General features: G+C 36.9%; 2 protein-coding genes across 7 annotated transcripts; one reads left to right on the top strand and one right to left on the bottom strand.

Annotated features, from left to right (window-relative positions):
* Positions 1–30,958: 30,958 nt before the first annotated feature.
* On the bottom strand, positions 30,959–39,926 carry Ids (iduronate 2-sulfatase). Of its 4 annotated transcripts, none has more exons than XR_013261243.1 (5): positions 39,230–39,926; positions 36,255–36,741; positions 33,155–33,430; positions 32,189–33,080; positions 30,959–31,097 (listed from the first exon to the last, which is right to left on the bottom strand). XR_013261243.1 is itself a non-coding variant. In XM_077441747.1 (4 exons), exons 1-4 carry the CDS (start codon positions 39,482–39,484, stop codon positions 32,512–32,514), a joined length of 1,587 nt encoding a protein of 528 aa, XP_077297873.1. In that variant the 5' UTR covers positions 39,485–39,926; the 3' UTR covers positions 31,935–32,511. The 4 variants fall into 4 exon arrangements, 2 of the variants coding, with proteins under 2 accessions (XP_077297873.1, XP_077297874.1); XR_013261244.1 differs by lacking the exon at positions 39,230–39,926 and adding an exon at positions 37,076–37,153; XM_077441747.1 differs by lacking the exon at positions 30,959–31,097 and having other exon boundaries at positions 31,935–33,080.
* Positions 39,357–59,873, top strand: LOC143919429 (breast carcinoma-amplified sequence 3 homolog). Of its 3 annotated transcripts, XM_077441744.1 has the most exons (15): positions 39,357–39,629; positions 46,767–47,253; positions 47,349–47,607; positions 48,421–48,611; positions 48,675–48,944; positions 49,020–49,211; positions 49,286–49,445; positions 50,038–50,238; positions 50,323–50,477; positions 50,662–50,798; positions 50,890–51,020; positions 51,089–51,253; positions 52,040–53,912; positions 58,563–58,640; positions 59,718–59,873. In XM_077441744.1, the coding sequence occupies exons 2-14, from the start codon at positions 46,783–46,785 to the stop codon at positions 58,582–58,584; spliced, it is 4,227 nt and encodes a 1,408-aa protein (XP_077297870.1). In that variant the 5' UTR covers positions 39,357–39,629; positions 46,767–46,782; the 3' UTR covers positions 58,585–58,640; positions 59,718–59,873. The 3 variants fall into 3 exon arrangements, with proteins under 3 accessions (XP_077297870.1, XP_077297871.1, XP_077297872.1); XM_077441745.1 differs by lacking the exons at positions 58,563–58,640; positions 59,718–59,873 and having other exon boundaries at positions 52,040–56,136; XM_077441746.1 differs by lacking the exons at positions 58,563–58,640; positions 59,718–59,873 and having other exon boundaries at positions 39,364–39,629; positions 52,397–56,130.
* Positions 59,874–60,948: the final 1,075 nt, after the last annotated feature.

Here is a 60,948-nt window from a genome sequence, read left to right on the forward strand (position 1 = left end):
TGCAATAAAAGAGGGTCGTAAAATATTTAAACAGTTATCACTTCGATCTGTTCGTGTGTGCGCTCGCCACGTTAATTTACCGGCGAAATTTGACCCTTACGACGCGTCACACCGGTGAGGGATCGTTTGCGATTAAGCGGTCGTAAACTGTTCGAAACGAAAATAAATTTATGTTTGTATGAGACAGTGGCTCGGTGTCGAAAGGGCGCAAGTCCCAGAATTCCGACGAGAATTGGGTTAGAAAGTGCGTTGAAAGATTTCAACGATTCATTTCGCACATTGTATGACTATGTAAGACAGAAGTTCACATTGTCAAGAGTCAAAGCTGTGAAGTCGGAGTCAGAGCCGTTAAATATGGGAACTAATTATTTGGTGGGTTAAAAATAACCAAAACGATCAGTTAAAGATCAAGATAAATGATCAGTAATTAATTAAATAAGCTATCAGATAAATTTTGTAAATGGTAAGTAAAACCAAATAAATTATAATTCTTGACAGTTGTATGATAGCGCGTCGCCAACACTTATTTATTTAAGGATCAGGTTAGGTTAGGTTAAGTTAGGGTTGGTATTTATTAATTTAAGAGACATGCGAGAACTGAGACAGTGAGACTGAAATGAGACTGAAATTTTGTTTGTACTAACCTCTTCTTACTTTCATTTCAACTAATAAATAGTCACCGGACCCAGAAGGTGCCGCGTATTGTTCAAATGTTGAAATGCATTGTTAAAGGTTTGCCGAACCTTTTTTACAAAGGATTTACAACAATGGAACAATGGATACTATCACTACTACACTGTGACTATCCGGTGTCTACTAATAAAGGAAGAATACCAGACAAGAAGTTGATATTGTTCTTGCATCTTTTTAAAAGAAATACCTGCCGTTTATTGAGGCTATTTTTGTATGAAATTACTGCTGAATAAATACTTTTTTCTACATATATAAAGAGACCATTATAAAAATAATAGTCTCAGAGGAGCCGAATAGCTCAAAATAGGAAACAATGTTTACTACGGACTGACAGACCGATGTCGTTAAATGTACATATGCAAATGCAAGTATATCTTTATTTTTTTTTTAATTTATACCAGGAAGGCCTAACAGGTAGCCCCAATGCGCCTTCCTGGCCTGAAACATTGTGCTTTTGATACAAATATTATTAGTATTATACAAAGTACATATCAATTAATATCCACAGAGACATTTATGGTCAAATTTATAAATTTGCAGCATTTTATACAATTCAGCGAATTTCGAAATTGCTGAAAACTTGAGATTTTGCCAGAAAATAGGCAAGGTTGCCAATTCGTTAGAACAGTTTCAACGAAAATCCAATAAATTAGAAAACTCTGATAGAAAACGATCGACCTGGATTAACAATTCCAAGGTCTGGCAGGCAGAAACCAGTGGGATTTGAACCCGTGACCACTCTGTTCAAAGCATTATATGCTAACCACTAGTTTATTCTGCTGTTTCTCCTATATTTCTTCAAATATGAGATTCACCGTTGTCACTGTCAAGCATAGATAAAATATCACCGAAAACTCTCCAGGGGGATGATTTTTGGGACTGTGTACCATGTATATGGGCTAGGGGTGCTGCGTTTTTTCCGCATGTTTTAAAGTATCTAAAAAATATCACATACCACGTACCACTCAGTGTGTTTTTGCCCTAACGGTCTATTCTGCTGATCTAAATACAAAAGTAGGTATAAACCTCTCCGACATAGAGAAAAAGGAAACGATACTTCTTTACTACAATATATAACATGAAAATATTTATATTTTTTTTGATTTATTTTATTACGATACATACAGTCAGTACTTGTTTATTATTTTGATTATTTTGTTAAAATACATATCATATTTTGTATTGAAAACCCCTGTCCACTGCATCTATAGATAAAAAAATAGGCCAATAGGATCATACTGGAAAAATGAACTACGTCCGAAAATAGCCCGCGTGGCAACCACTGCTGTACTGAGACACTGTTTCTATTTTTGTCTTTTTCTCACTCTTAGGTCAAATTGAGGAGAGGCCTGGCAAATGACAAATGCGTAAATTTTATTAGTTTCATGGAGGCATTCATAAATAAAATCCGATGTTTAAAGCCTGGCCATAATGCGGCCATGTCCCCGACACGCTTTTCATCACGAGTTCGTTTTGCATTGTAATATAGGCACCTATTTATGTACTTACACACAGCAGAGGTCCATCGTCCATTTTTGGCCGATTTGATTGGTGTCGATTTGCGATCGGCCATAAAAATCAATTGGCATTCGACTATCAATTGTCGTGTGGTAACAATGAGCGGCACTGATTTGTTTTGGGGGCGGTTGGCAACACCGACCGATCACGCACCGAAAACATGATCAAATTCGCCATAGACCCCCATACATATGTATTATGTACCCTGTCGCTAATTTTTAACCTTTACCGGTCTTCATATTTGAATACATATTTGAAGCAATCCTGTGTAATTCGATTAGTATCGTACAAAAATAATTAAAAAAGATACTTGATGACTAGTCACCGGACCCAGAAGGTGCCGCGTATTGTTCAAAGGTTGTAAATGCATTGTTAAAGGTTTGCCGAACCTTTTTTACAAAGGATTTACAACAATGGAACAATGGATAGCACTGTGACTATCCTACCTCTACTTATGACTAGAGATCGGCGATGCGTTTCCATTTCCCAGGAAAGAGGGTTGACTTTTTTCCTACAAAACTAGAGAGCAAAAAAAAGGTTGACAATAGAAATTGACAATGGCGAACCCATTTTTTTTGTCCAAATAGAAACTGACCGCCGTCCCTTACTTATGACTAGAGGTAGGATAGCCAAGGTGCTGCTCATTGTTCTATTGTTGTAAATCCTTTGTAAACAAGGTTCGGCAAACCATTAACAATGTATTTACAACATTTGAACAATACGCGGCACCCTCTGGGTCCGGGCTTTACTTATGATTATAGAGCGGCGCTACCCTGTGCACCATTGTTAATTTTTATGGTGAACCTTTTGTTTTTTTGCTTTATAGCTTTGTAGATCGCCCTGTTTCCTGGGAAATAGCCCCAAAATACCCTCTTTCCTGGAAAAAGCACGCTGGACCGCTGAAGACTGCTTATGACTAGAGGTAGGATAGTCACAGTGCTATCCATTGTTCGGCAAACCTTTAACAATGCATTTACAACCTTTGAACAATACACGGCCCCCTCAGGCTCCGGTGACTACTTATGACTAGACACCGGACCCAGAAAGCGATAGAGATAGAAAGGCGCGGAAGCGTGCTTTTTCCAGGAAACAGTGCAAACTACAAAGCGAAAGAGCGAAATAAAAGGTTCACGAGAAAAATGAACAATGCACGGCGATCAATGAACAATGAACGGCGCAGGGTCGCGCCGGCCTATGCTTATGACTGATGGAACTAACTCATAAGTTACCGGCAGACAAGATATAACACAATAACTGAAGATTTCACGGGAGAAATGGGGAGGGAAAGCCAATTTTGCAGGAATAGTTTCAATGAAAATCGGAAAAAATGGCAAACTCTGATAAGAAACGACCGAACTGGTTACAAACCAAGGTCTGGCCAGCAGTACGCAGTGTGACTCGAACTCATAACCACATTGACCAAAGCAAGATATGCTGCTGGTTATCATTAGTAATGATAGAGATCGTTCTTTTTCCAGGAATCGGGGCGGTTTGGCTCTATTTACAAAGCTAGAGTGCAAAAAAAAAGGTTCGGCGAACCTTAAACAATGCACTTACAACAATTGAACAATGAACGGCGCGCTCTGGGTCCGCTCTTTAATCATTACTAACTATAATTACTAAACTCGACCGTCGATCTCTAATGATTTATTAGAGATCGACGGTCTACGAATCCGAGCGTCTATCCTTACTCATAATTAAAGCCCGGACCCTGAGGGGGCTGTATATTGTTCAAATGTTGTAAATGCATTGTTAAAGGTTTGCCGAACTTTTTTTACAAAGGATTTACAACCATTGATGTATAATACACATAGATGGGCCCTGAAGTGTGATTTTGGTCGGAGATCTTGTCTTCACTAACCGAAGGGCTCGGGGGGGGGGGGGGTATAACTAGCGGGGAAGTTGGGTTTTTTTCCCTACGACGCAGCGGTAACTACCTACCTACTAAGAGAAACTGTGCATGCGCCATGTATTTTGCATGCGCCAAATGGGAGACCACTATAACACGTGAGGGCGGATCTAGTGTATTATACATCAATGACTACAACTACTAAATCTACAGCTACTACGTGGTAATACGTCATGCCCGTTGTTGCTCGAGTAGTTGGGACTTTATGTCCCTAATAACTAAGTATGTAAGTGGTATACATCACCATTTGATGGCTGTACCTCCTGCCCGCACAGTTCTTTTTCGAATGGCTCCTATTCCAAGAGCTATTCGACTTCTTAATGAAATCGTTGCTGCCGAGACTGAATGTGATATTTTCCACCTTAGTGAGCGTAAATTGTCGGATATTACTCTAACCCATTTATCTGGTAGTCTGCGCTCATCATTGTTTTCATGATTGATTGTGATTTATGAGTGGAATTTTGAGTAACTCTCTTTCATTTGGGCCTCACAGGGATGTTTTGTATTTGCAGTTGGTTCTTATTTATTGGCACTGGCTGTAGGTGCAAGGCATTCCTTATGTTATATTACATATTTGATATTTTTACGTATCTGCTATTATAATTGCTATTGTTTTTTTATGATTATGTATAAATGTATTTTAGTCTGTGTATATATATATATATGTATATTTCAGCGGTCTACAAGCTCTTCACGAAGGTTATTACAGAAAGTCGTGTCATGCCCGTTGTTGCTCGAGTAGTTGGGACTTTATGTTCCTAATAACTAAGTATGTAAGTGGTAGTATCTAAGTATGTAAGTATGTAAGTGGTAGTAAACTAAGTACCTAGTGTATTATACATCAATGTTTACAACAATTGAACAATAAACGGCACGCTTCCGGTCCTACCTCTACTCATAATTAAAGCCCGGGCCCAGAAGGTGCCGCGTATTGTTCAAATGTTGTAAACATTGATGTATAATACATTAGGTACTTAGTTTACTACCACTTACATTGTTAAAGGTTTGCCGAACCTTTTTTACAAAGTATTTACAACAATGGAACAATGAGCGGCCCCTTGGCTATCCTACCTCTACTCATAATTTATGAATTAGAGCCATCAGGTGAAACTATATCCAATTGTATACGCACCCGAAACCTGTATGAGAAAGTACTGTTGCGTAGGGGTGGGTGGAGGATCCAAGTAAAAGGCCAACAGTCGTTTCACAGCATTTATTGATGATTAAGGAGATACACGTATTGCCAGTGTTCAGTCCAGAATGACATGATATCGCCTACCTACCGCCTTATAAAGGGTAGATCTCTCAGGACGCCTAATCTGTTTACCTGTTGTATAGTCACGTATTCGGATATGTATTTCCACGACATTGGGTCTCCCCGTACCGATTCTGAGAAATAACTAATAACGGTCATTGTTTAGCCTAAATGCACTTAGAGTCCAGATATAATCTTTGGAAGTAAGTGCATGCATTTAGTTAATCCGATAACAGATATCCGTTGGTCTAAGTGCAATTCGCTCAATCCGCGGCGTACGTAACAGTACAATGGTCTGAAGTTGACTGCGCGTATCGGCAATAAGAGTGTCAGATTATTTTCGGTTATACATAATTAATTGCGTTCGATTGAAAATGACAGTTGACCACTTGACCACGCACTCGCATTTCTGTGTCGCGTTTCATTTTATTCCTCTTTTTTTATATTCGTTTTTTTCGTATCGGTTAATATCGTCGTCGTCGTCGATTGGAACTCGTTACATAGGAATGGATTTCCTGCGCCCGGGGCAGAGCGCAGCGGTCGTAATCGCCGGTTTGCGGACCACTTCCGGTCCACACCGTGAGAACCGACACTGAAACTTCAGCAAAAAGTGATCTAAACCGCGATCGGCCGGTCCACGGTCCAAGGACCGCGCCAAGAAACTGGAACGAATCTCCACTGGATGTGGACGCGGCTCAATGGACGAAATCGTCAGCTCGGAAAAATCATAAATAAACAACAACAAAAACCGTAAACCAGCCAGTTAGCTTCCGTAGATTGTATTTACCTATACGTATGTACGTGTTATTAGAAATACAGCTTCGACTAGTTCAAAACCTGATCTTGACAAATTATTTATGTATTTATTGAAAAATCAACAGGTCTCAGATGTACAAATTCGCAAAAAAAAAAAAAAAAATTATCCAGTAGTATGGTTTAATGGTAGCGTGTATGTTTAGCACCAAGTGATCAGTGGGTTCGATCCGCCATGCTGCTGGTTTGATTTGGGGGTATTTGTCACTTCAAATCGATCAGAGTTTGCCAATTTTATCTGATCATTGTTGAAACGGTTCCTTAAAATTGGCAAAAAATCATCTTTCCAGTTGTCACAAATCTTCTGTATTTATTGTGTGTGTATACCTAATTTGTAAAAATTATGAACAAAATCTAAATCCATAGATGTCTCAATGGATTTATTCTGTAAATAATTAATTAATCAATTGTTGTTTCGTGTTCTTCAACTTCTGGAAATACAGTGACTTATATAAGAATAAAATGCTGTATTGTTTGTAATTAATTGTCCAGGAAGGCGCATTGGGGTCTTCCTGTCAAGCCTTCCTGGTATATATCTATGTAAAAATAAAATATAACAAAATAATATCTGAGCCCAATTATAGACTTTTACAAAATACATAATGTATCTAGTACATATACATAGACAACAAATGAGAAAGAAGTGAATAAAAATTAAAATATGACTAAATAGGACAATGCATAATTAAACATAAAGTGATATAATTAAAGCCCGGACCCTGAGGGGGCTGTATATTGTTCAAATGACGTAAATGCATTGTTAAAGGTTTGCCGAACCTTTTTTACAAAAGATTTACAACAATTGAACAATAAACGGCATGCTTCCAGTCCTACCTCTAGATATAATATAAGTTGATAAAGAATATATAATAGAAATGGATCAATCAGTCAAGACTCTCCTGATGGCAGTCCTGAATTGATGTAAGGATACGATAAACACGCTGTAGATATGAATATTTTAGGAAAATGTTTTTGAAAGGTAAGTGAAAAGAGTGCAACGTGTCTAGAATACCTAACTGGGATCCTGAAACCAACCTTACTCAGTAAATCAGAACAATTAAACAAAATAATGGCTACAAATTTAAGGATTGATTGATGCCTGATACACATTTTTTGTCTCCCTTCTACACAAGTATAAGACAGAAACAAATAGTTCATTGTTGAATATTGTTGCAGTGTTTACCAGACATTGACTTTTTATGTTAATTCTGAGTTAAAATCATTTGAGACATTTGGTCGTAACGAGAGGTTTGTTCGGGACACCGGGACACGACACTTTGGTTACAATCCCGATTAATCGGGACGCCTGACAACCATATACTACATATGTAAGTGGACTAAAGAAGACTTGTCTATCAATAAATCTCAGCCGGAATGGATAATTTAACACCATACGTACTGTAACATTAGTGTTCAGAAGGTTCAGAATTCAAATTTGAGCTGCTATGACTGTTATGAGTACGACTACGAGTTCTGAAGTTCTCGTACGTGCTCGGACGAGATTCGTTTGACCTCAGGCTCGCCCTGAGCATATACATATGTATGCATGTATGTACATACATATTTATTATATTATATGGATATGTATTTATTTTTCGCATTGTTCTATAGAGTGTGCTGTTACGTGTAGCCGGGGCATAAATCACTGAATAACACCTGAGACGAAGAGGTTGACACGAAGGGCGCGAGGCGTACAGGGCAGGCCAAGGGCATACAAGGCCATTTACGCTTCCGGTCGACTGGAACAAACCGAAGAACAATACCCGTGGGACGAATTGGAACTTCTAGATGTGGATGTAGTGTTACCATTGAATTGGTGGATTTTTTGAGGGAAAGCGTCTAAGAACATAAAACAATAAAAAATTGACAAATCGACTGGTACCTTTTGATCCTATTTGCTGAACTGACAGAAAAGTCCTTGTACTTGATAGATGGGTCAATCGATGTATTCCAGTGAAGGGTATTTTGAGGAAGAGACCAAAACTTCTAGTTCTGTTTTACTACTTATACATCTACATCAGTGCCGGTTTTAGGGAGGGGCTGGGTCGGGCGCCGCTCGAAGCACCGAAGGCGCTTTAAAATTTAAAATTAGAGCGCCAAAGGCATTTCTACTTTCTAAACTCAACATTTGTACTCGGCAAATTCTATTCATTGGGTGAGGGCGCATTCCTTTTTGTATTATAATTAACGTTTTCCAGTGGCAGCCACAATTTAAATCTTGTGCTATGCGACGCTGCGAAATCTTCTGTAACATTGCATACTTTTTTCGATAAGTTTTTTTACACTATTTTCTGATTCTAACTGATAACGTGTAATTATTTTTCTAAAAAAATATCTTAGATTTGAACAGTTAAACGAATATTTGAAGGTGTGGGGGTTTTTGTGTTTTGTAAACAATCTACTGGAAAGAGCCGATCTTCAAATTAAGCTCACCGAGAATTCAAAATGTGATATTATTAGCAATGAAAATTTATCAATTGAAGAGCCCTTCTTTCAAATTCCCTAATTTGTATTTTATTATTTGATATTTTTACTCTAAGTTGGTCTAACCGGGGTCGAGTAAGAAAGACCCCAGTATTTTTTAATCAAAATACAGCTTTTCTCAATACAAATGGGTGCAATATATGTATATCTTATTAATCATTATATATATCAATTAGGATTTTACACATAAGTTAGGAATAGAGATATACATAATTATAAAACGAGAAATAGGAATAAATTAATTATAGGTAGAGTTAAGAAAGCTAAAACTGCAGGAGGTGTTTTTCACAGAGGTGTTCAAATGTATAATGCCCTTCCTGAAGGCATTAGAAGTTCTAATGACATTGCTGCTTTCTTGAAGGGTGTTAATGGATACCTTTGTGGAAGATGATTTATAATTTTTTGTTGTTATTTTGTTATTTTGTATTAGATGTATTAGTAGTTTTGCTATTTGAATAAATAAATAAATCAACATAAAATTGTTTTAATCCTATAGCATGTTTTTGACTATTTTTGTATTGAAAAATAACGACAAGCATCAACACGCAAACGCACATAGGTAAGACCAACAGGTGATTGCATGACTCAATAGCCACACGCCAAAAGCAACGAAAACAATAGCTTACGAAAATATAGCTGTCTCTTTCTCTCGCATTGATTCATCGATCAACAAGAATATGCAAACGAACAGTTAAAAACATGACTTATCGCTACCGCCTTTAAATCATACTTTGGAATGTATAGATGTATTTTTTTACGATGTACCCCTTTTCTAAATCATACAAAATCTTTTAATAAATTTCTTGTAGTTCATTCTAGGAACACAAGAAATATAGAGTGTATAGCTTTGAAAACCACATAGTTATTACGAAAAACGTAAAAATTGGTGCACTTGCATACCCCACTTCGGTGAGGGACGGTTAAACACGTTTATTACGATAAAATTTCACTATCGACTTAACGGACACAAATGAAATCTCCAACGGGGGCCAAACCTTGCAAAATGGAAAAGTTTCAAAGCGATCGGAAGAGTTTTAGGAGGTTTGTCCACAACAATCCCAGAGTAAAACTAATATAAACCTTGTAATAATAATGTATTTTTCTAGGACTTCTACGTTTTCTAATAAAAAGTTAAAGAATCCGAAACATCATCAAAAAGACTACTACAAATCTACTAACTGTTCGCAATTACATATCAAACCTTCTTCGACATTTCCACATATCGTTGCCTAGATGTGGCCCCGTACATCACAATTAGTTCCTTTCATTTCTTTACCATGTACATTCATATACACATACTATTTACTTCTCACTTTTTGCGACACGTTCGTATATAATATACATTAAAACCAATCGGGATTAGATCTTGAATAGGACAACGTGGCATCATTTCCCGTCCAACTTAACCCGAAGATGGCACATAATAAGAGTCGCGCATACCTATAAAGTGTCGTGACATGCAATATACCCGTCGACTTTATCATAATTTTATTTATCCTTCGTCCTGCTGCGGGCCTGTCGGAGTCCGGGTCCAAACAATGGCGCATTATTCTGTTTTTATGTTTCAATCCGTCAGTCAAACCGGCCCGTACTGGGACGAAAGGACGGAGAGGTCGCCACAAAGCCATGTAAGCACTCACAAAAAGACCATAAATGCGACTGCACCACCATTTATATTATTATTGCTTTTCTTGAAAAACTTTTTGACCCTTTGAGTCAGCTCAGAGCTTTCGTGTTTTAAATTTAGCATACTTAAACGGTGTGCTAAGATTCAAGTCGTTTTATGCACGGACTAGAATCCATTCCAAGCTTTTTTAAACTTTGACCACAAAGGCATACATTATATTTGATTTTTAAATGCTTTTTATTATTACTATAAATTATGTTTCCAATACATCTTATATCTATTTTAATAGCTACTGATCTACTGATCATTTTCTATTTAATTTTGTTAGTAATCATAGTATTATATTATTCCAATGTAAATGTACAGCATAATAGGAAAAAGAGCTCAAAAATCTATTTAAAATTCTGCATACACTATATGTATATCTAGGTATATGTATATGTGATTTAATTGCAAAAAAAGGGTTCCTTCTCAGAAGATGCAATCTATCTATGTAAGTTTGTACTTATTATCTAAGAAGGACTTATCTTGAGCTTAGCTGGAGTCTTCCCAAAAGACTAGTATGAAAGATGAAACTTGTATTATGTACGATCTTCTGTTTTGCTTACACAAATTTGAGAACAAGACTTCGAGGCCTTGATTAGTTCGTCTTATTCTGCTTTGTGCCACATCTAGAACTAAATTCCCCGTCAAAAGGCATTTCTTCAAGGACATTTGGGTCAAAAATATCTAAAGTGATCTACAGTGATCTTGAGACATATTTTCAAATTGAAAAATTATTGAATCAAAATTTTGGTTCTATATACATATGTAGTCTGGCAGCTGTGTGAAAAATTCTCCAGTTTTAGCGAATTGTATTCAATATCATCATCATCATCATCTACAGCCATTCGCCATCCACTGCTGGTTGAAGGCCTCTCCGACACGTTTCTATTCGTCTCTGTTTTGCGCAATTCCCATCCATCTCACTCCACACATTTTCTTAATTTCGTCTACCCATCTTCCCTGCGGTCTTCTTTTTACCCTTTTGCATTCTCTCGGGTACCATTCTAGCATTTCTTTTGTCCACCTTTCGTCCATTCCTCTAGCCATGTGGCCCACCCATTGCCATTTCAATCTCTACACTCTTTCCACTATCAACAACCCTAAGCTATCATACTTCTTGCCAAGCATACAAAGTTCTATACCTCTTTGAGTGCATTGGACTTTGTGTAGCAACTTGGTGTTCAATGTCCAAGTTTCACATCCATACGTTATCGCTGGCAAAACAATGTATGAGCCGTTATATTTGAAAGTGAAGTCCAATTTTCAGTTCCAAAAACACTTGTTATTCACAAATTGCTATCATTTATTTTAATTCGATGTTTCCAGAATCTCGGAAAAGCAGAATAAACGTATTACAGGCCACCAGTATTTTTAAATATTGTTAAACGTAAAACATTATATTTAATTTTTTGCGAAATATATCTCGAAATGAAGAAAAGTGGACTTTTGCTACTTTCAAATATAATGTCATATCTATGTACTGTATTGTAGACAATTTTTTTGGGTAGGACTTTCTAGGAACATTACTTTACTGTAGTTTTGTATCTAATAATAAAGTTTTGAAGCGATATACGTATGCATGTATGTATGTATCTTAAAATAAAACAATTCGAGGACTATATAAAATACGAACAGTAAGAATTTTATTTCAAATAAATCTAAAATAGTTTCTGGCAGAAAATCATTAACTATATTTATATAGGCATCTATACAGTGCATTTTAATTTATTCCACCTGCAGAAGTGAAGCACAAAGAGTAGCTGACAGTGATTTTTTGCTCTGCGCGTCTTCGGGTAGGACTTTTAGAATACCTTTCGGGCAAAAGGCATCTTTTTTTTCTGTACACGGCAGGTGTTTGACCAGAAAGGATGAATTCGCACGCTATTCCAGGAACAGCCCTCCGCATTCAGGATCAGAATACAAAATTGAAATATTAAAAAAGCGCTTCTTCTCAACATCGAATATTATGACAGAGATGGAGATGCCCGCGGATTGATGAGCAGCACACCCTCATTATGGCCTTATTATTGGACCCTATGCGAGGCATATTAACTAGATATCTCCATTCATCCACGTCCACGTCGGTGTCCAAATAATGAAATCCGGACCAGATCCAGGTGGACAGATAGGTAATGGGTTGATGCTTCGAATACAAAAGAACCCAGGTACATTATCTGGGTAGACGAAATTGAGTTCCAATTTGAAGCACGTATCCACGTGTGGATAGTAGTTGTGGGTGTATTAATTTTTTCAAGTTGTTGTAATTATGAATTTGCTGAGTGGGATGGATGGTGAATGCATTTTGGGCAGATGCATCGAATGCAGCAGCAGCAGCTTGACGATGCACTGACCACGGGGGACCACTACCTGCACTTCGATGAGGGAACCTCAGCTCGGATTGTACCACACGATTTTAAAGGTAAAAAAATGTATCTTTTAAATTTAGTTCGAAATCATCTTCATTCTTATTCAATGTAAACATCAATTTAGTCTTCTTTGATGCATTTCATTATTTATTTAACCAGCAGCGTGGACTAGTGAGCATATATGCTTTCGAATATAGTGGTTACGGGTTCGAGTCCTACTGGTTTCTGCTGGCTAGACCTTGGATTTGTGACTCCAGGTCGATCGTTTATTATCAGAGTTTGCCAATTTTTCCGATTTTCATTGAAACTGTTCCTGTAAAATTGGCATTTCTTTCCTATCTCTCTTGGTAATCTCAAGTTATTCAGTGTATTGAGGTTCACCTTTCTGTTTTTGCTTGATACACTACGGTGACATGAACTGTTGTATAATATGAACATATTGTGGCAGATACTGCTGCTAAGTCTACGCCACGTACATATTACGGAACTTATGAATGTGACCATATATAATTTATCAAAAAATGATTTTCGTACAGCTATGTTCGTGCTGTGCTAGTATAAATAGACCTTTAATCGGTGAATAGACTACCTCTTCACCAAAGACCATTTTACTTCTTGGACTTATTGAGGTCTAGTGGGACTCGAATCCGTGACCACTCTGCTGGAAAGCATAGTATCCTAACCACTAGTCTACGCCGCTGTATAATATGAATATAAATAGTATTTTACGTGTACTGCTTTGCCTTGCTGTAGTAAATCCCGGACCCAGAAGGTGCCGCGTATTGTTCAAATGTTGTAAATACATTGTTAAAGGTTTGCCGAACCTTTTTAACAAAGGATTTACAACAATGGAACAATGAGCGGCACCTTGGCTATCCTACCTCTAGCTGTAGCCTTGCAATGCTGAATATGAATAGACCTTAAAACGTTCTTTCTTTATTCTGTTTCCGTAATCATTCCTCAATTTAAGGAGTTTACACCTGAAAAAGGTCAGTAAGCACTCTTATGTAGTATAGAACTAACATCCATAATAACATCTTGTAAGATTATATTATTATAAAGCCAAGACGATTTCCCGGTTCTTTCTTTTTCAAAAGTCAAACTGTCATGGAGTCTGCGTGTCAGTTAGGAATGAGTATCTCGAAGAAATTCACTCACGCTAACAATTATTTCCAGAATGTAACTAAAATTAACTCCAAACTATCTATTTCTAAGATTCTTAGAAGACATGAAACAGAATGTAAATAAATACGACCCATGCTCAATGTATGTACATATGTACATAAATAGCACTGCTAAATTATTCCTCATTCTTGAAATTTTCTGTACATTATCGTTTTCAGTTCAAATTTATCCACATCTGAACCTATTGATATGTAAGAAGGCCAATCCCAGAAGTATCCTGTATGATATTATCTGCATTTTTTTCAATATTATCGACCCACGGTCTTTTTATTATGAATCAGCTCGAGTCTTTGGGTATCTATCTATTGACCCACCTATAGTTGCTTTGACGAGCCCACGTCATTTTTTTTGCATTTTTATTATTATTATAATGATAAAATATTTCTATAATTAGATTGTCGGGTGTGTGACATTTTTTAATCAACGATATGAGTAGCAGTGTCGTATAAACCAGGTATCCCCCGAGAGGAGCAGCTTGCGCACCATTTCCTGTCCGGCTCCATTGTTAACCCAAACTCTCGTCCACTAAACCCGAGGAGACTGCTTTTTATTATTATTTGTACTACCATTTCGGGCCCATCTTCATTCTGAAAGAAAACAAAAGTTACATCGCAAAAAATCATTCGAAATCAATGGACGGCCCCTTTCTGAATGAAGCCGTTAACATTTCTCAACACTCTTCGAAACGAATTCGAAAATTTAACATCGCAACTTCCATAACTTTGTGGACAACAAATTAGCAACAAAGACAAAAATTAAAAACGACTTACATAAAGGGGGGGGGGGGGCGTAAAAAGAGTTGGCGTGAGTTGAAACTAGCAGTCTCTATTGCGACTTTTTATCATTAACATTAATAAAAAAAATGGTTCAGTGATTACTAGAGGTGGGATAGTCACAGTGCTATCCATTGTTCGGCAAACCTTTAACAATGCATTTACAACCTTTGAACAATACACGGCCCCCTCAGGCTCCGGTGACTAGTGATTACTAGAGGTAGGACCGGAAGCGCGCTGTCTATTGTTCCATTATTGTAAATGCTTTGTAAAAAAGGTTCGGCAAACCTTTAACAATGCATTTACAACATGTGAACAATAAACAGCGCGCTCTGGGTCCGCTCTTTGGTGATTACTAAAGAGCGGACCCAGAGCGCACTGTTCATTGTTCACATGTTGTAAATGCATTGTTAAAGGTTTGCCGAACCTTTTTTACAAAGGATTTACAACAATGGAACAATGAGCGGCCCCTTGGCTATCCTACTTCAAGTGATTACTGGTCACAAAGTCACTAAAATCTCTATAACGGAACATCTGGCAGCCGAAAAGTCCATCATACTAACGATAACTCGAGTGCCAAATATTGCGTATTCGCGATTTTAATAGCAAAAATTGTCTTTGTGACCACCGCAATGTGACTGATAATCCAATTACTAAAAACAATTTAGATTGAAAAAAGAAGAAGTTATAGGCGTTGAAACAATTAAAATCTGACATAAATTTTTACAAATTGTACATACATTAAATTTATAAGATTTGTGACAGCAGGTAGGATGATTTTTTTTGCCAATTTTGAGGAACCGTTTCAACAATGATCAAATAAAATTGGCAAACTCTGATAATAAACGTACGACTTGAAGTCACAAATATCCAAGTCTAACCAGCAGTATTAAAGATTAGCCCGGGATCGAACCCAATAATCTCTTGGTGCTAAACATAAATGCAACCACTGAGCCATACTGCTGGCTATATGTATAAAAAATTCTTCTATACATCAGCGGATGGAAACAACGGGACAAATTTTACGAAAACCACGGGACGAACGCAAAATACGTCAAAAACGGAACTGTCCCGGCCAAAACAGGACGTATTGTACCCTACCTAGTCTTCTTGTATCGTGCCTGCGTACAAGTACGTAAGACGGTGCGTTAAAAATATAGAGTGAAAAAAGAAAAAGCTACAGGCGTTTAAACAATTAAAATCTGACATAGCGAGATAGTGGCGAAAAGGGAAAAAAACGATCGGAATAGTGTGGATAAATCCGGCAATGTGGACAATACACGTCAGGATTGTCAATGTGGACAATAGAAGTCAAGATTGGCTTTTTCCAGTAGATTGTTTGAATAGAATTTGCCGTGTACAAATGTAGGGACTTTGGCGCTCTAATTTTAATTTTACGTTTGGCGCATCAAGCGGCGCCCTAACTTATTTGGCGCCCTCGGGCACCGCCCGACCCAGCACCCCCCCCCCCTAAACTGGTACAGATTAAATTATAAGATATACAATACCATTTTTGGGAGCTTGCGTATATATTTCAAGCTATTTGAGAAGCGTTGCATCAGTGTCCGTCCTATCGCCGAGAACTTTGCTCAAATGACTACATCTTCTCGGAAGGGTTTATTCACGCATTTTTCCTGGGAAATCTATCCGTGGCTTTCGGCGGTTTTGCACTCGGAATAGAAGCATAGGTAACCATTTTGGCCAAGGAATCGAAGGAATGTGTGCGTGGTTTTTGGAGTTGGCGACCTTCGACCTGATCCGCCCCAGCGCAATTGCCTCTCTCTTGCATCCTCCACCTCCGCTGCCTTTGAAATTCCTCTTTTGAGCCTTCTTCTTCGGTGAAACGAGTTATTGTGAATCCGTAGGAAGCATCCGGTGTTCTAGGAATTTCATAAGCGCGTCGGCATAGTAATCGGTGTCGTGAGATAAAAGTGGTTGCTGCCTGAAGTACACAATAGTCGAGTACGCCAGCGCAACTTCAACCGCTTTCAAAATCGTCCGGGGGTTTTATGAATTAAAATTTGACAGATTCCTATTCTGTGACATCACCGGCGTATTACAATTTGTGATGATAAGCCAATTTACAACGGTAACTGTTGAGGAACCGCTTGTGTACAACTTCCACCAGTGTACGCCGATGGCATATTGAAATTGGTCGAAATTGATATTCGATATTTGTCCTGTCATTAGGCGTGTGTAATGAATGGTCACGCTTCTTCTGTCACTTGTGGAAGTGTCGGAGTTCGGTGTAGAATTAATATTTGAAGCCCTTCATCGTTTAACCGTTGGGTAGGATACAATTACAGTAGACAATGGTTTGACGGAACTAGCATATTAAGTTATTAAATAATAAAAAATTAAAAGAAAAGTGTCGTCGGTCATGTGTTCGATCCCCACGCGGTCAAATTTTTTTCAAATATCTTTTAAATTTATTTATATTTAATATATATAAACTACTACATCCATTGATGTATAATACACTAGATCCGCCCTCACGTCATATACTGGTCTCCCTTTTTGCGCATGCAAAATACATGGCGCATGCACAGTTTCTCTTAGTAGGTAGGTAGGTACCGCTGCGTCTTAGGAAAAAAAAACCCAACTTCCCCGCTAGTTAAACCCCCCGCACCCCTCAGTCAGTGAAGACAAGATCTACGACCAAAATCACACGTCAGGGCCCATCTATGAGTATTATACATCAATGACTACATCTCTATAAACTATTACAAACTACTACAACTACTAAATCTCCAGCTACTACGTGGTAATACGTCATGCCCGTTGTTGCTCGAGTAGTTGGGACTTTATGTCCCTAATAACTATGTATGTATGTAAGTGGTAGACATCATCATTTGATGGCTGTACCTCCTGCCCGCACAGTTCTTTTTCGAATGGCTCCTATTCCAAGAGCTATTCGACTTATTAATGAAATCGTTGCTGCCGAGATTGAATGTGATATTTTCCACCTTAGTGAGCGTAAATTGTCGGATATTACTCTAACCCATTTATCTGGTAGTCTGCGCTCATCATTGTTTTCATGATTGATTGTGATTTATGAGTGGAATTTTGAGTAACTCTCTTTCATTTGGGCCTCACAGGGATGTTTTGTATTTGCAGTTGGTTCTTATTTATTTGCACTGGCTGTAGGTGCAAGGCATTCCTTAAGTTATATTTCATATTTGATATTTTTACGTATCTGCTATTATAATTGCTATTGTTTTTTATGATTATGTATAAATGTATTTTAGTCTGTGTATATATATATATGTATATTTCAGCGGTCTACAAGCTCTTCACGAAGGTTATTACAGAAAGGCTGAAGAATATCCTCGACGAGAACCAACCTATAGAGCAGGCAGGGTTTAGGGCAAATTTCAGCACAATGGACCACCTCCAAGTAGTTGGCGAACTAATCGAGCGCGCCAACGAATATCAACGGCCATTGTGCCTAGGTTTCGTCGATTATGAGAAAGCCTTCGATACAGTTAGTCATAATGCAGTACTTAACGCTCTAAAAACACAGGGAGTGCCGGAACCCTATGTGGGACTGTTAGCTGCAATATATAAGAATGCCACAGCTTCGGTTAAAATTTTTTCAGGTACAGATAGATTTAGCATAGGAAAAGGAGTAAGACAAGGAGATACAATCTCGCCTAAGTTATTTAATGCGGTGCTTGAGGGAGTTTTCAGGAACTTGGATTGGGACACAGCCGGAGTAAGCATCAACGGTCGCTTCTTGAGTCACCTTCGGTTCGCAGACGATATAGTTTTAGTAGCTCGTGATTCAGCTGACCTACTTATCAGACTAACACAGCTGGACAGGGAAAGTAGAAAATTAGGATTAAAAATTAACGTAGATAAGACTAAACTAATGTTCAATAGTTATTGCATGCCTGATAGCATCCTCTTAGATGATAAACCAGTAGAAGTAGTAAATAATTATTTATATTTAGGTCAAATAATTGACATGTCTGGTAGTAAAGATGAAGAGATAAAGAGACGTATGAAATTAGGATGGAGTGCATTTGGACGGATGAATGCTGTTTTTAAATCAAAAATGCCACTCTGCCTGAAGAAAAGGATCTTTGATCAATGCGTTTTGCCAGTGATGACGTATGGATGTGAAACTTGGACACTGAACGCCAAAATGCTAAATAAAATCCAATGCACTCAAAGAAGTATGGAACGCTGTATGCTTGGCATAACAAGGAAAGACAGAAAGCGGAACACGTAAGTGAGAAGTAAGACGATGATGATGATGATGTTTATATTTATTTTTCTTTCTTTTTTTTCTTTTATAAGACATTCCCTTCTTTGTCGTTTTTTATAATTTGTAATTATTATTTTTATTATTATTTGTTGTTTGTGTATACATACATGTATATGTTTTGTTTATGTCTATAGTTATTATTTTGTGTCTTTTCTATCCTGTAATATTTTTGACCATTGAGGCGCATTAGGAATTCCTGTAATGCTACAGTGGTCCAAACTTTACATAAATAAATAAACAATATAAAATACCGATTGATCAATACTGATTTATCGTCCGCTCCGAAATCTGCTTGTCGAATAGGACAAGCGGTTTTTTTTTCAACGTGTACATATGTATATATTTTTTTGGAAATTTTTCAAGTTAGATAAGCGCGTCAACTTCCTGTTGACGAAACATGTGGTGTACCGTTTGGGCGCGTGCGCAACTTCCGCTTTTCACAACGTGGAAACAAACACAAGTCCTGGTATGCGAAACCGAGCCTCGTCGAGTTTCACCAGAATGTCACCGTATACAAGCATACACGCATTGAAAAAATTCGGCATACGATTAAATATTATATGTACACACACATCAATTTCGCGAATTATGTAAACGTGTTTTCGGCGCTCTTTTTACGCGGCGTCTTACGATTTCTCGGAAAAGCGGCTCGGAATTAGCCCGCGGCGAATTTTCCACGTAAACCCCGGCTTATTAATTTTCCGCGCTGATGTTGTGTTTTCCAGCCGAGTCGAATAAAAAGTGACCGTGTGGAAGTGTGCCAAATTATACACACACACACACACACATCCATGTGTAATATATTATTATATATACATAAGCAAACTCCAAAATAGACTCGTACGCAATTTCGAATTGTGTGGATGTTTGTCGATTATCGAAAAGTATAGTTGACGTCACTACTAACGTCGGCGACAATTCGCGTTGTGTGACGTAAACGGTGAAAAGTTTAAAGTCAATCGACACTTGGAAGTGTGTGGTGCTGTCAATTGCGTAACTAGCGCCCCCGCTTCCGAAAGAAAATTCATTGAAAAGTTCGCAACATAATGTACCGTATGAAATTAGCAGTAAACGAGCACTTCCAACACAATTTTTTTTTAATTTATTTTTATTACATTTTTATACCAGGAAGGCCTTACAGGTAAACCCCAATGCGCCTTCCTGGCCAATTACAAACAATACCGCATTTTTATTATCCTAGTCGCTGAATTATGAGACACTGAAAACTCGCAAATTAACGAGACATCTATGAATTGTACATTAATCAATCTCAAATAGTGGTGCCATAGTTCATAGGTAGGAAGGATATTTAGCCAATTTTACCAGGAACCGTTTCAACAATGAAATCAGAGAAAATTGGCAACTCTGATAGGAAACGATCGACCTGGATACACAAATATCCAGGTCTGACCAGCAGCACTACAGATATACTCAAGAAAATTCTTTTCAATCGAGGTTAGCTCATGGGATCGAACCCGGCGCCTCTCGACGCTAAGCAGAAGTTTAAGTATGCTGCTGGCTGATGAAATTGATAATTGATAAATCTAACTTTATTTGAAAAATAAAACATATCTACCAAGGAATTGTTATTTGGACTCATTATTTAATGGAAAATCAAAACTGAAAAACTCGCAAATTAACGAGTCATCTATGAATTGTATATACATTTTATTGTACATTAATCATACTCAAATATATTGGTGACATAGTAGGTAGGAAGGATATTAAGCCAATTTTACCAGGAACCGTTTCAACAATGAAATCGGAGATAATTGGCAAACTCTGATAGGAAACGATCGACCTGGAGTCACAAATATTCAGGTCTGACCAGCAGAGCACTACAGATATACTCAGAAAAATTCTTTTCAATCGAGGTTAGCTCATGGGATCGAACCCGGCGCCTCTCGGTGTTAGGCAGAAGTACATCTGTAGTGCTGCTGGTCAGACTTGGATATTTGTGATTCCAGGTCGATCGTTTGCTATCAGAGTTTGCTAATTTTCTCCGATTTCATTGTTGAAACGGTTCCCGTTTAAAAATTGGCTAAAAATCCTTCCTACCTACTATGTCACCACTATTTGAGTACGATTAATGTACAATACAATTCATAGATGTCTCGTTAATTTGCGAGTTTTTCAGTGTCTCGTAATTCAGCGACTTGGATAATAAAAATGCTGCATTGTAATTGTAATTGTAATTTGTAATTGGCCAGGAAGGCGCATTGGGGTTTACCTGTAAGGCCTTCCTGGTATGTATATGTATATGTGAAAATAAATAAATAAATAAATGTAGTAGTGCTATGATTTTATATACATACTAGCTCCATTACCCGGCTTCGCTCGGTATTTGTAATATAAACCGCTTAAACATGACTAATCTAACAGTAAACATTTTATTAATTAGTTTTATTTTATATAAGTTTATTTGAATACTCATTTTTTTATTAAATTGACTGTCACGAACAAACAAACATATATATTAAGTCTCATAAAAAAATGATATGCACACCCGCGGGGTCTGCGCTCCCTAGGGCTCCGCCCTCGGCGTCTGCGCCCTCTAGGGGGCGAAGCCTTAGGGCTTCGCCCTCGGCGTCTACGCCCCCGGGAACTTCGAATCTTTTGAATCGGAAAATAGCGAATTATTTGTTCGATGACGTCAGAACAATAGACTGTCGACTATTAATTAAATTGACGAAAAATACATACATACATACAAACATATGTACATAAGAACAAACTTGAGTGTTTTATATGTAAGATGTAGAATGTTTTTTTGGTGTATTTTTCCGGGTTTTCCGGACGGTGAAAATTTTACACAGAGTAAACTTAATTTGGAGAATTTTCCAATGGGGTTTTTATCGGAAATGAGGGTCGTTTTGTGCGGTTTCTGTGATGATGACCAGAGGCGGCAGGTCTGGTCGGACAATTGTCGGTGTTGGTACTTCCGGCGCTGGAGAACACAGCGCCGAGCACCGGAAGTACATTTTCCTGTGTTATTAATGCCGGCTCACATCTAGCCATTCATTCACCAATGTATTTATGTTGTGCCAGAAAAGAATTTTATATACGCGTATCTTCACATACGCCCACGCCCGCTCGACCAGCGGCTTCCAAATGGCCGCAAAATATGAAAAATATATTTTCGAAAGAAGCACATACTACCTTTTGGCACGGGAGCCCGATGATTCCTTCGACCATCAATTCGAACGGCTATTACATAATAGAAAAGGTGGGCCAAAAGTAATCACCTCATTTTAAATGATCATAATTTTTTATATATTACTAAATTAAATCAAACTTTTATTTTATTTAAAAGTAGATAATTGTAAGTTTATAATACAGTTAAAATTTTGTAATTTTATTGAATATTTATTATTATATGATTCATTTAAAAAAGATGATGAATTTTGGACCACCTCCATTAAATTTTTACTACACTATTTTATCCGCTAGACAGCGCTTCTATATCAATGTGTTAATACAATTACAAATTAGAAGCATTTTCACAGGAAAACCAACGCGTGCGCGGATTTAGGCAATTCTACATAATTCACGCGCTGATTTGACGACTTGTCAGAATATATACATAACATAAATAAATTTGATCAAAATTATTCATCTTATTTTAAATGATTATAATTCAATTTATATTATTAATAAATCAAATCATAAGCCAGCAGTATGGTTAGGTGGTTGCATTATTATGTTTAGCACCGAGAGGTTACCGGGTTCGATCCCGTGCTAATATTTAATACTGCTGGTCAGACTTGGATATTTGTGACTTCAAGTCGATCGTTTCTTATCAGAGTTTGCCAATTTATCTGATTAATTTAAAACCAACCTACCCACGATGTCACAAATATCTGAATTTGATTTATGTACAAGTCCAAAATTAATTAATTGTTAATTTCATGTTCTTCAGCCTCCCGAAATACAGCGATTTATGTTATAAAAATGCTGCAATGTTTGTAATTAATTGTCTAGGAAGGCGCATTTGGGGTCTACCTGTTAGGCCTTCTTGGTATATATATATAAAATAAAAAAAAATTAAATACAAAATAAAAAGATGAGCCAAAATTATTCACCTAATTTTAAATGGGATTTTTGGCACGGTTGTAAATTAAATTACACGACAAATGTCAAAACGACATTTCTAAAATAGCTCGCACGGCAGAATCGGCGTTCGCCCGGCAAATCAAACCTCAAACGGGTTGCCAGTAACAAAAATAAAATTTGACGTTTCAGTGAAATCATAATCAGTTACATTATCTCTGGGTAATCGTTATATCTTAGCAGCCAACACTTATTTATTTAAGGGTTAGGTTAAGTTAGGGTTGGCCCTATTCATTTAAGATTTGATTGTTAGGCTCGGTATTTATTTTTGTCAAATTATATTTTTGCTACTGGCAACCCATTTGACGTTTGATTTGCCGGGGGCGAAAACCGAATCTGCCGTGCGAGCGATTTTAGAGAGGGGAATTCTTTTTGTTTACCGAGCCAATAAGTGGTACCCATTTTAAATAATTATAATTTATTTTATTTATTAAAAAATCTAATAATATTTTTAATATAAATTAAAATATATAATCTACGGTTTTTAATATAACTTGAATTGTATAGTTTTAGTAAATATTAAGTAAGATATAGCTGATTTAAATCAGGTGATTAATTTTGGACCACCTCCATTGGAACGTTGCATCACTTTTTCAACCGCTAGATGGCGTTCTGGTGTCGGCGCGCGGACAAAATGGCGCGTAGGGGCATTTTCGCATGGAGGCCGACGCGCGTGCGGATCTACGCATACGCGGTCCCGCTCGGATCGAGACGTTTCGACGAATATTCGGCGGATTCGACAAGAGCCACGGCCAGTAGGCAGTCGATGTTTTCACGTGAAATGTTTATTTACGCTCGCGCGCGGCTCGGGTATTTTTGTAGAGCGCGTGTTTACCGCCGCTGCAGACGGGCTGATGGAAACAAAATGGCCACTTCAGAATCTATTTCTAATACATGTGCGCGCACACATCGACGCGCTCGCGCGTACGTGTAATAATATGGATTTATGAAACGTGTAAACGAAGCGTTGAAGGTGAATGGGGGGAAGAGCCCACCCACACGCGGATCCGATCGGAGCTAGACGTTTTTTGTCAGCGACTCTCTAGACTGCACTCGATACGCCAGATTACATACTGCGGAAATGCTCTGCCTAGGTGTCTGGACGCTGTCTGAACGTCTACGTACGTGTGTGTGTTTTTTTTTTCTTTCAGGATGATCTAACGCTCTGCCAGTGGTGTCAGCGGTGGCGTCACTTGTGCCGAATCATCGCTAGGTAAGACAGAAAGATGATTTGGTTGAGACTTTCTCAGCCGACCATTGATGCCTTCGATGGTATGAGGAACCGGAAGAAAGGATCTATCTTCATGATGAATTGGACAGAATATTGTGCATAGTACACTTTTAATAGATATTTCTATTTTATTTTATTCAATCAATCAATCTATGTACACTCGTCATTACAGATCGCTCCATTGCGACGAGTGTACTATATATTAGCCAGCAGCATAGCTCGGATGTTAAGCTTCAGCTTACCGTCAAGAAGGTGCCGGGTTCTATTCCTGAATGAAAATGAATTTTTCAGAGTATGCTGTTGGTCAGACCTGGATTTGTGACTCCAGGTTGATCGTTTCCTATCAGAGTTTGACAATTTTCTCTGATTTCATTGTTGAAACGGTTCCCGGAAAAAAAATTGGCTAAAAATCCTTCCTACCTACTATGTCACCACTATTTGAAATTTGATGGATGTACAATAAAAATTTATGTACAATTCATAGATGTCTCGTTAATTTGCGAGTTTTTTCAGTGTCTCGCAATTCAACGACTTATAATAAAAAATGCTGCATTTGTATTTGTAATTGGCCAGGAAGGCGCATTGGGATTTTCCTGTAAGGCCTTCCTGGTATATATGTAAAAAAAAAAAAAAAAAAAAAAAAAATATGTAGATGAGGATATAGACGTATTTCACGATAGTTTATATACTACTAGCTGAACCCGGCATGCGTTGTAATGCCACAATAACGCATGAAATTCCCGTTCCCGTTCCCATTCCCGTTCCCGTTCCCGTTCCCACTTGTCGGAAAAATGCAGGCAGCGAATACATTTGAAATTATTTAATGATTTGTTTATTTCACCATAAAAACTATGTAGTATTTTTGGAGATATTTTATCCTTAATTGACGGTGATCGATAACGGTGAATCCCATATTTGAAGAGATGTAGGACAAACTTGTCTGTTCTCGGTTGCATGTGGATATGCACAAGCGTGCGGGCTAAGGGCCGGGCCGCACTGTGCAACTTTGTCTGCCGACTAGTTGCGCGACACGAAAAAAATTATGGAAATGTGTGCGACAAATAAGTTGACGGGTGTGACATGTCCCATCTACCTGTATGCATTGGTCTGGTCGCCCTCAACCAAGTCGCTCGCAAGTCGCACGGTGCGGCCCGGCCCTTACGTAACGAAAGGACGTAATGTCTCGTACCATTTAGTGTGTTTTCGTTCTTAGGCAGTGGTCAAAGTTGCTTTTTCACTTTCATTTTTGTTGTCTTCAGTTTGTATTCACCATATGTCATCAATTTAAATTGCACTAAAAAAGTGTTGAATTTCCAGCAGACGTTTTAGTACTGGAAATTCAGCACTATTTTTATTTAATTGATTTTTAGTGCTACCACGTTTAAAAAGTTTCGTTTCCTCATTTAAGGTACATATGTACATATGTAGGTGTAAAACTATGCCTATCTTACTCATTTGGATTCCAATTATATATACATAATAAATTCAGCATAAATATTACATATTTAATGCAAATAATAAAAAATCTTCGCAGAAACGCTCGTACATATATGCTTTACGTAATTCAGGAGCAAACTCATATCTATCATTTCACATTTATTTTTGAAGACATTTTGAAGGATAATGATGTATTATTTTTTCTTGGTGAATAGAGTAGCAAATAAGGATGAGCTTACAAAAAAAAACTAGCCCAAAAGATCTCATTGTGAATTATTTATAACCGTTACAAATGGGCGCGAACGCGGTTCAAACGGGTGGCGTTATATTGTGTCCTGGGACTGTATTTAATGCATCATCACACTATCAAATGATACTTAACTATTGTTTACTATTGATCAAATATAAATTGGATAAATATTTAGACTTTTGGCTTTCAATTACAGATCTGTAATCTTATTTGTGCAGTATGAAGATTATTGTCAACGTAGCATCCCAAAGAAACTTAGCTCCAAGGACCAGTTTATCAGAAGATTAAATTTTCAATATTGTTGTATGTATATATTTACGGGAGCTTGTTGATTTTAATTTGATTTTATGTACGGATTTGATGTTACGTGTTCTGGGCAGCCCCCGGGACTCTGAAAGGTGGGGAGAGGGGAAAGAAGGGAGTGAGCAAGCCTGGTTCACCTTGACGAGGTCATCGAGGAGCCACTTGGACAACCGGTCGTTGATGACCTGCAAAAGCCTAGAAGAAAGTGCCTCAACAAGAACTCACTACAAACTGGTACTGCGTGACCCTTCACAAGGGACAAACTTTTACACAATTGAAGGATTCCAATGGAATTCAGCAGCAGGCTATATACATATGTACGAGCACCGAATCAATATGTGTTTAGGAGTGAGTTGGCAGCCGCTTGAGATGACGTGTGATGACGTTTGAGCTGATCGAATCATTCGAAATTTCTTCAACGGCCCTTGTTCTACTTTTTGCCTCCCCGCGACCGGAAGTCGAGCGATCTTCGCGCTCATCTTCTCAACTCGTCATATCCGCCCGTTAGGAAAACGAACCAGGCAGCTCGAATTGGGTCGTCGGAAATCGTTATCAGTTGACAAAAAAACGTCCACTGACGACTTTCTTCAAAATGATAAAATTTGTACCGCATGCAATAATATTATATATAGTACGTTTCATGGCGGAACGCATTCGGCCTCGAATTATTAGGATGTTCGATGTCGCTATCGAACCCGATGCCCACTCAATCATTGGTCGGAAATCTTTTACATTTGAATTCCAGATTCAATATATGTACATATGTAGGTGTATAAATGCTTTTGGGTTGAATTTTCTAAACGTAAATAAACTTTTTTACTTGCAAATTCTCTCAAACTGCAGTATTTTTTTTTTGTCTTAAGGCACTGACTTGTACCGCACTGCAAGGCACTGACTAAATGCAAGTAGATAGGATGGCGAGGCCTTTTAATTGGACTAATCAAAATTACAACCCACTGTGGCGGCTCTATGACATGGTCGAGTTTCGGTCACCATCTTGTGAGTTGGGACCAACTCGGCCATGTTGGTTCGTTGCTACTTTACATACTTCCTTCCCGCCCGTCACATTAAATAGTCGTGTCTTAACAATTCCGTCGTTTCATTCCATTCGCCCCAATACCTTAAATATACATTCAGTATCAATTATAGCCAAGTCAAGCTGATTGTATCACGCGCAGTCTGTTCCTACGGTCGTTACTTATGTATGTGGTAATGCAAGTTGTCAGTAGTGATGTTAGTCAATTAAGAAAGATTGTAAGTCGTTAGCATCCCCATTGAAGTAACTTGACTTCCTAATTGCATTACATGAGCCTGCAAGCTTTTCATGACCAGAAATCGGTGGAAAAGTTTCTTTTGCCCACAAAAAATGGTTCACTATTGTCAATTTCTATTGTCCGACAAAGCAAGAGAGCAAAAAAAAGGTTGACAATAGTGAACCATTTTTTGTGGCAAAAGAAACTTGTCCGCCGATCTCTGCTCGTGACTAAGTCTCGGCGGTCGTGTTGCTCGATGGCTAAAATAAATGGTTGACTATTGTCAACCATTTTTTTTGCTCTCCTGCTTTCTCGGACAATGGAGAGGTCTATTGTTATTTTGTGACAGCAACTCAACCGCCGATCCTTACTCATGACTAGAGATAGGCGGACGAGGGGGCTGAAACGGGTTCCTATCGTCAATTTCTATTGTTAAACTTTTTTTTTGATCTCTAGATAGTCAAGTTACTTCAATGGGGTTGCTAACGACTTACAATCTTTCTTAATTGACTAACATCAGTAGTGACAACTTGCATTACCACATATGTGACGACCGCGCGTGATTCCATCAGCTTTACTAGGCTATAATTGATACTGCAGGCTATTGAATGTCTATTTAAGGTATGGGGCGTATGGAATGAATCGACGGAATTGTTAAGACACGACTATTCGAGCTGGCGCATCAATGCGCCGGAGACTGCTCATGACAGACTGTATTCATTGGGGGGGGGGGGGGGGGTGGCCTCATGTAGAGGGCTTTATTGGTTGACTTCATTGACCTCTAAAGTGGGCTTATATACTCATGAGTCATGACTAGTCACCGGAGCCTGAGGGGGCCGTGTATTGTTCAAAGGTTGTAAATGCATTGTTAAAGGTTTGCCGAACAATGGATAGCACTGTGACTATCCTACCTCTAGTCATGACATCTCCGCTCGTGGATTATTAGTGAATTTTGGTCAAAATATAACGGCCATATGCAGTATGTTTGGCGACAACGTTCTAAGTGTGGTTCTAAATTAAGCAGCGGCGTGGACTAGTTGTTAGCATATTGTGCTTTCGAGCGGTGGTCACGGGTTCGAGTCCCACTAGTAGCTGTTGGCCAGACCTTGGTTTGTGACTCCAGGTCGATCGTTTCTTATCAGAGTTTGTCAATTTTTCTAATTTCCATATCAAATTGGCTCCTATTTTCCTATCTATATTGCTAATCTCAAGCTATTCAACGTTTCGAGGTTTGCCAATTTGATTATAAAATGCTCCAGAAATTCTCTATAGATGTCACTGTGGATGTTTGTACGAATTCGCATTGTATAAAATGCTTGATTGATTGTATTGTATCTGTTTACTTGTCGCTTTGGAGCGATCTGTTGATTGTTTATGTCTTGAATATATGTATGTTATGTGTCCAAGATATGGTGTTCTCGATCGCTATCCTAGACGAGATATCTCGAAGGTTTCACGCGCGTATTTAACGATTTATCGCAATCGGCGAAATGTGAGCGGCGAATGGGGCCCTGGGTGGGCGAAGTCGCGAGGGCGTAGGCCGAGGAGCGACCCGTCTGCCTCCGCTCGGACATTTTATCTGTTACAAATTTGCCAACGTCGACATCTGGTCGCCTAACATCGACCACACATGCCCCAGATGCCTTTTTAAGCGCAATACATGTCAAAGAAATCAAACTCAAGTCAAAACCGACAAAAAAACTGAAAATCCTGGCAAAAAGTCTAAATCCAATGAGACGGTCCTTCGAGCTCGTACATATCTACTTACAGTTAAATACATCGTTTGGGAAAATCGACACGCCATTGATTTACGATGTAGATGTTGTTTTTTTTTCCGTCTACTTCTTCGGAAAATATTAGTGTATAATGGCGTGATAGCGAGTCATTAAAATGTGTGCGGTGGCGAGCGGCCATTACGGGCTACGTGACGCCATTGTCTTCTTCAGGTGAGGAGGAAGCTAAGCGTGCGTGCTTCCGCTGCCAACGCCGGATCGACCTTAGTCATGTCATGCACAAGTGCCATGTTCCAAAACAAATATTCTTAGATGTGCGTAATATGCTGGAACAACGTAGCTGCGTAAAAAGATCTTCCTGTGTCGTAACGCGCGTAGTGTCCGCCATCTTGTTTACGTGCTGACAAAATGGAACGCGCGAAAGAGCTTCAATAGCAAATGTATAATACGAGACTCAAATTTATTTATTTTTTAAATATATACCAGGAAGGCCTTACAGGTAACCCCAATGCGCCTTCCTGGACAATTACAAACATTGCAGCATTTTTTTTTTGTTATTATTATACAAATCGCTGAATTACGATACTGAAAAACTCGCAAATTAACGAGACATCTATGAATTGTACATACATTTTATTGTACATTAATCAATCGCAATTAGTGGTGACATAGTAGGTAGGAAGGATATTTAGCCAATTTTACCAGGAACCGTTTCAACAATGAAATCAGATAAAATTAGCAAATTCTGATAGGAAACGATCGATCTGGAGTCAAAAATATCCAGGTCTGACCAGCACTACAGATATACTCAGGAAAATTCTTTTCAATCAAGGTCAGCTCATGGGATCGAACCCGGCGCCTCTCGACGCTAAGCAGAAGCTTAACGACCGAGCTATGCTGCTGGCTGATGAAATTGATAATTGATAAATGAAATTGATAATTCTAACTTGGTTTGAAAAATAAAACATATCTACCAAGGAATTGTTATTTGGACTCGTTATTTAATGGAAAATCAAAACTTAAAATTATATATTGTATTGTAAGCCAGCAGTGTGGCTCAGTGGTAGCGTGTATGTTTAGTAAAGTGATTATTGGCTTCGAGCCCGCTATACTGCTGGTCAGACTTGGGTGTTTGTGAGTCCAAGTCGATCGTTTCTTATCAGAGTTTGCCAATTTTATCTGATCGTTGTTGAAACGGTTCCTTAAAATTGGCAAAAAAATCTTCCTACATGTTGTCATAAATCTTCTGTATTATGTATGTACAATTTGTAAAAACTTATGTACAAGTCTAACAATCCATAGATGTCTCAATGGATTAATTCTTTAATTAATTAAATTAATTGTTAGCTTCGTGTTTTTCGGCTTTTCGAAATATGTACAGTGATTTATGTAATAAAAAATGCTGCATTGTTTGTAATTAATTGTCCAGGAAGGCGCATTGGGGTCTTCCTGTCAAGCCTTCCTGGCAATATACATATCTATGTAAAATAAAAAATATTTCTGTTATTTAGGGGTTTACCTCGTTCCACCAACTTCCAATATTTCAAGACTCGTTTTTCCAACTTTTTCGGTGTATTTTGTCGTCGAATACTAAACAAATATATATACGAAAATGTTTTACATGGTGAAATACTTATTTTACGAGGTAAACATTTAATATTAAAAAATATGTAAGGGTTGTATTTTAAACGTTTTTTTTTGTTAAATGTGTATTAACAGCTTAAAAATCTATAAATGATCATGATACATATTAAAGATATTACATACATGTATACAAAAAAATATTTTTGTATACAATATACAAACTCCTCTTTAAGCAGAAGAAAAGTTGAGAAAACGAGTCTCGAGATATTGTGAATTGGTAGAAAGGAGCGCACCAGTTATTTAGTAGAAAACAAGAGCATTATTGAGAGCAGAAATTGCTCTTAGGCGTAGACACACAGAATCGTACGCGGCACGTGTTTTTTTTAGATACATAGCTTAGCACATGTAAAAGAAACGCTAGCACGCCTGATCTATGTCTATGGCCAAAATCACCTCCTGAAGTGTTTTCGGTGATATATTTTACTTGTTGATGACAGTGATCTAAAACGGTGATACTAATATTTGAAGAAGTGTAGGAGAAACTTTAATAAGATCGTACGAATTAAAAATGACCTGAAGAAACACCCCTCTCAGCTGCAAGTCCTGAGGAAGTGCATGGCGTACGATTCAGTGTGTTTTCGCCCTCAGTGTTGCTCTTCTTCAAAATTTTGAAATTCAATTGGTCAATAATTGTAGTGCTTTAACTACATATACTAATATAAATATACATTTAATTGAAAAGCATTAATATTTCTTATGTGATTTTTAAGGCTTGTTAAAAAAGTACTACTTTCGAATGAAAAGAATAACATTTTTTGAGATGCTAATTTTTGTTTCGAATTGTTTGAATAAATACAACTGCTGGATTATATGTATTGTAAAACTTTGGAATGAATTTAATTTGGATTCTAGTTTTATCTAAATTAGTCAGCAGTTATGAACTGCTACCATCAAGGGTCTTTTATACGGATCTATCCCGTTCCACCAATTTGCAATATCTCAAGACTCGTTTTCCCAACTTTTTCAGTGTATTTCGTCGTCGAATTTGTATATATATATATATATATATATATATATATATATATATATATATATATATATATATATATATATAAAAAACACATACGTAAATATTTTACATAATGAAATACTTATTTTACGAGATAAACATTAACTATTAAAAAAATATGCTAAGAATTGATTTTTAAACGTTTTTTTAAATGTTTTAAAGATGTGTTAATACCTTAAAAATCTATGAATGATCACAATATGTCTCATATAGTAAATATATTGCAAACATGTATACAATTTACACACTCATGTTTAAACAGACGAAAAGTTGAGAAAACGAGTCTCAAGATTGAACGGAGCGCACCGCTTTTATACACATTAATATTTGCACCAGTATTTTGTTTCACATACATTTTTTACTCTTTTTTAAATAAAATGTAATGAAGGGGAATTACTTTTTCTTAAAAACGTTAACAAAAACCATATATTTTGTATTACTGATCACAAAGATTAGCGAAATCGATATTATTGTAAAAATAAATGACATAGTTATCAACTGAGAAACATTTTTGACTTCAAGCCATTAGCATATAACAATTTTCTAAACTCAATTCATGCAAAGTAGACTAAAATTAAAGCATTTACAATACAGACTATCATTCTAATGACTAGTCAATTCTTTCAGCTTGGATCTCAAATAATTTTGAACATCGCTCAGCTCTTTTCTATCAACTAAATTTAAATCCTCTCCACTATCGATCGAGTGATCATACAATTCCTTGCCAAAAACCACACTCCAATTGGGTTTGAAAGCCGTGTGATTAAATTCGACCCATTCCGTGTAACGGAATCGATCTGATCGCACCGAATACCCCATGATCTTGATTTGTTTCAATTTTGGTTTGTCGCTGTTCGGCACTACAGTCGGAAAAGCACCAGGTCTTGGATATTGACTGAAAGCGAAACGTGCACCATCCGAATCCTTTTCATTCTTCATTATTGGAACAAGGCTACGTCCCTCCGAGCACAATTTCATGAATCCATTCCGATCACATTTAGGTATAGACATCCCCGACAATTCCGCAAGAGTTGGAAACAAATCAACCAACTCCACCACATCCTTAGAAACTTTATGTCTGAAATTAGGAGCACAGATCAAAAGAGGAACTTTAACGGATACATCGTAGTTGCTGTATTTTGACCACTCTCCGTGTTCTCCCAGCGACCAACCTAAAATTTCAACACCATAATTATCAATATATATATGAAATGTTTAAAGAGATAATTGCATGTGAAATCAATACCGTGATCGCTGGTTAATACAATTATCGTATTATTCATATTGACGTGTCTTAAAATCTTTCCAATTAAATCGTCGACATAAGATATGGCCGCATAATAGCTCTGTTTGATTTTGAGAGACCAAATATCAGGCATTTGTCCGAATGGAGTTGGTATGTTGAGTCGTTTTATATCTTCCCGGTCTCGAATGTCTAACCAAGGATTCCAAGCAACTGTCGGCAGAGTGGGTGGTCGAAATGGCATAGACGGTAATGATATATTCTTCATCGGATAGTATTCTGGAAATAAAAATATATGAAGTTTAAGTATGTAGATATTTTGTTGAACATTTTTACTATACTATAGGGAAGTATCTATTGTAAGGATGGTTTAAGTGGTTTGGAATTATCCTCTACGGTATGTGTATTTATTTTGGATGGAACTTGATCACCATTCAAGTGGGATAATAATAGGAAATTTTGACAAATTGTGGACAATTTGGATTTGGAAAAAAATCTAAATCTTATTTAGTTGGTATTTTCTTATATTTTTTTTTTATTTTACATATATACCAGGAAGGCCTTACAGGTAAATCCCAATGCGCCTTCCTGGCCAATTACAAATACAAATGCAGCATTTTTTTATTATAAGTCGTTGAATTGCGAGACACTGAAAAAACTCGCAAATTAACGAGACATCTATGAATTGTACATAAATTTTTATTGTACATCCATCAAATTTCAAATAGTGGTGACATAGTAGGTAGGAAGGATTTTTAGCCAATTTTTTTTTCCGGGAACCGTTTCAACAATGAAATCAGAGAAAATTGGCAAACTCTGATAGGAAACGATCAACCTGGATACACAAATATCCAGGTCTGACCAACAGCATACTCTGAAAAATTCATTTTCATTCAGGGATAGAACCCGGCACCTTCTTGACGGTAAGCAGAAGCTTAACGTCCGAGCTATGCTGCTGGCTATTGTATGTAAATGATCATTCGTTCAAATGTAATGTTACGTACGCCGTGGATTAAGCGAATAGAATCCCAGAGACTATGTGACCGTTCAAGGGTTATCTGTTATCGGATTAACTAAGTGCTTGCACTTACTTCCAGGATTATATTTGGACTCTAAGTGCATTTAGGCTAAACAATGACCGTTATTAGGCTTTTCTCAGAATCGGTACGGGGAGACCCAATGTCGTGGAAATACATATCCGAATACGTGACTATACAACAGGTAAACAGATTAGACGTCCTGAGAGATCGACCCTTTATAAGGTGGTACGTAGGCGATATCAGGTCATTCTGGACTGAGCACTGCCAGTGCGTGTATCTCCTTAATCATAAATAAATGCTGTGAAACGACTGTTGGCCTTTTACTTGGATCCTCCACCCACCCCTACGCAACAGTATTATAAAAATATTCGATCTTTTTCTGAAAGGTATGCAGTCTTGTAACATAGAATGTCCATATAATAAATAAACATAGTTGTAGGGTTGGAATTGAACGAAAGGCTGATGTATGGGCTATGGCCGAGAAAGAGTATTTTACGACTTATTGTGAGGGTGAAAAAGGGCAGAGATATAACGGTTAGTCGCAGTTGGACATGTGCTCCGCGCGGTTGGTCGCTAAGCCTCAGCACGTATCATCTTAATAAACAACATGACTGAAAACGTACGTGTTTGGTCTTCACCTCAACCGTGGTCCTGAACAGCGTCATCTGTCAGGATTCTCTACCACATATACATATATTAACCATCAGAATAGACTAGTGGTTAGTATATAACGCTTTGAACAATGTGGTCACGGGTTCAAATCCCACTGGTTTCTACTGGCCAGATCTTGGATTTGTGACTCCAAGTCGATCGTTTCTTATCAGAGTTTGCCAATTTATCTGATTTTCATCGAAACGGTTCCAATAAATTGGCAACGGTTACCCATTTTTCTCCTAAATCTGGAGTTTACAGCAATCTCGAATTTCGCTGAATCGTATAAAATGCTGCAACTTTACAAATTTGACCATAAATGTCTCTGCGGATGTTAATTGATATGTATTTACTGATTTTCATTGAAACGGTTCCAATAAGTTGGCAACCTTACTCATTTTTCTCGCAAATCTCGAATTTCACTGAATCGTATAAAATGCTGCAAATTTACAAATTTGATCATACATAAATTTTCTTATAAATCTTTGTGAATGTTAATTGATGTGTATTTACTGAATTGTTTAAAAATTCTGTAATTTACAAATTTGACCATAGATGTCTCTATGGATGTTAATTGATAGGTGTTTAATTTGTGTAATTCTAATAACACTTGTATCAAAATGTACAATGTTTCTGGGCAGGAAGACGCATTGGGGTTACCTGTTAGGCCTTCTTGGTATAAATGAATAAAAAAATAAAATATGCCAGCAGTATGGCTTGGTGGTTGCGTTTATGTTTAGCACCGAAAGGTTACTGGGTTCGATGCAGTGCTAATCTTTAATGCTGTTGGTCATACTTGGATATTTCTGACTCCAAATCGATCGTTTCCTAACAGATTTCGCCAACTTATCTGATTTCATTGTTGAAACGGTTCTTCTATCAAATTGGCAAAAACCATCCTACCGGCTATGTCACAAATATCTGAATTTGATTTATGTACAATATGTAAAAATTTATGTACAAGTCTAAATCTATAGATGTCTCTAGGGATTAATTAATTAATTGTTAATTTTGTGTTCTTTAGCCTCTTGAAATACAGCGATTTATGTAACAAAAATGCTGCAATGTTTGTAATTAATTGTCTAGGAAGGCGCATAGGGGTCTACCTGTTAGGCCTTCATATTAATAAATATGTTAATGATAAATATTAACCTTTCTGATATTGTGATGAATTCATTGATAAGTAATATATATGTTGGACTTGATATGAAGTGTATATAATAGATAAATGATAAAAATGTACTTTGAATTTTAAGTACTTGTACTTAAAATTGATAAGCTATTAAATATACTGATATGTTTAGTCAAATACAAACAAAGAAATTGAGTTAATATTTTAGCTGCAAAATCGTTGCTTTGGCCAAATTTTACTGAAGAATTAAATAAATAAAATATGTAATTAAACACCATACCTAAATATTCTTTAGGAAATTTCAAAGGAATATGTGGCTTGTGAAATCCGACTGCTATAAAATATGGCCGTCGATCCCCATTGTGTCTGAGTTCAGTCAATTTCTCAACGGTAGCTTGCATCGTTTGTATATCGGGTAAAGTTCTTTCCGGCTGATCTTCGACATCGACAGGACACACAAGATTGCGAGAGAGCTTTCCGGTTTCTTCATCCTGGCATACTTTAGCCTGTTTGTAAACTTCGGTGGAAGGATGGTACGGTGGCTCGGACCAGCTGTAGGGATAGTCGTCGGTGAAGTTCGAGCTTTTGCCTGGATGGAACACTTTGCCGAAAGAAAATGTATCGTAGCCGTTGTCTTTGAAGAACTGTGGCATTGTGGTGAAGTTTCCTGAGAAGTCTCTCCAGTAACTGTAGAAATCGTACAGGCGAATTGTGTCCGGACGTCGACCGGTTAAGAATGAATTCCTGCTCGGCGCACATACTGCTTGCTGAAATGAAAATTCGAATCAAATTAATGCACGATAAAAACTACATTGTATAAGAAATTATTTGATTCATGTTAAGTAATTTTCACAACCAATGAAATTATATATTAAAAATTCATACACATAAGAAAAAATGAAAAAATTTTATGTTATTTAAAAATAATTCCTTTGATTTACATAAATATATACGAATACAGTAGATAATAAATAATTTATATATTTGGTACTTGCTAAGTGAAAGTTTTGAAAGTAGATGGGAAAAATAATACTTTCAATACATATGGAAAATATATCAAAATTATTTTATAGTATAAATAATAAAGAGCAGGACAGCTACTTATAAGCGTTTACGTGTTATAAATGACAGCAGTGTTTAAAACTGACAGCTGTCAATTCCGACCGTAACACTCCAAATGATGGCCTTATCCGTTTTGTTTGGAAAATGATTTTAATTTGAAATATGGATATTCACATTGAAATTTATGATTTTTTTGCATCATATAATAGGGGCCATTTCAGTATAGCTCCGCTCATCGTTAAATTAGTGATATCTACATACTTGTGCATATGTAGATTATCCATAGAAATGTAAGAAGTTGGATTGCATCGAGCTATCGATTAGTATTTGGATAGAATTAATTATACAAAGAACATTTTCAAAGAAAATGACACGTTTAAACCACGAAATCTCATCTTGATGAAATATTTCTAAAGTCACTTGCATTAAATCCAGTGGCAAATTTGCTTAGCTGGGAGTCTGAGGAGACCTTCTCCCCCCCTCCCCCCTTCCAGTTGACCGAATGAAGACGAAAGCCGTGTGTAATGCATTTTCGGAAATGTTTCCGTGCACGCATAAACGCTCAATCAACTTTTACTATCGTTTGCGATATTTTTAGAAATTAAAAGTAAAACGTTATTTGTACACAAATTTCAATGCGAGAATGCTGAAATTATGGAATACGAAAGTTCTTGTCAATAAGTGCAAATATGGAGCGTTGTGACAACAAACGTTTTTGTGCAAACGAATGCTTTTTTTCTTCAGAAATTGAGGGTGAAAATACACTGAGTGGTATGGGACGTCATGTGTCCTTGGCTTCTCGCTGTGACGGTTCGGTGATTATTGGTCACAAAGCGCTCGCCGAAAAGTCACTAAAATCTCTATAACGGTATATCTGGCAGCCGAAAAGTCCATCATACTAACGATAACTATTACACTAACAAGAACTTGAGTGCCAAATATTCCGTATTCACGATTTTCATGGCAAAAATTGTCTTTTGGGCGATCGCAATGTGACAATAATTCAATTACCTCCATTAACACCCTACAAGAAAGCACCAATTTTACTAGCACCTCTAATGCTCTCAGTAAGGGCATCATAAATTCGAATACCTCTGTGGAAAACATCTGGTTGGCTCTATTCATTTAAGATTAGGTTGTTAGGGTCGGTTTTTATTTTTGTCAAATTTTATTTTTGTTACTGGCAACCCATGGAAACCATTAGGGTTACACCACTGGTTATAACAAAGTGCAATTTCGAGTATAGTACTTGCGAAGACTTCAAGCAACAAATAGAAAATTGCAACGAACTTCTTAAAAATGTGCAAACCATTGCAAAATATTCTTAATTTAAATATATTTTAATTGTATTTTTTTTACATATATATCAGGAAGGCATTACAGGTAACCCCAATGCGCCTTTCTGGCCAATTACAAACATTGCAGCATTTTTTTTTATTATTATACAAGTCGCTGAATTACGAGACACTAAAAAACTAGCAAATTAACGAGACATCTATGAATTGTACATTAATCAATTTCAAATAGTGGTGACATAATAGGTAGGAAGGATATTTTAGCCTATTTTACTAGAAACCGTTTCAACAATGAAATCAGAGAAAATTGGCAGACTCTGATAGGAAACGGTCGACCTGGATACACAAATATCCAGGTCCGACCAGCAGCACTACAGATATACTCTGAAAAAATCTTTTCAATCGAGGTCAGCTCATGGGATCGAACCCGGCGCCTCTCAACGCTAAGCAGAAGCTTAACGACCGAGCTATGCTGCTGGCTGATGAAATTGATAATTGATAAATCTAACTTTATTTGAAAAATAAAACATATCTACCAAGAAATTTTTAATTGGACTTATTTAATAAAAAATCAAAACTAAAACTGATATATTGTATTGTAAGCCAGCAGTGTGGCTCAGTGGTAGCGTGTATGTTTAGCACCAAGTAATTATTGGGTTCGAGCCCGCTATACTGCTGGTCAGATTTGAGTGTTTGTGAGTCCAAGTCGATCGTTTCTTATCAGAATTATATATACTCAGACTTATTCTTATCAGAGTTATATATACAAAGCTTAGCGACCGAGCTATGCTGCTGGCTAATTTATATTTGTAAGCACTTTTTTTTTTTTTACAAAAATCTCCCGGATTTCAAAATGGTTACTGCACCGAACGGTTATAAACTGTAATGTTTTTCTTACCTGAGCGAACGCATTGCGGAAAAGCACCCCCTTGGAAGCCAAAAATCGAAAGGCAGGGGCATGCAGGTGAGGGGCGACGTGGTCCAGGGCGCGCAAGTCATCCAACACGACGAGCAGAACATCTTTCGGGTAGTGGTGAAGGGCGAGTGGCGACCCTGACCAGGATTCTCCGTCGCGCTCGCTCTCGCCTCGGGCCTCGCTCTCCAAGAGGAACAGCAACAGTAGCGCGGCGGACGCTGCCGCGGCGCTACGCATTTTCGCACCGCTTTGTTTTCGCGCTGTCAGCTGATCGGCGCTCGCTTTCGCTGCAGAGCCCCTCCGCCCCCGACCCTCCGCCCCTACAGCCTCCACTCCTCGAAGGCCGCTGCTGATGATGTTGCCGGACTCTTCGCTCTGCCAGGTCTCTGCCTCTGTCACTGTCTTGTCGTACTGGCTTTGTGCGCAATTTGCGTGACAGCGGTCGTGTTTGTTTCTCGCCGCGCCACGCCATTTTCGCCCCTATCGACCTACGCCCGCCGCGCCGCTTCGGGCGACATTCGCTCGCACCTCGCGCTGCATTCGAAACGAAACTCGATCGCGCCACTCTCGCCCCTATTACCCCTCGCGCTAAGTGCGACATTCGCTCGCATGTTTCGCTGCATCCGTATCGACGCACACAGCCACAATTACATAAACAAGGCTGAACCCTTCCCCTCTCGTCGGGGTGCCCCCTCTCGGGGACTCCGCCCTCCCCCCGTCTCCGCGGGCTTCGCCCCTCGACCCCCCCCCCCGCCTCCCCACCCCCCGCGTCGCTGTATTGTTGACGCCCTTCTAGTCGCTGAACGATTCCTTTGTTTGCGTAGTGTTGTTGCATTCGCTCCGAGCTGGTCTCCGAGTGCGTGACATCTTCGGATTGCATCAGAATTGCACAACGCGATCGTTCGAGAGGCGCCCTTGAAACGTTCTCGCTTTATATTCGCCACTTGTGTGCTTTACTGCTCCACATACATGCACTGTTTGTCTGCCTTTACTTTACTCTTCATTTAGGTATGAAAATATTATCAACTGTCAAAATTTTTATTTATTTTTTTAATTTTTTTTTTACATATTTTTGATGTGTGCTCGAAAAATGTTTAATTATAAAAATATAAATTTAATTAAAATTAAATAATTATTTTTTGTATCAATTTATTTTCAGATTATAAGCCGAGTAAGCGTTTAAAATAAAAATGAAAAAAATAATACAAGTAATAAATATGTACATAATAAATAATAATATCACGATCGTACGATTAGTTCCACTTCATGCACCAGCTTCAAGAATCTTAACGATCGCCATTATTCTTATCTGCGACAATTTAATATCTATTTATTGCCATTCACCGACTATTTTATATTTATGAATACGTAGTTTATTTATTGCTTTAATATACACATATTTTTTGCTGCCATTAAATTTTCACCGATCTTTATCTGATAAACGTTTATTGACCGATTTTTGAAACGACGTACAAGTACGTCGTTCAAAGACAAAGCCTTTATGTTCATATCTTATTCACAATAGTTTCCTTTGAAGAACATAACTCGTATGTTTCTAAAATTATATAGAGTAGTTATTAATATTCTCAACTTTATACATGTCTATTGTACAATTCAAATGAACAAAAATTAAACATCATCATGTATATTTCTTATATTATAATACAATCATGAAATAACACAGTTTATTTGCAGGAATATTGTCACAATTCAAAATAAATAAAAAACTTTCATAAATGTATCTTCACAATGCCCCAACTTTATAAATATAAAGCTCTTATTGTATTCAATTGGAATTCCGAGACTTTGTTCCGAGTTAAATTATACTAAGATTGTATTACACCATTTTTAGCAACACAAAAGCCTTTAACCCTTTAAGTGCTGAAGCCTTTCTGTTGAAAGCCCACCACGCTGAAAATTTCACCAACATTTCTAACTAGATTTTTTTAGAAATCCAATAAAAAGCACGTATAAAAATTGTAACTAATCCAAACAAACCCTAGATAACTACCGCCGAGGATTTCGAGTTTTGTAAAGGTGTGTTTAGACTCTCTAATATATCTTGCAACAATATAAAATCAACAAAAGAAGTCTATTAATGAATGTATTTTCCCAAAACTAGTTCAAGCTTATTCATTGTTGTTAAAATGTAATGCTCACAATCTAAATGCCAAGTCACAATCTAAAATACTCAGCAGTTAGTGATTTACATCGAGAAATTCTGCTATGGTTATAAATTCAGAAATTCTGGTGTAAACCAGTCTTTATAAACATTGACACAGATTACACAAGCCATGTTCAATGCTTTTTTTTTTCAATGCTACCTGGAAAGGCTTAGCGAGTAGTGTGCTTGTTTACTTTTTACATATTCAAAATACGGTTCGGTGATTATTGGTCACAAAGCGCTCGCTCAAAAGTCACTAAAATCTCTATAACGGAACATCTGGCAGCGGAAAAGTCCATCATACTAACGAGAACTCGAGTGCCAAATATTCCATATTCGCGATTTTCATGTCAAAAATCGTCTTTTGGGCGATCGCAATGTGACTAATAACAATGTTCGACACGAAAAATGGTTCAGAGACGAGATATGACTTTTCTTATAGATCTATGCCCAGTAAACACGAATCTGCTAATAAAAAATGTTGATTGGCTCGAGATTCGAGATGCGCGATTTTTCTACATCTTGCTGTTATTCGGTCGATGTCTCAAAATCTGTCAATTTCCTGTTCAAAATGAATATCTATGAATGAGTATTTTACCTTCCATTTGTAGTACTTTTCAGCTTTCAAATCTCTCTAAAATCGCAATGTGACTAATAATCCAATTACCCAAAATACAACGCCTATCGGCGTATTTCAGGCTCATAGACTTGTTGGCAAAACGCCGATTGGCGTTAATCAGCATTCAAAGGGTTAAAAGATGTATTTGAAATATAACAACAAATAACTTTAATCATTTAATAATAAAAAATTAAAATTCCATTATCATATTCACCAAATTTAAACCTTGATGTTCTCCTCGGTTTTTGAATCTTTGTCAAAACCGTTAGCTAAAATATTGCATCACATTCTATTTTCGATTCAGTTATATTTAGATCATTTCTGTTTGTTAAATTAATATGAAATCAGCTTAGGTAACCCATAGAACAGAAATATATATAAATATAATAGCCCGAAATACATACACGTAATAAGGATAAAGCTATCCTATGTATGTTCGACTATACATTAGTCACGTCGATTTCGTGCAAAATATTGCGTCATGTTTTCACAACAAAACAATAACAAAAACAACGTTATCCTAAACTTGCATACGCACACGTCTAAATACACACAATGTTCTACGCCTTATCAAACGTCAAATTGATTGTAAACACTCGTAGGTGAGTTTGAACAGGTGCGTTAGTCCGCCGCGTCGATTTCCACGGTTGTAAATGGCCTGCATTTGTTGTATTGTATATCCACTTCTTTTTAATACACTAATACGACGGAGACGATGATCCGCCTACGGAGAGTCGCACAGATTGTGCAATCTCTAGACGAAGGTCGTTAGGTTACCATCAGTCATTACCGCTAGCGTATTCTATGCCTAATGACCGATACCAAGTGTGTATGTATGATTTGGTTTCATCAAGTATAGCTCGCAGCATAGCCAGCAGCATAGCTCGGTCGTTAAGCTTCTGCTTGAGGTGCCGGGTTCGATCCCAGGGCCGGGCCTCGAGTGAAAATGGACTTTTCAGAGTATGCTGTTGGTCAGACCTGGATTTGTGACTCCAGGTTGATCGTTTCCGATCGGAGTTTGCCAATTTTCTCTTGTTGAAACGGTTCCCGGTAAAAATTGGCTAAAATCCTTCCTATATACAAAATGCGATGCGGTGCAAACGATCGACAAGCGCCAGACAGACTGAAGCACAGATTAACGACACGTGTACCTTATGCGTGCGCACTGCTCGCACTTACACTATGCGAAATCTACCCGCAGTCCAGACATACCTACCCTGTATACGTTCTGTGCTTCTGATACTTTAGTTCCTTATTAAACTCGCCAGAAAGATCCATTACCATTTTAATAATTGCATCTGAGCACATCGAAAGATTACTTGTCATCTGATGTGCAATCTATCGTTCGTGAAGTCGAGAATTGCGTTTAAAGCAGCCATCCAGTTAATCTGTGGTCACAGTCTGTCTGGCGCTTGTCGATCGTTTGCACCAAACCCACAATATGTCACCAATAACACTGTTCGACACGAAAAATGTTTCAGAGACGAGATATGACTTTTCTTCTAGATCTATGCCCAGTGAACACGAATCTGGTAATAAAAAGTGTTGATTGGCCCGAGATTCGGAGATGTATGTGTTTTTTAAATCGCGCGATTTTTCTATATCTTGGTGTTGTTCGGTCGATTTCTCAAAATCTGTTAATTTTCTGTTCAAAATGAATATTGGAATCTAGAGTCGGGTATTTTATCTTTCATTTGTAGTACTTTTCAGCTTTCAAATCTCTCTAAATAGTCGTCCAGTTCAAATCAAAAGTCAAAATAACGTATTTTCACTTGTGATTTTTTCCCACTGTTAATACTATATTATATTGAGTATTTTCTATTGAAACATGTTTATTAGGATAGTGTTCTAGCCACACTATTTTTTGATTTCGTTTAAAATGGTTAATTAGATGTGTGGTGAATTTTAAACCGGTAAAATTGTGACCAAAAACTTCGTATTAGTAGAGCACAAATTTTTTGTTGTGTGCGCTGCATTATTGTACGCTGCATCTTGTGCGTCATTGTATACAACGATATAGTGGTCACAAACTTTTTTCAATGTGTTTTTAAATAATTTTGTAATGAAATAATTAGAAGGATTTGAATTTAATAATATATTTATTGAATACGAATATGTATAGCGTAAAAATAAGTATCAGTACATTTTAAGCACCCGAATAAAAATAAAAATAGACATGGAAAATAAAAACAAAAATCAAAATGAAATTAAAGTTCCAAAATTCAAATCCTTCTAATTATTTCATTACAAAATTATTTAAAAACACATTGAAAAAAGTTTGTGACCGCTATATCGTTGTATACAATGACGCACATTACAGCGTACAATGATGCAGCGCACACAACACAAATTTGTGCTCTACTAATACGAAGTTTTTGGTCACAATTTTACCGGTTTAAAATTCACAACACATCCAATTAACCCTTTTAAACGAAATCAAAAAATAGCGTGGCCAGAACACTATCCTAATAAACATGTTTCAATAGAAAATACTCAATATAATATAGTATTAACAGTGGGAAAAAATCACAAGTGAAAATACGTAATTTTGACTTGTGATTTGAACTGGACGACTACTTAGAGAGATTTGAAAGCTGAAAAGTACTACAAATGAAAGATAAAATACCCGACTCTAGATTCCAATATTCATTTTGAACAGAAAATTAACAGATTTTGAGAAATCGACCGAACAACACCAAGATATAGAAAAATCGCGCGATTTAAAAAACACATATATCTCCGAATCTCGAGCCAATCAACACTTTTTATTACCAGATTCGTGTTCACTGGGCATAGATCTAGAAGAAAAGTCATATCCCGTCTCTGGAACATTTTAAAAGTCGTCATTTGTCGAACAGTGTAATTTGTGATTGATTAATGTGCAATAAATAAGTTTGTGTAAAATTTGATAGATGTCTCATTGATTTGCGAGTTTTTCTCGTTGTCTCGTAATTCAGTGACTTATATAATGAATGAAAAATGCTGCAATATTTGTAATACCGCTTGTGACGCATTAGGGTAACCTGTCAGGTCACAGCGGTCTTTAGTTATAAAATTATTATATATATTATTGATTGATTTTTCCATTGTTGTGAGGTTGAGTTATTCCAGCGTGTTGAAAAAGATTTCTTATTCGTGTCATATATTGATAATCGCAAGCGGTAGGTCGCCATATCAACTTCACTTGTTATAGCTTTATTTATCTACTAGCTGAACCTAGTATGCGTTGGAGTGCCACAATAACGCATGCAATTCCCGTTCCCGTTTCGTGGTTGATGGTTGGAGCTCAACTCCCGTCTCTTCAAAGCTGTATCGTCATAAACCAACTGGTAACGTGGTTACCAACGAACAAATTTCTTTGACTATACAATGGCGCTTCAAACTTTCGCGTTGGTAAAATCGTAATTACGAATATTATTATTGAGAAGTTTTTCCACAGTAAACTTCCCAGACATGCATACAACAAATCCTGAAAGTTCCATCGTAATCGGTTGAGTGGTTTAGAAGCCTATACGAGACACATTCAATTTTATATACATATATATATTTAGATTATTTTAATTTTAATAAACATATATTACAGTGTCTTCACAGGTTACCCCAATATGAAACTGGCCAGATATAGGTTTTTCATTTCAAATTGACATTGAAAAGGGGTCAATTTGAAGTGAATAATAAAAAGGGTTAATTTGGAATGAAAGACCTGTATACATAAATAACTATTTTACATAAACATATATACATACATACATATGAAATATATAAAAACACATTTAATTTTATTTAACAAATATTCACATGCTACCTAAAAAATTTAAAGAAAAAAAACAAAAAAACAATAAGAATTAATAATTAAAAATTGAATAAAATTGAATAGGATTTGATTAAACTAAAAGTAAAAAATAATGAAAATAATAATATTTAAAATAAACGGAAGGGATGTATGTATTTATGTTTGTATGTGGGTATGTGGTGAGTGCGTCGACAAGTATGGAGATTCCAAATAAACAAATTTTAGAATTATCAAGAGTTGTATCGTTGATATCAATTTTGTTAACGATGACATCTTGCAACAATATAAAATAAACAAATTAAGTCTATTAATGAATGTATTTTTCCAAAATTAGTTCCATCTTTATTGTTGTTAAAATGTAATGCTCACAATCTAAATGCCAAGCCACAATGTAAAATACTCAGCAGTTAGGGATTTCCATCAAATTCTGCTATGGTTATAAATTCAGAAATTCCGGTGTAAACGAGTCTTTATAAACATTGACACGGATTACACGACCCATGTTCAATGCATGTTTTTTTCAATGCTACCTGGAAAGGCTTAGCGGGTAGTGTTCTCTTTTACTTTTTACATACTCAAAATACGGTTTGGTGATTATTGGTCACAAAGCGCTCTCCCAAAAGTCACTGAAATCTCTATAACGGAACATCTGGCAGCCGAAAAGTCCATCATACTAACGATAACTATCATAGGCTTTAGCGGATAGTATTCTTGTTTACTTTGTACATGGTGAATATACAACGCCTATCGGCGTTTTGCAGGCCCATAGACTTGTCAGCAAAACGCCGATCGGCTTTCGTCCGCATTCAAAGGGTTAAGTGCATTTATTAGCCATTTGTACTTGTTTCAAATCGTTTCCATCTCCATGTAGGCTTGTTGCTTCATTTTTATAAGCTTTGATCTTTTCATATGATGTTAACAGTTGTGGTGTTTTGTTTTTCAGATTAAATTGAATAACAATGTCTGCAGAATCGCCTCGTCGGTCGCGGGTGGGTGGTCCGCTGTTGGTGGCTCCTCAGCCTCCCAGCGACCGCTCCCTCATGGACACCGTGTCAGGGTTCATTAACGATGTGACGCTTACCAGCAGTCCGGGTGTGGATCCGAAAGACATCATCCAATGGGCCAGATTCGAGACGGCCGATTTGAACGAGCCTAAGTCAGAATCGGACTGCGATGGGGACATCCAGCCGCTGCTGCTCGTCGTCGGCTACGGGTCTGGCATACAGGTGTGGGTCATACATCCCGGAGGGGAGGCTCAAGAGGCGCTGTCTTGGAGGCAGGGCTCCGTGAGGGTACTGAGACTGCTGCCGACACCTTCGTACGGAGATCACTATTCTCAAAAGAGACCGTTGATCGCCCTGTGCGATTCTACAGGTCCCGGTTCTCCTTACTGCTCGTTGAGCTTCATTTCTCTCGTCGGTGGGGATCAGGTTTGTTCCGTCTATGTATATATACATATGTGTATAATCGTGCGTGCGAAATTTCTTCGATTGAATTTTTAATGTTTTTTTGTTTTGTCTTTCAGGTCAAGAGTATAAAGTTTAAGAATCCAATTTTAGATGTAGTTGCAAATAAGAGGTCCATTGTGGTATCTTTTGCGGAACGTTTGGCTGTGTTTGATGCTTGCAAATTGGAAGATAGGTTGACTGTTACCACCTGCTATCCAAGTCCTTGCCCTCTAGGAGGTTTGACTCCGTTAAATCCGCTATCGTTGGGTGATCGGTGGTTGGCTTACGCCGAACGTAGAATCTCTCCGACAAAGCGTAGCAGTGGAGGATGTGAAGGTACAGCTTTAAATACTCATACCCAGGCTCAAACTTGCCCTTCATCCTATCCTATATTATTAAACCAGATCATTTTAAATGGGTACGATTTAAAATGTACGAGAAAATACTTTGTATCTTAAAAAAAATGTTTGTGCATTAAAATTTTGCATTATTTTCGGTGCATTAAACAATCTCGTATTGTGCATCGATTGAAATATTTTGGAATTAAAAAATATGAATCGATCATTCGATATATAAAACGGTGTAGAAACAAAAAGTGGCAATGTTGCAGTCTTCCGCTATTGACAACTGTCAACTGTCAAAGTGTTTACTTTTATTTCTCACTAGTTAAATTATAATCTCACTAATGAAATGGAATCTTAAATAAATAAAACCAACCCTAACTTAACCTAACCTAACCAAACCATAAATAAATAAAACCTAACTAAACGTTGGTTCGTATTTTGGTATTCGCGACATTGCCGATACAGTTCATCTGTCATTTTAATGCACATTTCATCCACTTTTTAAGTAGCAAATATTTTTTTCTTTGATCAAAGCAAACTTTCCAATGCAATCTGTATCCGTCATTTACGAATGCACACAAATATTTTGTTATTTACAGAAACTTTTTTTAACATACAAAATATTTTTTTGTGCTTTTTTAAATGCACAAAAAAATCTTATAAAATGGACGTTTAAATTGTTCCCATTTTAAATGTATTTATCAATTTTTTTCTAGAAAACTAGGCTTAACTTTTCATATTCTTTAATTTTGTTCTAAAAATTTCAAAGAAAAGGGTCAATTAAACTTTTTATTGTTATTTTCAGGTGAAGGTGTAGCGAGTTATACTGCTACAGTCCTGCACGCTGCCAAATCTTTAGGCAAAGGTCTCCGAGGATTGGGAGAGAGTGTCGCCAGTAGTTTGGGTGGGGCTCGTTCTGGAGGCTTGTCTCAATCGCCGTCGCCTCCTCATTCAGAACAACTTCAACCCGGAGTAGTTACCATAATCGATTTAGAGGTAAGTTACATACAACTGAACAGCTTTGAATGCAAACAAATCTCAAACATCCACCATTTTCAGACGTGGAAACTGAACGAGGATGATGGTGCTGATCTCAATGACGAAAGTTCGTCCACGGCCAATGATTCGGTTGTCGCACACTTCGTCGCCCATTCGGAACCAATAGTAGCAATAAAGTTCGACGCTAGTGGGATGTTGCTGGTCACAGCAGACAAGCGGGGCCACGACTTCCACGTCTTCAGGATCCATCCACATCCGAGCGGACCGAACTTGGCTTCGGTGCACCACCTGTACATTTTGCACCGAGGCGACACTACGGCCAAAGTTCAAGTATGTACCGTCTATTTCATCTGTACCGTCTGTTCAGGTGTTGTTATTATATTTGTATGTGTTCTTTAATTTCAGGATATGAGCATATCATTCGACAGCCGATGGGTTGCTGTGAGCACTTTGAGGGGCACCACTCATGTTTTTCCCATAACGCCATATGGCGGAGCTGTCGGTGTACGAACTCATGCTTCTCCTCACGTTGTCAATCGTCTGTCGAGATTTCACCGCTCGGCTGGCCTGGCAGCCGATGGAAGGTCGAATAGTCCTGTAAGTCAAGTTTCTTTTTATAATGAAATGGTCGTTGAGTGAGCTTTTTTTTTGATTGCGGTATTTTTTATCAGGTTGGAGAGAATCTCGTTAGTGCAGCTTGGTATCCGAATCCACGTTTGCCGCCTTTCCCGGCTCCGTGCACTCTTCATCCTTTGTCTCAGTTGAGACCGTCGCCGATCTGCGGAGCTGCACCGACTATACCAACGCACACGATAACAAGGAATAGTTCGGGTAATTTCATTTATTTTATATTCTTAAAGAAGTTTATTACATATTCATAGGTCATCTATAAATCGTTTCAAGTACTCTGCAAGGCTGTGAATATTGAATTACTAATGTGTAAGGCTCATGTTAGTTATGAAAGTGTCTTATCAATAGTCAAATTGGTGAGGCAATTTTCACACAATAGTTGGATTGTGGGAAAATGTTGGAGTCCATTCATAATGTTAAACAATCAGACTCAAATGCTGATGATGTGCTTAGTAATATACCAAATTATGCAGTCTTGACCTGGCAGTCCTGACCTGGTCACTCTTGTTGGGGATCATTCTCTTCCTCTACTTCCCTCAATGTTTCCCAGAACGACCAATTTTCCAGGCTGTCTCGGTCTCGCCTCGCCTCGCGACAAGAAAAATGTCATCAACCCTGCGCTCTTGCACGATGGAGGAATTGGTTCTTTTCACCACATCTCAAAAAGTCTATTATCTGCCTTTCTCAAGCTCGTACCGTCAATGTTTCCACTCCGGGGAAGATGAAAGCTCAGATGCTCAGTTCAATTTACTATATGTACTATTTGAAACTGATGGATTTTTTTTTATCATAGGTCGACAACGTTTGTCTTCGCTTTCGGAGGAAGGTCAGCTGCCTCTGGTGGTGTGTGCTCAGTGGGGGACGGCAGCGCGAGGTGTTGCGGGAGTTACGCGTGCTCGCGGCTTGCCCTCACCACCTGCCACGCAAGCGTTGTATGTTATGTCGGCTCACGGAAACCTTGTTCAATACTACGTCAACCCTAGACATGTTTCCGGTGAGTATGCCCATAGAGTTTTCCTCCACCTGAAAAGTGAACGATACAATGTAGACTTAACATGATCAATTTGACTGATTTCAGGTGTGCCTAAAGAGAAAGTGTGCGACGATACGTCGATTGAGTTGGATGTAGAACCTAAAGCTCAATGGCCTCTATTGAGACCTCAATCGTCTAACGACATCATGGCGCCGCTACCTTCGCATCATATATTGGTGAAACCGATTCACCCTAATAAGGTTTCTATAATGTTTTATAATTTAATTTAATATTTATCTGCAATGAATGGTATCATTGAGTGCACCAAATGGAATTGACCTAGTATCTTCAGACCTGGACATCAGCGATATGATAGATACGGCATTGCGGATAATTATTGACTCGTGTACTTGTATATATTTATGTTTCATTTTAAATTTGTAGGATGCTTCCGAGAAGGAATTTTTAGATGCGGAAGATCGCTGGTTGAGTCAAGTGGAAATCATGACTCACGCTGGCCCTCATAGGAGGCTTTGGATGGGACCACAGTTTGTCTTTAAGACGTATAATGCTGCATCTGGGTAATGTTTCGTGGAAAAGTAATGTTTTTATTTACAGAATGAAGTTTTTATTGGTTTTTTATTGGTTTTTTTTTGTTTTTTTAATTTTCAGGACGTCGCTTTCTTTGTTGGATTTTGACGCTGTCGAAGTCGGTACGGGTCCGGCGGTAGCTCGTTCGAATCCCGTCAATATGCCGGGAGCTCGTCCGATAGTGCCTGTCCTTATCGAATCGGGATCTGCTAGTAATTATTAAATTGATTGACGTTTGATGTTTGTTCGATGTGCGTTTTTACGTTTTGATTTTTTTTAGGTTCTTTGGAACATTCGCCTCGTTTGTCCGATGCGTATAGAAAAGTCGCCAGTCGAGATGGTAACAATATTAGTTTAAAAGACGGTGAAGCCGATGTCGGACATCGAGAAGGCGAAGTCAGGTTGAAAGAGGACTTGGCTGAAGCAATGAGGGATACCGATCAAGGTGGGCAATTTCATGTTTTCGATGTTATTTACACTTCTATATTAATATAAGCCTTCAATATTTTTTTTTGTAGACAGAATGTATATGTTCTATATATTTTTCCAGTTTAATTTTTATTTCTTTTTTTCCGATAAAATAATATCTCTTGTTGTCTTCTAATGCAGTCATCGCTTTGTTTTATTTTGTATTGTGAGTGAGAATTAATTTGACGAGGGTCGCACAGACGATCCTTCTTCCCGTCTGAAACAAAATTGTTATTTTGATTTTCGTTTCTAACAGATTATTCTTTCAATAACGCACCTGCATGTTCATGTTAACGCATGTACACATACAAAAATAAAAAAAAGAACACATACGGCTCAAATACAAATGTAAAGATGCAACAATTTTGCTATCTCTGAACAAACGTTTGGGTAATTGAGTTGATTGTGGTGGTGGGCGAGAATGAGCCAAAGGCATTCATTATTTACTAACTTTCTTTAATCACTTTTTTATTTAAGTTTCAAGTGGTTACTTTTTAACGCCGAGTAACTGTTTTATTTTTAAAACGACTCAAACTGTACAAATTCGCACATTCTTTTTATATATTTATATATATATGGTATATATTTGCAAAGTATGATAAGTAGATTCACAAAAAAAAAAAAAACATTTATTTTTCTTATATAATTTATCATATATACATATATATATTATATATTTTTTTTGTAGAAAAGTGTAGTACAATACATAAAAAATAAGAAATGATTAGTAACTGATGTGCCTTTGGGTTGTTCTTTTGTCCAGGTTGTGAATGGGCAATGGGAGGCTGGAGCAAAGGAGACGATTGTAGGGCACCGCATGTACACCGTATCGTGAATCCTCTGGGGACAGTTGTCAGCGGTACGTCGTCGACCAGTCCGTCACCTCCTAGTGAGGAGGATTCTCATATTTTGTCTAACGAGGATGAGGCGCTATTCAGGCCGGTCGTGAGAGCTCCTCGGTCCTTACCGGCGCCCACCGCACCTCCCACCAAACCCTTATCGTCACGTACTCTTCTGCCAGCGCAGCAAATCAGCGCCATAAATAACCAATCTGTCGACGTTGCCCCCGCTGCCTCTCTAACCGACCATGTTGTCATACCCGCCAAATTATCGTTTACAGTTCCAGAACCCTCTAAAGATTACCCCGAACTGGACATGGAAATGGACATAGACGAACCTCCGCCACCGCCGCCACCAGTAGCAAAACGAAGCAGCGTTCCCAAGGAGACGACTCCTCCCGACACGAAGAAGAAATCCGGAAGTAAAAAACACAAGGAGGAAAAATTAACAAAGCAGTCCACAAGTGCCATGAAACTTTCTAAAAAGGAACCAATCATAAGCAATAAAAAACCAATCGAAAACCTTCCATTGGAGTCCGATTCATTCGCTCACGATTTACTCAAAGCCGTCGACCAAATACAATTTTGTAACGACGAGTTGGTTGAAAATCTTGAAATCGCACAAAATACACATATCACGTCGCACGAGGCGTCCGTCGAAAAATCTAGTCTCAAAGCTGTCATCAACGACACCGAGGTCTTCAGCGATGACTCAGACTCTAAAATCTTACGGAGCATGAGTCCGCTGTGCTTTGATAGTCCCAAGCCTGAAATCAAACGAGAAATTGTTGACGTCAAAGCTTGCTCTGAGTTGATGGACGCTTTGGAAGACACCGTGATTAGCACGAGTACACAGGGTTTGAAAGACAACAAAAGCAACGTGTTGGACGATATCGTAAGCGTAGAAGATTCCCCTTGGGAATTGTTGACTGAAACCAAACAGAGGCAGGTAGAAAGCGATTCGGCCGATGTGTATCAATTAGTCGAGGACTGTGTTAGTATTAAGAGTAGCACTGCCGACGACGGCAAACAGAAGGCTAAAAAAGGGAAAAAGAATAAGCCCAAATTCCGCACCGTTCTAAAAGCTGGCAGTCCTGCTCGGACGTTCGACACCAATGTCGACGTCGTTCCAGACGAGCCTAAAGAATCCCCACCGAGTGTCGGAATTAGCTGGAGCGACATCGCCAAAAGATCGGCGGCCTCCGAAGAGCTCACATCGTCTAAAGAGTCGACAGTTTACAACGAGAGCAATATCGTTGTGGCGGTATGCGACGCACCGATGGATCTCTGCTTCGTCGACGAGCACCACTCGTTCTTCCAAGAACCGCCTCCGCTCGAGCCGATCAATCTCACGCTTGACGATGTGAGATTAGAAGTCATGCACGACAGCTTCTTGGATTACCAGTCGTCGAAGGACGCGTTGCAAACGAGCACTCGCTCCGACAAGTCGGAGAGCTGTATGGAAGACGACGACAAGGTCGCCCTGCTCGAGACGAGTGCCACCTTCGAACGGGAGCTGTCGAAGAGCGTTGAGAAGTCAGGTCCGATGGAGAAGTCGGACGCGATGGAAAAATCAGGTATGATGGAGAAGTCGGGACCGATGGAGAAGTCGGGACAGATGGAGAAGTCTTCGGATGAGGAGATCGTGTCGCCGTCAGAGAGCGACGATGGAACCATCGCCGTTCAGCCCGAAGAGAAGGACGTGGAGCAGTCTCGGGACTCGCCGCTCATATCGCTCAATCCGCCAGCGGTGAACAAGTCCAATAGTAGTAAGAAGAAACCGAAGCGTAAACGTAGGTAAAATTGGCCGATGGTTGTTTCCTCCGATTGTATACTATATTTTGCAGCTTGTCTTGTACGTCGTTGTGGAAATGTACTGTCTTAAACAGAAGATTCTCAAAAACCTACTCGCTTAATTTCAAATTGTCACATTTTTAAATGTACTACTTACTACTTATGTTTTAGGAGTTGATTGTTATTCTCATTATTATATTTTATTTTCCGGTTTGTTGGTTGTAAACGGACCCGTAAAAGTTAAGGCCTATTGTTGTATACATATGTATATGTTTTTGATTGAAGATTTTAATATTTTTGAAATTGAAATGTTATATTTACCGTTGCTGAATTCCGTCAAGGTCTTTGTAAAGGATAAACGACGGTGTGATTGTTGGAATGCATCGAAGACGTTGCCATTGTTTCTCAGTTCAGAACACGTGTAGCATTTGCCGAATATCCAATCTAATGATACAAGTTTGTATGGAGTTGTATAGAAGTTGTTCCATTCGCCAATACCTATCCCTCCACTCCTATGAAAAAGTGCCCAAAGTCAACAGTCAATACATAATTCTAGGGAACAATTTAAATGTCCATTTTATAAAATAAATGTGCGTTTAAAAAAAAATTTGTACGTTAAAAATGTTTACAATACAAACAAATTGTGTGCAATGACGGACACAGATTGCATTAGAAAGTTTGTTTTGATCATTGAAAAAAATATTTGCTACTTAAAAAGTGGATGAAATGTGCATTAAAATGACAGATTTACTGTATCGCCGACGTCGCGAATACCAAAATACGAACCAACGTTTGGTTAGGTTAGGTTAAGTTAGGGTTGGATTTATTTATTTAAGATTACATTTCACTAGGGAGAAACAAAAGTAAACATATTTGACAGGTGGCGGTTGTCAATAGTGGAAGACTGCAATGTTTCCACTTTTAACAAGCCTCTTCTGTTTCACTTCGCAAAAAAAATTTACCTAAATTTCCTACAGTCTGTTCAAATCGTTTTGACACTTTGCCATTTTGCGCGGTTTGGTCAACGATGGATATTACAATCGATTTTTATTATAGTTCGATAGTGAAAAACTATTCTAATGCTAAAATCTACTTTTTCGAATGATCGTTTCATATTATTTAATGGTCACTTTAAAATGCCAAAATATTTTATTCGATGCATAATACGCGGCTGTTTAATTCACCGAAAATAATGCAAAATTTTAATGCACAAACAATTTTTTTTAAGGTACAAAGAATTTTTTTTTAAGTACAGTTAATTCTAACGTGCGCATCTTTTTTTATGGAGTGGGGGTGGGCCTTTTCAAATTGAACGACCTTAGTGTAGCCTTATCTACATATACTGGCGATATTATTTATCGGCTCAATGTTGCTAATTGCTTAAATATTTGCTAAATTCTGTAAACGGTCAGTATGTGTAGCTTCGATCGACCTGATTGCTGATTGCACGCGTATAGTCGTAAATCAGCATATGGGTTATTATTATGCACGTCAGAACCGGCTGATAGTTTGAGTCAAATTTAAATTTGTCTATTTCTAGGGCTGTCAAACTAGAGACTCATTCCATCAGCCGGTTGATGATTATCGTCTGTGATTGGTATAATAATAAAGATATTGCGATGGCTTTGCAGAAAAATGGACCATGCCGTCGTTTGTCGTTCCGGTCTTGATTGGATTGATCGTTATGATATTGAAATTTGAAGGGAATGAGACGGACTATCGACGTTTGCACGGGACTGACTGTAATACGTCGAATGTGGCGATTTCCGCCACGGGTCGTCTCGCCCTTGTCTTTTGAATATTGTTCCCACTTGTTGTTGTTTCGTATTTTCAAAACGATATTTGCATAGAAAATTAGCCGCGGCGATCTTTTTACTTAGTGTGATAGTTTTGGAATTGGGATTGTCCGTCTCCAAAAGCCTCAAAATTACGTTAGTCCCCGTCGATGCAGGAAAACTTATTCGGTGATTGCAAATCGAAGGTAATATTATTAAAAAAAAAAAATAGACTAAATTGATTTGATCTCCTGTAAATAAAACAGTGTTTAGAAATTAACGAGGATAATAATCTTAACGGGAACCATGAAATTTTATTTGTTTTTAGTTCTATTTTTTTAATATTGTTTTGTTTGGTGTAATAATTTTTAGATACCGTGTCCTTTCTTTAGTACAATTCAGTTGATTTTGAGATTTCATTGTTAATATATAATAAATATGTATTATTTTTGAAAGAAAAAAAAAGTAGATATTCAATTGTAGATCGTTTAAAAGTATTCGTATTGAAATAACACAGTAGTGATTTCAGATCACCGATTAGTTATAATTGTTGTTATTTTTCTTGGAAGTTGAAAGTACCATGTCGCTAATCCGGTGATCTTTGCACCATAACGCTCGCACTTTGCCCGTTTGTATCACTTTTGAGATTGTTGTATATTTTTTTTAAATTAATGTTAGACGCTACGTCCGTCTCATTTTTTTATTATCATAATAATATTTGTGTAGAGAAATTTTTCTTTTCTATATTTTTGTATAGAGTTCAATTATTGAAACTTTAGTTTTGATATATTTTTTTAAATTTATTTATTATATATATATATATATATATATATATATATATATATATATATATATATATATATATATATATATATATATATATATATATATATATATATATATATATATATATATATATATATATATATATATATATATATATATATATATATATATATATATATATATATATATATATATATATATATATATATATATATATATATATATATATATATATATATATATATATATATATATATATATATATATATATATATATATATATATATATATATATATATATATATATATATATATATATATATATATATATATATATATATATATATATATATATATATATATATATATATATATATATATATATATATATATATATATATATATATATATATATATATATATATATATATATATATATATAATATATATATATATATATATATATATATATATATATATATATATATATATATATATATATATATATATATATATATATATATATATATATATATATATATATATATATATATATATATATATATATATATATATATATATATATATATATATATATATATATATATATATATATATGTAGACGCTTTTATTGACGGTGTGAATTTTTTTTAAAGCCGTCAATATACTTCGACTGACTTGTCAAGTTCTCATCGTCGTCGACTGCCAAAGATTTTGATCGATCTTTTAGTTGTTTTGTGCCATCGATGCTTTTTTCTGTTCTACGGACGAAGTGCGAGTTTTGTCCGATGTAATTGAAAAGTAAAAATATCAGAATTCAATGAGGCATACATACAGTGCCGGTTTTAGGGGGGGGGGGGGGGGGGGGGCTGGGTCGGGCGGCACCCGAGGGCGCCAAATAAGTTAGGACGCCGCTCGATGCGTCAGAGGCGCTTTAAAATTTAAAATTAGAGCGCCAAAATACGTACAAAATATTAGATCAGAGCGCCCAAGGCGAAATTTTTTTCTAAGGGTGTCATTGGGTGTAAGACCGGCACTGCATACATAATATGTGTTCAATTCTCGTGAGTATTATTTAAATGAATTAAAATTTGAATAAATCGTGAATTTAAAAAAAATTGTGTGAACATTTTGCTTATTTTCAAGTTCAATGTTTTAATCGCTAGTATTTATTCTAAATAGTGTGAATTCATCAGATGAATGTGAGTGTTTAATGTGTGGAAATAATAGTGAAAAAAATTAAATGATTAAGAAAAAAAAAATGAAAATATTTGTCAGTTTTCAAATATCAAAATATTTTTAATATCAAACTTTTATCGCGTTAGTTGACTTTTGTGGTGAAATGAAATTATTTTCCTGATATGGTGGTGTTCGAAGATGATTTTTATAAACTTTTAACTTGCGTCATGGCGGAATTGATTTATTGAAAAATATATAGGGTTTAAAAATTATTTTTTTAAAATACACTGACCAAAAAAATTTATGCTAATTTTTTAAAAATCTAAAGAATTTTTTTTTTTTTGTAAATTTTTATTTATATTTGATATTCACGCTCTCTCGATGTCAATATTTCATTGTGTATGATGTATGTATATGTAATAAAATAAAGTTGATTTTTTTTACAGAAAAAAAGTCATTTCTGTGTGAATTTAAATTATTTTTGTTAAAGCAGGGCTGTGCAATTGGGGTGTTTCCAAAATATAATTAAACGAAAATAATAAAAAAAAGTATATACGTAGTTTTACCAGTTCTATATATTTTTTTTGCTGCTTTTTATTTTACATTTAGCAATTACAATAATGATATGTAAGTAGGGAAATATTTCATAATTTTACATTGGTTTATAAATATTATTATTTTTATCGTGTATGAGTTTGATTCAGCACTTGGATTATTGCTATATATTTATATACATATATTTATTATACATTATTAACATAAATGCTACTATGCTATTAGTGTTTCTTCATTGTGACAATCTTATATAGAAATTATATGAATATTTGTATATTTATGATTTTTAAATGTTATGTTGAAAAAAAAAAAATTATTGGTAAGCCATGAACTTAATCGTTATTGAAATATTTTTTAGATATTTACGCATATCGTCTTAAATGTGGAAATTTGATTTGGAATAATGTCGAAAAAAACTGCACAGCTCTTAATTAAGGTTGTATTTTTGTTAATTACATATACCATTATTATTATATTATTATATTATTGATATGTTGTTGGATTGTCTCGTTGTTGGTTTCAACGCGGCTCTTTGTACACACTTTCAGTTACGAATGTTGACTTAATTTTAAGTATTTATTTCTCTCAGTTTTATTTTTAAGTAATATTTGTTACATGTAGAACACAATAGCACAAAATCTTTATGTAAATTAGATTCGAAGACAAGGAAAACAAACAAAAAAATAACAAAATAAGGAAATAAAACTAAAAAAGAAAAATTCACTGCAGCTCTCTGATAATAAATAACATAAAAAAACAATAAAAAGTGCTGCATTTTGTAGCCACTCAAATGTAGCTGAGAAAATCAGAAAAAAATAAATAAAATAAAAATCAAAAACTGAATAAATGTTTTTTTTTTCAACAATACTTTTTTTTACATTACACATTACATTACACGTTTCACTGTTAACCCATAATCTATTAACACTTAGATGTAATTAATATACTGTGCATGCGTTTATATTCGTAGAACTCATACTGAATAACCGCGATAAATATATATATACTTTTTTAATCAATTTCCGGCGTTTGGATTTCGTTAAAGAGATTTAAAAGGGAAAAATTGACTACAATGAATAATCATCGTAGTCAAACTTCCATCACTAACCATCTTTTTCGTGAATATGCATTGTAACTTTTCACTCGATCTGTCAGATCTTTTTTTAATTTTATTTTTGATTTCAAAAATTAAGGAAAAAAGTTCTGGCGGCACTAATCTCGTACGTCATATTTCGGGAAAAAGAGAAATTCGTATCCCGAGACTATTTTTAGCAATTAAAAAACAGGAGTACGATATTTTAATTAAAAAAAAAATAAACTGTGGACGAATTGAACGAAGAAGCAATCTAAATAAAAATCTAGAATTATTTGTGATTAACAAGTTGTAGGCAAGTATATGTAGGTATAGCTTTAATATCTATCTATATATTATATATATATTATATATATATATTATGTGAAATTTTGTTTTTAGTTAAAATTTTAATCGCATTTTTCCTCGGTTTCATTTCAGGTGGAAGTCGGTCGTTCGATGCCGAGCAGGAAGACCTGAGCTCGAGCAGCTTCAGCTCGGCCAGTAGAGCATCTCTCGATCCACCGTCTTCTCCGACCCCCAGTTGCAGCGGCGACAACATCTTACACTTTCCCGGAGATTCGAGTGGTTCAGTCTAAATAATAATAATAGAAAAAAAAAATAAAAACGGCGTAATATTCCAGTGAAACTGATATATTCACACCAAATTCATTTTCATATTGATCTCTGTGATGAAAAAGAAACAAGTTATCGTACGATTTGGTATATTTTGTATTTTTCAATTTTATATGTTAAAACAAAAAATGACTTAAATTTATTTGTAACAACCGATTGGTTCATCTTTCGACCGTAAATGTAGGATCAAAGTGTACGTCGACATTTTGACTTGTAAATGCCACTATAGTATGTTCCTACGCGGTGAAAAATTAGTCAAAACCACACTCATAAGACTAAAATAATGTAATAATACTAATAAGAATTTATACAACACTGAGATTCGGTATATTTTTACTCATTCGTTGTGCAATATCTGGAAGTTGGCATCGACAGCTAAGACAGGCCTGCTTCATTTAGCAAACATGTGGTAAATTGGACTCAATGCTTAGGCTTTATGATTTAATAATAGAAATTTGAAATGTATCGTCTTTTTTGCCAAACGTTGCACGGGATAGCTTCCAATATCTACTTTATATTATAATTTCATTTTTAAGTTATATAAATTATCATTTTTTGCGGCATCGTTGTATCAGAAATTAAATATTGCTAATATAACTAGTATAATTTATAGAAATGGGCTATCAGGAAGCCACTTTTCATTGCTTATGATTGTACTGTTTGATTGCAACAATTAGCTGGTGGTTTGAGTTCTATTTAACGCATGCTTCCATTTAAGAGCAGGCCTGGTATTGGAAACGAACTGTCAATACATTTAAATAAGCACAGAAAAATTGAAACGGTTGGTTAAAATGTGTTTAAAATTGTATTTTTTCAATCTCTAATTTTAGAGCCTCCTTTGTTGTTAGCCGAGTCCCGGTCTAAGACACTCAATTCAACTCTGGTCACAACTGATATCGAATTAAGGTACGTTTATTCGATCAGTGTTTCTTTTTTGTAATATTTTTGCACTGATTGATTAAGGGCGAAAACACAGAGATAAACGGAACGACACGCAGTCTTGGCTTTGAGTCAAGAATTGGCGTTCCCGGTTAAT

This window comes from Arctopsyche grandis, chromosome 11 (assembly GCF_051622035.1).
Source record: "Arctopsyche grandis isolate Sample6627 chromosome 11, ASM5162203v2, whole genome shotgun sequence".
Lineage (NCBI taxonomy): Eukaryota > Metazoa > Arthropoda > Insecta > Trichoptera > Hydropsychidae > Arctopsyche > Arctopsyche grandis.

What these genes read in the sequence shown, in the direction of transcription:
- LOC143919429 (XM_077441744.1), top strand. Translation starts at nt 46,783, where the DNA reads ATGTCTGCAGAATCGCCTCGTCGGTCGCGGGTGGGTGGTCCGCTGTTG. An exon ending in ATGGAAGGTCGAATAGTCCT is followed by an intron (nt 49,212 to 49,285) that starts GTAAGTCAAGTT and finishes ATTTTTTATCAG; the next exon opens with GTTGGAGAGAATCTCGTTAG. An exon ending in AATGAGGGATACCGATCAAG is followed by an intron (nt 51,254 to 52,039) that starts GTGGGCAATTTC and finishes TCTTTTGTCCAG; the next exon opens with GTTGTGAATGGGCAATGGGA.
- Ids (XM_077441747.1), bottom strand. Translation starts at nt 39,484, where the DNA reads ATGCGTAGCGCCGCGGCAGCGTCCGCCGCGCTACTGTTGCTGTTCCTC. An exon ending in TCCGCAATGCGTTCGCTCAG is followed by an intron (nt 36,742 to 39,229) that starts GTAAGAAAAACA and finishes TTTTCATTTCAG; the next exon opens with CAAGCAGTATGTGCGCCGAG. An exon ending in TGTATTAACCAGCGATCACG is followed by an intron (nt 33,081 to 33,154) that starts GTATTGATTTCA and finishes TTGAAATTTTAG; the next exon opens with GTTGGTCGCTGGGAGAACAC.